We start from the raw sequence: 71404 nt of genomic DNA on the forward strand, positions 1-71404 counted from the left end.
AGCTCTCCTTTTTGGTCCCTAATCGGTCGCACCCCTCCTCTTCCTACCCGTTTACTGTTCACATGCCAAAAGAAGACTTTTGGATTCCCTTTTATGTTAACCGCCAGTATATACTCATATTCTCTCCATGCCCCTTTTTTCCCTTTTCACTTCCCCTCTGAACTCTCTACATTCAGCCCGGTTCTCACTTGTATTATCAATCTGACATCTGTCCTACGCCTCTTTTTTCTGTTTCACCTTACTCTCTATCTCTTTCGTCATCCAGTGAGCTCTGGCTTTATTTGCCCGACCTTTCCCCCTCGTGCGAATGTACCTAGACTGTACCTGAACCATCACTTCTTTAAAGGCCGCTCATTGTTCAATTACAGTTTTCCATGTCAATCTTTGATTCCAATTTACCTTGGCCAGATGCGTTCTCAACCCATTGAAATTGGCCCTCCTCAATTAACTAATTTTACTCTAGATTGCTCCTTGTTCTTTTCCATAAACCTTATCGATTCTAAACCTTATGATACTATGATCGTTTTTCCCTAAATGTTCCCCCATTGACATTTGCTCCACTTGGCCCACCTCATTCCCCAGAACCAGATTTAGGTCCATTCTTGCGTTTATTTACAGTGAAATTTTAGATCCGCCACTGGAGGATTGGGGATGGAATAGAAAGGAATCACGTTTGGGAAAAATTTCGATCATATTCCTTTAGCTTTTATTTCTCTATTCCCCTCTGCCTTTTTCTCTTGGTTTTGTCTCCCCCGGTTCCAGGTGATCATTGGATTTGATGCATTTGTCCTAAACTGTTGTCTTTTCCAGATCTCGTGGCGGTCAGACCCGCTCTGTCTGTCTGTTACTGCTTCTGACCATTAATGGGAACAGGCCGCGAGTTAAACGTTTATCTGCAAACCAGAGGAAGACAAATAAAAAGAAAGATCTGTTTTTTTCCGCCCCAGGGGCAAAGATGCAATGAATGTTAACCAGAAAAATTCCCTTGACTCGGAGTGTGGATTTGCTTGTAAAGGTTGGATTTTAAGACTTGCAAAAAACGGAAACGAATCCAGTGAGCTTCTGATGGCCCGTACGGGGATCAAACCCGCGATTCGGACTAACCAAGTGAGCTAACGACCCTTTCTAATACTCCGTTATTGATTTGAATTATGTTTTGTACCTGCACGCTCGTTGGCAGTGGTTTATGTACATGGACCCTTAAATTTGTCTACTCCTCCACAATTCCTAGCTTCTCGCCATTTAGAAAATACTCTGATCTATCTTTCTTAGGACCAAAGTGGATGACCTCGCACTTTCCCACATTGAACTCTATTTGCCGCAGTTTGCCCCACTCTCTTAATCTGTCAAAGTCACTTCTCAACTTCCTGCTTCCATCCACATTACTTATTGTGTCACAGGAAAGCTGCGTGTTCAAATCACGCGGGGCTAACAGTTGATTTTAGAGCTGATCGGATTCTGGATGTTCCAGAATGAATGTTTTATTTGCTCATTCTAAATATACAGAACCTTGCTCTAAGGTCTGTCTCCCGAGTTCCCCAGTTTCAGGAAGGTGTCTCTTTCTGCCCTCGACTTTCACATAGAGTGTACAGCGCCGACACAGGCCATTCGGCCCAACTTGTCAATGCTGGCGTTTATGCACCACACGAGCCTCCTCTCACCCTTCCACATCTAACCCGATCAGCATATCTTTCTATTCCTTTCTCCTTCGTGTGCTTAACTAGTTTCCCTTTAAATGTATCTATGCTATTTGCCTCAACTACTCTTTGTGCTAGCGTGCTCCACATTCCAACCACACCCTTGCTAAAGAAGTTTATCCTGAATTCCCCATTGGATTTATTAGTGACTATCTTATACTTATGACCACTAGTTTTGGACACACCCACAAGGCAAGTGGAAAGATTTTATCTACGTCTGCCCCATCAAACCCTTTCATTATTTTCATAACTTCTATCAGGTCACACCTCGGCCTTCTCTTTTCGAGAGAAAAGAGCCTTAGCCTGTTCAGCCTTTCCTGATAAGTATATCCTCTCAGTTCTGGTATCATCATTGTGAATCTTATTGCACCTTCCCCAATGTCCCTATATCCTTCTTATAATATGGAGATCAGAACTGTGCCCAGTACTCCAAATGTTGTCTAAACTAGGATCTCTACTAGTTTAATATAACATCTCTGCTTTTCAATTCTATCCCTTTAGAAATGAACCCCAGTGCTTAGTTTGCTTTCTCATAGCCTTATTAACCTGTGTCGTGACTTTTAATGATTTGTCTATCTGTACCCATAGATCCCTTTGCTCCTCTCCTCCATTTGGACTCTTATTATCCAGCAGTATGTGGCCTACTTATTCTTCCTAACAAAATGCACCCCCTCACACTTATCTATATTGAAATTAATCTGCCATTTACACGCCCATTCTGTAAGTTTACTAATGTCTTCCTGTATTTTTCGCATTTTGCGTTTGTATTAACGACAGCTTCCAATTAGATGTCGTCCGCAAATTTTGAAATTGTCCTTCCGATTTCCGTGTCCAAATCATTAATGTAAATTTTGAACAACAGTGGTCCCAGCACCGATAAATTGTGAACATTGGTCCCAGCACCGAAAAATTGTGAACAGTGGTCCTAGCACCGATAAATTGTGAACAATTGTGGCCCAAGGCTTTTGAACTTGAACTGCAGTTGAAACGTTTGCATAAAATGAAAAGAAGTCACCAAATCGCCCCGCGTGAATCTCAAACGCATTGGGAAGAAGTTCAGTGCAAACAATCAGGAATTTAAAGGCACCTCAGTGACCTGCACTTGCTTTGAATGAGTTTTGTTCGCCATTACATTCGATCGTGAAACTGCTGTCGGCTTTCATCTCACTGAAGCAGAGAATGGCCGCTTTGTATCTGTCAGCGTGTAAGTGACGAGGTTGTGCGAAGCACGGGTCTTATCCAATTTTTGAAATATCACCAAGCGCCGGGGAAATGAAACTTAGAGTCGGACTGTCCTGTAAGTGATGAGTTGAAGGGAATATCGATCCAAGCAGATCTGAACAGCGGGATGTGCAGTCACACAGGAGTTCCAAATCCACCGTTCAGCCACTCGGCAATCACAAATTTTGAGTGAACTTTACTCTGGCCCGGAGTCACCCGCTGAAATCCAATCTTTCTCGGGTACATTTTTTTCTGAACATCTTAACCACTGGTTTAAAAGAGAAAACTGCCGTCCGTTTCACTGTAAGTGCAAGAGACAACATTGTAGACACCGTGTCGTGTCACAGACCGGCTCGTTGGACCTGCTCATTTCATCTCATCTCATTTTCAGCAAACCTGAATATTACTGAAATAGAGGATGGTGAATCACAGCTCGTAAAATCAATGCTGTCTATCACTGGGTGACTGAGTCTTCCAACATACAGACATTTGGGGGCAAGGGGCGTTTGAAGTTCAGAAATAAGACAGCTTTGATTTTCACTCGTGCAAACTGCACACCCTTTATTTTGGAAAAGTAAACTGATGGTAAGACAGCTGTTACATTGGTCACTGCAAGCTGAAGCTTTCGCTCGGTGAATTAATGGTTCAGTGCGCAAGACGTCGTGTTTCTGCAGCACAATTGGTTCCTGTTAATTAATAATGGTTGGTGGTTGAATTCCACTCACAGGGGGTGACTGTGACCTTAACATTCATTGTCTCGCATTCCCGGGTTTCTAAAGTGCTGCTACCAGCTGAGCACGGCTGATATTCCAACATTTACCCTGCGGTCGGAGAGCAGGCACACGAACGATAAATTACAAAACCGAGATTGGCTTCAAGGAAATCAGAAATCTTCTTGATAGACCAGGTCCGGAGGGCTGTCTCGCTGTGACGTGGATATTTCTGCAGTGAGCGAGATGTAAACTGTTTCCCATTTTTCCGTGATGAATGTCACTCCCCTTACTTTGGAAAAGTAAAATGGTATTCACATTCCGACAGGTTTCAGTTGATTTGTGAGGGATCATTAAAGGATCCTGCAGCGCTGCCGCCGTTAACAACAGCAGTTCTAAGCCGCATTTCAGACGCAGCAACAATCCCATCAGTTGTTCGCTGTTCCCAGCTCCCGGAGTGCGTGAGACCGTGACAACAGCGTCATTCAGGCCGCCTGTCCGGCCCTGCTCTCTCCAATCACCGGCTGCCAACGGAAAGCAGCGAATGCAGTCTCAGACCGAGCATTACTGCCCTTCCCTGGGAAACTGGATACCACGGCCCGACCAAGCCTTCACATACACCGAGCACAGGCAGAGGAAGCTCCGGGAAGTTTATATCCTGATCACTTGGCCTTCACAGCAGGATTGACCGAGAACCAAAGTGAGTGAAACTGTCATTAGGCCTCATTGAGAAAATCAGGGTCAGTAAATTACAGCTGCTGGAGTCAGGATGAGCCAGCGGTCTGAGGCGCTGTATTCAGATCGTAATTTCCCCTCGTGGTGTGGTTTCAAATTCTCACATTCAGTCCTTCACATGTCGGATTTTTTTTTGTTCCTTATGCTGGAGGTGATTTTTCCGCGCAGTTGATTTGCTGCTTCCAGAAAATCAACCCGACATCCGTCCACGGCAGGTTTGTTTTTATTGGTTGTAAGAATGTGTAGTGTTTGGGGTCAGCAGAACACGGCCCGTGGAATCAATCCATTGTGGCATTGACCAGTTGTTCCAATACCTTAGTCACTCGCCTCATCTGGCGAAATGGGAATCCAGATGTGGTTAATTGCAATTGCGATTATTAAATAAGAATGAGTAATGGACACAGTCTTTGGGCCTGTGATCTCAATACTCATGTTCGCATGACGTATGCATGTGGACTTTAAACTTTTTGTGTGTTTTTGATAAAATGGTGAAAAGCAGAGTGTAGGAGTGTATTCATCGTTGTGAGTGCTTTACTTCCTTGGTTACTGAATGGTGGGAGATGTTTGCTATGAAATATACACATGTGAAGTACTGTATATTGTTTGTGTGTAAGATGTTTTCAACTAATATTCGTTCATGCGCCGAAAACGATGTCACCATAGCCACGAATGCGGCTCGTCAGCAATTTCTCCTGGACAACACTGCATGGAGGCATAGAGCATGGCCGAGTGGATTGAGCCCGGACATTGATATTCCAGGACTGTCCGGGTGGGTTTCGATTTTCGTCGCTCACAAACTTTCCATTGACACGGAGTGATTGGCGGCTGCTGTTTCATACTATCACAGTCAAGCAAACGCACACACACTTTGTATGTACACATTTGTGGTTGGACAATAGTGGGGGGCAATATTTCATGTACTTTAATTGAGGCGGCACTAGTTGAGGTTGTATGATAAAGTGGAGCAGTCGTCGCCCTTCTGTGTTACTGAGTTGGGGAATTTAACTGCACCAGATTCCTTGAATCATAAACACGGAACATTTTTAACCAAGTCCGAAAATCACGACTGTAAAATGGGAACGGATGACAATTGAACTCAGGCAAAACACAAAAACTTATTAAAGTTTATACTGTCACTTGGTCACCAAGGTGGAAAACCGACAACGTTGATAATTGCTCAGGGATGTCCTCTTCAGAAAAAGCAGGAAAAATCCAATCCAGTCAATTACCGCCCCATCAGTCTACTCTCAATCATCAGCAAAGTGTTGCAAGGAGTCGTCGGCAGTGCTATCAAGCGGCACTTACTCACCAAGAACCTGCTCACCGATGCTCAGTTTGGGTTCCGCCAGGACCACTAGGCTCCAAACATGGACAAAAGAGCTGAATTCCAGAGGTGAGGTGAGAGTGACTGCCCTTGACATCAAGACAGCCTTGACCGAGTGTAGCATCATGGAGCCTTAGGAAAGTTGAAGTCAATGGGAATCAGGGGGAAAACTGTCCAGTGACTGGAGTCTTACCCAGCACAAAGGAAGATGGTATGATTGTTGGAGGCCAATCATCTCAGTCCCAGGACATTGCTGCAAGAGATCCTCAGGGCACTGTCCTAGTCTCAACCATCTTCAGCTGCTTCATCAATGACCTTCTCTCCATCCTAAGGTCAGGAGTGAGGACGTTTACTGAAGATTACACAGTTTTCAGTTCCATTCGCAACCCCTCAGATAATGAAGCAGTCCGTGCCTGCATGCAGCAAGACCTGGGCAACATTCAGACTTGGGCTCATAAGTGGCAAGTAACATTCAACAGCCAGGCAATGATCATATCCAAAAAGATCGAGTCGAACCACCTCCCCTTAATATTTAACGGCAACACCATCGCCGAATCCCCATCATCAACATCCTGGGGGGCACGATTGACCATAGACTTAACTAGCTTTGCACGGTAACATAGTGGTTATGTTACTAAATTAATAATACAAGCAGCCTGCACTAATTTATCCAAAAATATGCGTTCAAATCTCGCTACGGCAAGTGGGAAATTTAAATTCAATTCAATAAAATCGGGAATTTAAAAAACTGTAATCAGTAAAGACGACCATGAAACTTCTGGATTGTCGCAAAAACCCATCTGGTTCAGTAATGCCCTTTTGGGAAGGAAACCTGCCGTCCTTACCCGGTTTGGCCGATATGTGACTCCAGACCCACAGCAATGTGCTTGATTCTCAATTGCCCTCTGAAATGGCCCAGGAAGCCACTCAGTTGCACAATCTCACCAAAAAAAAAATCATAATAAGAATAAAACCGGATGGAACACTCGGCACCGGAGACGACAAAGGCAAACCAAGCCCTTGTTCATCCTCCAAAGGCCTCCTCACTGACATCTGGGGACATGCGCAAAAATTGGGAGAGCTGTCCCACAGACGAGTCAAGCAACAGCCTGACATAGCCATACTCACAGAATCGGAACTTTCAGCCAAGGTCCCAAACTCTTCCATCATACATCTCTGGGTATGCTCTGTCCCATCGGCAGGGCAGATCGACCGGAGGTGGCGGTACAGTGATCAACAGTTAGGAGGGAGCCCTCAACATCGACGCCGAACCGCATGAAATCTCATGACATCAGGTAAAACATGGGCAGGGAAACCTCCTGCTGATTACCACCTAACGTCCTCCCTTAGCTGATGAATCAGTCCTCTTCCATGTTGGGAAGCACTGAGGGTGGAAAGGGCACAGAATGTACTATGGTGGGGGACTTCAATGTCTATCACCAAGAGAGGCTCGGTAGCACCACTACTGAACGAGCTGGCTGAGTCCTGAAGGCCATAGCTGTCAGACTCGGCATGCGGCAGGTGGTGAGTGAACCAAGAGGTGGGAAAAACCTGCTTGACCTCGTCTCTCACCAATCTTCTTGTCGCAGATGTATCTGTCGATGACAGCATTGGTAGGAGTGACCACCGCACAGCCCTCGTGGACACGAATTCCCGTCTTCACAATGACGACACCATCCAACGTGTTTTGTGGCACTACCACCGTGCTAAATGGGAAAGGTTCAGAACAGATCTGGCAGCTCAAAACTAGGCATCCATGAGGTGCGGTGGGCCATCAGCAGCAGCAGAATTGTATTCCAGCACAATCTGTAACCTCATGGCCCGGCATATTCCCCACTCTAACATTACCAACAAGCCAGGGGATCAACCCTGGTTCAATGAGGAGTGTAGAAGAGCATGCCAGGAACAGCACGAGGCGTACCTAAAAATGAGGTGCCATCCTGGTGAAGCTACAACACAGGACTACATGCATGCTAAACAGCAGAAGCAACATGCTATCGACAGAGCTAAGCGATTCCACAACCAACGGATCAGATCAAAGCTCTGCAGTCCTGCCACATCCAGTCGTGAATGGTGGTGGACAATTAAACAACTAACGGGAGGAGGAGGCTCTGCAAACATCGCCATCCTCAATGATGGCGGAGTCCAGCACGTGAGTGCAAAAGACAAGCCTGAAACTTTTGCAACCATCTTCAGCCAGAAGTGCTGAGTGGATGATTCATCTCGGCCTCCTCCCAATGTCCCCACCATCACGGAAGCAGGTCTTCAGCCAATTCGATTCACTCCACGTGATCTGAACAAACGGCTGAATGCACTGGATACAGCAAAGGCTATGGGCGCCGACAACATCTCGGCTGTCGTGCTGAAGATTTGTGCTCCAGAACTAGTAGCGCCTCTAGCCAAGCTGTTCCAGTGCAGCGACAACACTGGCATCTATCCAACAATGTGGAAAATTGCCCAGGTGTGTCCTGTCCACAATAAGCAGGACAAATCCAATCAGGCCAAATACGCTCCATCAGTCGACTCTCAATCACCAGCAAAGCGATGGAAGGTATAAAACACTGGTTAGGCCACAGCTGGAGTACTGTGTGCAGTTCTGGTCGCCACACTACAGGAAGGATGTGATCGCTTTGGAGAGGGTGCAGAGGAGATTCACCAGGATGTTACCAGGGCTGGAGCGCTTCAGCTATGAAGAGAGACTGGGAAGATTGGGTTTGTTTTCCTTGGAGCAGAGGAGGCTGAGGGGGGACATGATTGAGGTGTACAAAATTATGAGGGGCACAGATAGGATGGATACTAAGGAGCTTTTTCCCTTCGTTGAGGGTTCTATAACAAGGGGACATAGATTCAAGGTAAACGGCGGGAGGTTTAGAGGGGATTTGAGAAAGAACTTTTTCACCCAGAGGGTGGTTGGAGTCTGGAACTCACTGTCTGAAAGGGTTGTGGAGGCAGGAACCCTCACAACATTCAAGAAGCATTTGGATGAGCACTTGAAATGCCATAGCATACAAGGCTACGGACCAAATGCTGGAATATGGGATTAGAGTAGACAGGGCTGATGGCCGGCGCGGACACGATGGGCCGAAGGGCCTCTATCCGTGCTGTATGACTCTATGACTCTATGACTCTATGACGACAGTGCTATCAAGAGGCACTTACTTACCAATAACCTGCTCACCGATGCTCAGTTTGGGTTCCGCCAGGACAACTCGGCTCCAGACCTCATTTCAGCCTTGGTTCAAACATGGACAAAAGAGCTGAATTCCAGAGGTGAGGTGAGAGTGACTGCCTTTAATATCAAGGCAGCATTTCACCGAGTGTGGCACCAAGGAGCCCGACTAAATTGAAGTCAATGGGAATTAGGGGAAATCTATCCACTGGCTAGAGTCATACCTAGCAAAAAGGAAGATGGTAGTGGTTGTTGGAGGCCAATCATCTCAGCCGCAGGGCATTGCTGCAGGAGTTCCTCAAGGCAGTGTCCTCGGTTCAACCAACTTCAGCTGCTTCATCAATGACCTTCCTTCCATCATAAGGTCAGAAATGGGGATGTTCGCTGATGATTGCACAGTGTTCAGTTCCATTCGCAACCCTCAAATAATGAGGCAGCCCGAGCCCGCATGCAGCCAGACCTGGACAATAACCAGGCTTGGGCTGATAAGTAGCAAGCAGCATTCCCACCAGGCAAGTTCGAGACAATGACCATCTCCAACAAGAGAGAGTCTAATCACCTCCCCTTGACATTCAACGGCATTACCATGGCTGAATCCCCCACCATCAAAATCCTGGGGGTCACCATTGAACAGAAACTTCATTGCACCAGCCGCATAAATATTGTGGCAACAAGAACAGGTCAGAGGCTGTGAATTCTGCGGCGAGTGACTCACCAAAGCCTTTCCACCATCTCCAAGGCACAAGTCAGGAGTGTGATGGAATACTGTCCACTTGCCTGGATGAGTATAGCTCCAACAACACTCAAGAAGCTCGACACCATCCAGGACAAAGCAGCCCGCTTGAATGGCACTCCATTTACTACCTTAAACATTCACTCCCTCCACGACCAGCGCACCGTGGCTGCAGTGTGTACCATCTATAAGATGCAATGTAGCAGTGCTATTCGATAAGGCTTCTTCGACAGCACCACCCAAACCCGCGACCTCTACCACGTAGAAGGACAAGAGCAGCAGGCACATGGGAACAACACAACCTGAACATTCCCCTCCAAGTCACACACCATCCTCACTTGGAAATATATCGCCGTTCCTTCATCATCACTTGGTCGCAATCCTGGAACTCCCTATCAAACAGCACTGTTGGAGAACCTTCAGCACACGGACTTCAGCGGTTCAGGAAGGTGGCTCACCACCACCTTCTCAAGGGCAATTAAGGATGGGCAATAAATGCTGGCATTGTCAGCGACACCTACATCCCATGAAATCATAGATTTCGGAGAAAGGTTGCAGCACGGAAGGAGACCCTTCGGCTCAATGCAACAGCAATCCAGCTGGTCCCACTTTCCCATCCGATCGCCGTCGCCCGGCAATTCTTTTCCTTTGAAGTAATTATCCAGTTCCCTTTTGAAGCCCGAGGTTGAACCTGCCTCCACCACCCCCTCGGGCAGTGCATTCCAGGTTCGAACCATTCGCTGTTTGAAAACGTTTTTCCTCATGTCACCTTTGGCTCTTTTGCCAATCACCTGAAATCGATATCCTCTGGTTCTTGACACTTCAGCCAATGGGAAAAGTTTCTCCCCATCTATTCTGTCCAGACCCATCATGATCTTGAATACCTCTATAAATTCTCATCGCAACCGTCTCTGTTCCAAGGAGAACAATCCCAGCTTCTCCAGTCGATCCACGTAACTAAAGTAGGTCATCCCTTTAATAATTTTAGTAAATCTCTTCTGCACCCTCTCTAAGGCCTTCACATCTTTACGAAAGTGCGGTGCCCAGAACTGGACACAATACTCCCGTTGTGGCCGAACCAGTGTTTTATTAAGTTTCATAATGTCTTCCATACTTTTGTACTCTATGCCTCGATTTATAAAGCCCAGGATCCCGGATGCTTTTTAATGGCTTTCTCAACCTGCTCTGCCACCTTCAACCAGCTGTGCACATAAACCCCCATATCTATCTGTTCCTGTACCTCTTTTAGAGTTGTGCCCTTTAGTTTATATTGTCTCTACTCGTTCTTCCGACCGAAATGGATCAGTACGCATTTTTCTGCGTTAAATTTAATCTGCCACTTGTCCGCTATGCCACCAGCCTGTCCATAACCTCTTGCAGAGTATTACTCTCCTCCACACTGTTTACTACCCTTCCAAATTTTGTGTCATCTGCAAATTTTGAAGTTGTGCCCTGTACACCCAAGTCCAAATCATTGATATATATCAAGAAAAGCAGTGGTCCCAGCATTGACCCCTGGGGAACACCACTGTACAACTCCCTCCATTCCACAAAACATCCGCTCTCCACTACTGTCTGTTTCCTGTCCCTGAGCTAATTCTATATCCATGTTTCTACTGCCCCCTTTAATCCATGGGCCACAAGCTTACTGATAAGTCTAAAGTGCGGCACTTTATCAAACGCCTTTTGAAAGTCCATATACACTGCATCAACTGCATTGCTTTCATCTACCCTCGATGTTAACTCATCAAAATATTCCATCAGGTCAGTTAAACACGATTGGCCTTTTACAAAGACGTGCTGGCTTTTCCTAATCAATCCACACTCGTCCAAGTGACTGTTCATTCTGTCCCAGATTATCGTTTCGAAACGTTTCCCCACCACTGAGTTTACCTCACTGGCCTCTTGTTGCTGGGTTCACCCTTGCACTCTTTTTTGAAGAAGGGTGTAACATTTGCAATTCTCCAGTCCTCTGCACCACCCCCGTATCTTTGGATGTTTGGAAGATTATGGCCAGTACCTCCACAATTTCCCCTCTTACTTTCCTCAGCAACCGAGGATGCATCCCATCCGGATCGGGTGACTTATCGACTTCAACTGCAGCTGGCCTTTCAAGTACCCGTTCTTTATCAATGTTTAACCCATTCAGTATCTCAACTATATCTTCCTATGCTGAGACTCTGGCAGCATCTTCACCCTTGGTAAAGACATATGCAAAGTATTCTCTTTGCCCCACTTATTTCCCCTTTCAGTTCCCCTCTGAACTTTCTATATTCTGCCTGGTGAATGAATCAAAAAACAAGTCAGGATTCCCGTCAGCCTGAAACAGAAAGTTATTCGTTCATTAATGGCGATTTGAACAACTATTCGTCTTTTTTCATAATTTAATGAGCATTGTGAAATTAATACAGTGAACTATTTTGGAGAAGTTAATTCCCTGTTCGGGAAAAGGACGCGTCTCCCACACTGAGAGCATTTGCAGACGGCAGCGATCTTCTGAGGGTTTCCGACAACAACGTGTGCGGCAGAGTTTCTGTAGTGTAGTGGTTATCACGGTCGCCGAACACGCGAAAGGTCCTCGGTTCGAAACCGGGCAGAAACATTTTTGGGCCACCCCTTCTGCCTCCATGAGTCGATCTCCTTTCTGGTCCCGAATTAGAGTCGGGTTCTCACGAACCGTTTAATGTTTACATGCCTGTGGAAGACTTTTGGATTGCCTTTTATGTTGGCCGCCAGTCTCTTCTCATACCCACTCGATGCCCCTCTTATTTCCCCTTTCAGTTCCCCTCTCAACTTTCTATATTCTGCCTGGTGAATGAATTAAAAACAAGTTAAGATTTCCGTCAGCCTGCAACAGAAAGTTATTAGTTGAACTATGGCGCTTTGAACAATTATTCGTCTTTTTTCAGAGTTTAATCAGTATTGCGAAATTAATACAGCAAACTATTTTGGAGAAGTTAATTCCCTGAACGGGAAAGGGACCCATCTCCCACACTGAGAGCATTTGCAGACGGCAGCTATCTTCTGAGAGTTTCCTACAGCAATCCGTGTTACAGAGTTTTGTAGTGTAGTGGTTATCACGTTTGCTTAACATGCGTCAAGCCTTCGGTTCGAAACCGGGTTAAAACATTTTTGGGCTGCCTCCATGAGTCGATCTCCTTTTTGGTGCCGAATCAGAGTCGGGTTCTCACGACCCGTTTAATTTTTACATGTCTGTGGAAGTATTTTGGATTCCCTTTTATGTTGGCCGCCAGTCTATTCTCATAACCTCTCTTTGCCCCTCATATTTCCCCTTCAAGTTCCCCTCTCAACTTTCAATATTCTGCCTGGTGAATGAATAAATAAAAAAGTTAGGATTTCGGTCAGCCTGAAACAGAAAGTTAGCAGTTGATCAATGGCGATTTGAACAACTATTCGTCTTTTTTCAGAGTTCAATGAGTATTGCGAAATTAATACAGTAAACTATTTTGTGGAAGTTAATCCCCTGAACGGGAAAGGGACCCGTCTCCCACACTGAGAGCATTTGCAGACGGCAGCGATCTTCTGAGGGTTTCCTGGTACACCGTGTGCCGCAGAGTTTCTGTCGTGTAGTGGTTATCACGTTCGCAAAATACGCGAGCTGTCCCTGGTTCGAAACCGAGCAGGAGCATTTTTAGGCTGGCTCCATGAGTCGATCGCCCTTTTGGCCCCGAATCAGAGTCGGGTTCTTCCAACCCGTTTAATGTTCACATGCCTGTAGAAGACTTTGGGATTGCCTTTTATGAGGGTATCTCATACCCTCGATTTGCCCCTCTGATTTCCCCTTTCAATTCCCCTCTCAGCTTTCTATATTCTGCCTGGTGAATCAATCAAAAAACAAGTTAGGATTCCCGTCAGCCTGAAACAGAAAGTTATTCGTTCATTAATGGCGATTTGAAAAACTATTCGTCTTTTTTCATAGTTTAATGAGCATTGCGAAATTAATACAGTGAACTATTTTGTAGAAGTTAATTCCCTGAACAGGAAAGGGACCCGTCTCCCACACTGGGAGCGTTTGCAGACGGCAGCGATCTTCTGAGGGTTTCCTGGAACGATAAATGCAAAAGGATTTCTATAGTGTAGCGGTTATCACGTTTGCTTAACATGCAAAAGGTCCCCGGTTTGAAACCGGGCAGAAACATTTTTGGGCCACCCCCTTTGCCTCCCTGAGTCGATCTCCTTTCTGGTCCCGAATTCGAGTCGGGTTCTCACGAACCGTTTAATGTTTACATGCCTGTGGAAGTCTTTGGGATTGCCTTTTATGTTGGCCGCCAGTCTATTCTCATACCCTCTCTTTGGCCCTCTGATTTCCCCTTTCAATTCATAGAAGTTTAGAATCATAGAAGTTTATGACATGGAAACAAGCCCTTCGGCCCAACATGTCCATGTCGCCCAGTTTATACTACTGAGCTATTCCCAGTTACCTGCACTTGACCCATATCCCTCTATACCCATCTTACCCATGTCACTGTCCAAATGCTTTTTAAAAGACAAAATTGTACCCGCCTCTACTACTGCCTCTGGCAGCTCGTTCCAGACACTCACCACACTTTGAGTGAAAAAATTGCCCCTCTGGACATTTGTATCTCTCCCCTCTCACCTTAAATCTATGCCCCCTCGTTACAGACTCCCCTAAATTCCCCTCTGAACTTTCCATATTCGGCATGGTGAATGAATGAATAAAAAAAATGTTAGCATTTCTGTCAGCCTGCAACTGAAAATTATGAATGATTAATGGCGATTTGAACAACTATTCGTCTTTTTTCAGAGTTTAATGAGTATTGCGAAATTAATACAGGAAACGATTTTGTTGAAGTTGGTTCCCCAAACGGGAAAGTGACCCGTCTCCCATACTGAGAGCATTTGCAGACGGCAGAGATCTTCTGAGGCTTTCCTTGAAGCACATGTGCGGTAGAGTTTCTGTAGTGCAGTGGTTATCACGTTTGCTTACCACGCGAGAGGTCCTCGGTTCAAAACCGGGCAGGAGCATTTTTGGGCTGGCTTCATGAGTCGATCTCCTTTTTGGTCCCGAATCAGAGTCAGGTTCTTCCTACCCGTTTAATGTTTACATGCCTGTGGAAGACTTTGGGATTGCCTTTTATGTTGGCCGCCAGTCGATTCTCATCCTCTCTCTTTGGCCCTCTCATTTCCGCTTTCAGTTCTCCTCTGTCCTTTCTATATTCTGCCTGGTGAATGAATAAACAAAAGTTAGGATTTCCGTCCGCCTGCAACAGAAAGTTATGAGTTGATTAATGGCGATTTGAACAACTATTCGTCTTTTTTACAGAGTTTAATGAGTATGGCGAAATTAATACAGCAAACTTTTTGGTCGAAGTTAATTCCCTGAACGGGAAAGGAACCGGTCTCCCACACTGAGAGCATTTGCAGACGGCAGCGATCTTCTGAGGGTTTCCGAGAAGTACTTGTACAGCAGAGTTTCTGTAGTGTAGTGGTTATCACGTTCGCCTCACACGCGAAAGGTCCCCGGTTCGAAACCGGGCAGAAACATTTTTGGGCCAACCCCTCCGCCTCCATGAGTCGATCTCCTTTCTGGTCCCGAATCAGAGTCGGGTTCTTACCACCCGTTAAATGTTTACATGCCTGTGGAAGACTTTGGGATTGCCTTTTATGTTGGCCGCCAGTCTATTCTCATACCCTCGCTTTGCCCCTCTGATTTCCCCTTTCAATTCTCCTCTGAACTTTCTATATTCTGCCTGGTGAATGAATGATTGAACAAAAAGTTAGGATTTCCGTCCGCCTGCAACAGAAAGTTATTAGTTGATTAATGGCGATTTGAACAACTATTCGTCTTTTTTCAGAGTTTAATGAGTATTGCGAAATTAATAAAGTAAACTATTTTGTAGAAGTTAATCCCCTGACCGGGAAAGGGACCCGTCTCCCACACTGAGAGCATTTGCAGACGGCAGCGATCTTCTGAGGGTTTCCGATAGCAACGTGGGCTTCAGAGTTTCTGTCGTGCAGTGTTTATCACGTGCATCTAACACGCGAAAGTTCTCTGGTTCGAAAACGGGCAGAAACATTTTTGGGCTGCCTCCATGAGTCGATCTCGTTTATGGTCCCGAATCAGAGTCGGGTTCTTACTACCCGTTTAATGTTTACATGCCTGTGGAAGAGATTTGGATTCCCTTTTATGTTGGCCGCCAGTCGATTCTCATCCTCTCTCTTTGGCCCTCTCATTTCCGCTTTCAGTTCTCCTCTGTCCTTTCTATATTCTGCCTGGTGAATGAATAAACAAAAGTTAGGATTTCCGTCAGCCTGAAACAGAAAGTTATTAGTTGATTAATGGCGATTTGAACAACTATTCGTCTTTTTTTACAGAGTTTAATGAGTATTGCGAAATAATACAGCAAACTTTTTGGTCGAAGTTAATTCCCTGAACGGGAAAGGAGCCGGTCTCCCACACTGAGAGCATTTGCAGACGGCAGCGATCTTCTGAGGGTTTCCTAGAAGTACCTGTACAGCAGAATTTCTGTAGTGTAGTGGTTATCACGTTCGCCTCACACGCGAAAGGTCCCCGGTTCGAAACCGGGCAGAAACATTTTTGGGCCAACCCCTCCGCCTCCATGAGTCGATCTCCTTTCTGGTCCCGAATCAGAGTCGGGTTCTTCCGACCCGGTTAATGTTTGCATGCCTGTGGAAGACTTTTGGTTTCCCTTTTATGTTGGCCGTTCGTCTAATCTCATACTCTCTATTTGCCCCTCTTATTTCCCCTTTCAGTTCCCCTCTAAACTTTCTATATTCTGCCTGGTGAATGAATTTAAAAAAAGTTAGGATTTCCGTCAGCCTGAAACAGAAAGTTATTAGTTGATTAATGGCGATTTGAACAACTATTCGTCTTTTTCAGAGTTTAATGCGTTTTGCGAAATTAATACAGCAAACGATTTTGTCGAAGTTAAATCCCGAATAGGGAAAGGGTCCCATCTCGCAAACTGAGAGCATTTTGCAGACAGCAGCTATCTTCTGAGGGTTTCCTGTAACAACGTGTGCAGCAGAGTTACTGCAGTGTCGTGGTTATCACATTCGCTTCAAGTTATAACGTTCGCGAAAGGTCCCTCGTTTAAAACCGGGCAGAAACAGTTTTGGGCTGCCTCCATTAGTCGGTTTCTTTTCTGGTCCAAATTCGAGTCGGGTTCTCACGACCCGTTTAATGTTTACATGCCTGTGGAAGACTTTGGGATTGCCTTTTATGTTGGCCGCCAGTCTATTCTAATACCCTCTCTTTGGCCCTCTGATTTCCCCTTTCAATTCATAGAAGTTTAGAATCATAGAAGTTTCCAACATGGAAACAAGCCCTTCGGCCCAACATGCCATGTCGCCCTGTTTTTACGACTAAACTAGTCCCAGTTGCCTGCACTTGGCCCATATCCCAAGGTACCCATCTTACCCATGTAACTGTCCAAATGCTTTTTAAAAGAAAAAATTGTACCCGCCTCTACTACTGCCTCTGGCAGCTAGTTCCAGACACTCACCACACTTTGAGTGAAAAAATTGCCCCTCTGGACATTTGTATCTCTCCCCTCTCACCTTAAATCTATGCCCCCTAGTTACAGACTCCCCTAAATTCCCCTCTGAACTTTCCATATTCTGCCTGGTGAATGAATGAATAAAAAAAATGTTAGGATTTCTGTCAGCCTGCAACTGAAAATTATTAGTTGATTAATGGCGATTTGAACAACTATTCGTCTTTTTTCAGAGTTTAATGAGTATTGCGAAATTAATACAGTAAACAATTTTGTTGAAGTTATTTCCCGAAACGGGAAAGGGACCGGTCTCCCACACTGAGAGCATTTGCAGACGGCAGCGATCTTCTGAGGCTTTCCTCGAAGCACATGTGCGGTAGATTTTCTATAGTGTAGTGGTTATCACGTTTGCTTCCCACGCGAGAAGTCCTCGGTTCAAAACTGGGCAGGAGCATTTTTGGGCTGGCTCCATGAGTCGATCTCCTTTTTGGTCCCGAATCAGAGTCAGGTTCTTCCTACCCGGTTAATGTTTGCATGCCTGTGGAAGACTTTGGGATTGCCTTTTATGTTGGCCGCCAGTCTATTCTCATAACCTCTCTTTGCCCCTCATATTTCCCCTTCAAGTTCCCCTCTCAACTTTCAATATTCTGCCTGGTGAATGAATAAATAAAAAAGTTAGGATTTCGGTCAGCCTGAAACAGAAAGTTAGCAGTTGATCAATGGCGATTTGAACAACTATTCGTCTTTTTTCAGAGTTCAATGAGTATTGCGAAATTAATACAGTAAACTATTTTGTGGAAGTTAATCCCCTGAACGGGAAAGGGACCCGTCTCCCACACTGAGAGCATTTGCAGACGGCAGCGATCTTCTGAGGGTTTCCTGGTACACCGTGTGCCGCAGAGTTTCTGTCGTGTAGTGGTTATCACGTTCGCAAAATACGCGAGCTGTCCCTGGTTCGAAACCGAGCAGGAGCATTTTTGGGCTGGCTCCATGAGTCGATCTCCTTTTTGGCCCCGAATCAGAGTCGGGTTCTTCCAACCCGTTTAATGTTCACATGCCTGGAGAAGGCTTTGGGATTGCCTTTTATGAGGGTATCTCATACCCTCGATTTGCCCCTCTGATTTCCCCTTTCAATTCCCCTCTCAGCTTTCTATATTCTGCCTGGTGAATCAATCAAAAAACAAGTTAGGATTCCCGTCAGCCTGAAACAGAAAGTTATTCGTTCATTAATGGCGATTTGAAAAACTATTCGTCTTTTTTCATAGTTTAATGAGCATTGCGAAATTAATACAGTGAACTATTTTGTAGAAGTTAATCCCCTGAACAGGAAAGGGACCCGTCTCCCACACTGGGAGCGTTTTCAGACGGCAGCGATCTTCTGAGGGTTTCCTGGAACGATAAATGCAAAAGGATTTCTTTGGTGTAGCGGTTATCACGTTTGCTCAACATGCAAAAGGTCCCCGGTTTGAAACCGGGCAGAAACATTTTTGGGCCACCCCCTTTGCCTCCCTGAGTCGATCTCCTTTCTGGTCCCGAATTCGAGTCGGGTTCTCAAGACCCGTTTAATGTTTGCATGCCTGTGGAAGACTTTGGGATTGCCTTTTATGTTGGCCGCCAGTCTATTCTCATACCCTCTCTTTGGCCCTCTGATTTCCCCTTTCAATTCATAGAAGTTTAGAATCATAGAAGTTTATGACATGGAAACAAGCCCTTCGGCCCAACATGTCCATATCGCCCAGTTTATACTACTGAGCTATTCCCAGTTCCCTGCACTTGACCCATATCCCTCTATACCCATCTTACCCATGTCACTGTCCAAATGCTTTTTAAAAGACAAAATTGTACCCGCCTCTACTACTGCCTCTGGCAGCTCGTTCCAGACACTCACCATACTTTGAGTGAAAAAATTGCCCCTCTGGACATTTGTATCCCTCCCCTCTCACCTTAAATCTATGCCCCCTCGTTACAGACTCCCCTAAATTCCCCTCTGAACTTTCCATATTCGGCATGGTGAATGAATGAATAAAAAAAAAGTTAGCATTTCTGTCAGCCTGCAACTGAAAATTATGAATGATTAATGGCGATTTGAACAACTATTCGTCTTTTTTCAGAGTTTAATGAGTATTGCGAAATTAATACAGTAAACGATATTGTTGAAGTTGGTTCCCCAAACGGGAAAGTGACCCGTCTCCCATACTGAGAGCATTTGCAGACGGCAGCGATCTTCTGAGGCTTTCCTCGAAGCACATGCGCGGTAGAGTTTCCGTAGTGCAGTGGTTATCACGTTTGCTTACCACGCGAGAGGTCCTCGGTTCAAAACCGGGCAGGAGCATTTTTGGGCTGGCTCCATGAGTCGATCTCCTTTTTGGTCCCGAATCAGAGTCAGGTTCTTCCTACCCGTTTAATGTTTACATGCCTGTGGAAGAGATTTGGATTCCCTTTTATGTTGGCCGCCAGTCGATTCTCATCCTCTCTCTTTGGCCCTCTCATTTCCGCTTTCAGTTCTCCTCTGTCCTTTCTATATTCTGCCTGGTGAATGAATAAACAAAAGTTAGGATTTCCGTCCGCCTGCAACAGAAAGTTATGAGTTGATTAATGGCGATTTGAACAACTATTCGTCTTTTTACAGAGTTTAATGAGTATTGCGAAATTAATACAGCAAACTTTTTGGTCGAAGTTAATTCCCTGAACGGGAAAGGAACCGGTCTCCCACACTGAGAGCATTTGCAGACGGCAGCGATCTTCTGAGGGTTTCCTAGAAGTACTTGTACAGCAGAGGTTCTGTAGTGTAGTGGTTATCACGTTCGCCTCACACGCGAAAGGTCCCCGGTTCGAAACCGGGCAGAAACATTTTTGGGCCAACCCCTCCGCCTCCATGAGTCGATCTCCTTTCTGGTCCCGAATCAGAGTCGGGTTCTTACCACCCGTTAAATGTTTGCATGCCTGTGGAAGACTTTGGGATTGCCTTTTATGTTGGCCGCCAGTCTATTCTCATACCCTCGCTTTGCCCCTCTGATTTCCCCTTTCAATTCTCCTCTGAACTTTCTATATTCTGCCTGGTGAATGAATGATTGAACAAAAAGTTAGGATTTCCGTCCGCCTGCAACAGAAAGTTATTAGTTGATTAATGGCGATTTGAACAACTATTCGTCTTTTTTCAGAGTTTAATGAGTATTGCGAAATTAATAAAGTAAACTATTTTGTAGAAGTTAATCCCCTGACCGGGAAAGGGACCCGTCTCCCACACTGAGAGCATTTGCAGACGGCAGCTATCTTCTGAGGGTTTCCGATAGCAACGTGGGCTTCAGAGTTTCTGTCGTGTAGTTTTTATCACGTGCATCTAACACGCGAAAGTTCTCTGGTTCGAAAACGGGCAGAAACATTTTTGGGCTGCCTCCATGAGTCGATCTCGTTTATGGTCCCGAATCAGAGTCGGGTTCTTACTACCCGTTTAATGTTTACATGCCTGTGGAAGAGATTTGGATTCCCTTTTATGTTGGCCGCCAGTCGATTCTCATCCTCTCTCTTTGGCCCTCTCATTTCCGCTTTCAGTTCTCCTCTGTCCTTTCTATATTCTGCCTGGTGAATGAATAAACTAAAGTTAGGATTTCCGTCAGCCTGAAACAGAAAGTTATCAGTTGATTAATGGCGATTTGAACAACTATTCGTCTTTTTTTACAGAGTTTAATGAGTATTGCGAAATTAATACAGCAAACTTTTTGGTCGAAGTTAATTCCCTGAACGGGAAAGGAGCCGGTCTCCCACACTGAGAGCATTTGCAGACGGCAGCGATCTTCTGAGGGTTTCCTAGAAGTACCTGTACTGCAGAGTTTCTGTAGTGTAGTGGTTATCACGTTCGCCTCACACGCGAAAGGTCCCCGGTTCGAAACCGGGCAGAAACATTTTTGGGCCAACCCCTCCGCCTCCATGAGTCGATCTCCTTTCTGGTCCCGAATCAGAGTCGGGTTCTTCCGACCCGGTTAATGTTTGCATGCCTGTGGAAGACTTTTGGTTTCCCTTTTATGTTGGCCGTTCGTCTAATCTCATACTCTCTATTTGCCCCTCTTATTTCCCCTTTCAGTTCCCCTCTAAACTTTCTATATTCTGCCTGGTGAATGAATTAAAAAAAAGTTTGGATTTCCGTCAGCCTGAAACAGAAAGTTATTAGTTGATTAATGGCGATTTGAACAACTATTCGTCTTTTTCAGAGTTTAATGCGTTTTGCGAAATTAATACAGTAAACGATTTTGTCGAAGTTAAATCCCGAATAGGGAAAGGGTCCCATCTCGCAAACTGAGAGCATTTTGCAGACAGCAGCTATCTTCTGAGGGTTTCCTGTAACAACGTGTGCAGCAGAGTTACTGCAGTGTCGTGGTTATCACATTCGCTTCAAGTTATAACGTTCGCGAAAGGTCCCTCGTTTAAAACCGGGCAGAAACAGTTTTGGGCTGCCTCCATGAGTCGGTTTCTTTTCTGGTCCAAATTAGAGTCGGGTTCTCACGACCCGTTTAATGTTTACATGCCTGTGGAAGACGTTGGGATTGCCTTTTATGTTGGCCGCCAGTCTATTCTAATACCCTCTCTTTGGCCCTCTGATTTCCCCTTTCAATTCATAGAAGTTTAGAATCATAGAAGTTTCCAACATGGAAACAAGCCCTTCGGCCCAACATGCCATGTCGCCCTGTTTTTACGACTAAACTAGTCCCAGTTGCCTGCACTTGGCCCATATCCCAATGTACCCATCTTACCCATGTAACTGTCCAAATGCTTTTTAAAAGAAAAAATTGTACCCGCCTCCATTACTGCCTCTGGCAGCTAGTTCCAGACACTCACCACACTTTGAGTGAAAAAATTGCCCCTCTGGACATTTGTATCTCTCCCCTCTCACCTTAAATCTATGCCCCCTCGTTACAGACTCCCCGAAATTCCCCTCTGAACTTTCCATATTCTGCCTGGTGAATGAATGAATAAAAAAAATGTTAGGATTTCTGTCAGCCTGCAACTGAAAATTATTAGTTGATTAATGGCGATTTGAACAACTATTCGTCTTTTTTCAGAGTTTAATGAGTATTGCGAAATTAATACAGTAAACAATTTTGTTGAAGTTATTTCCCGAAACGGGAAAGGGACCGGTCTCCCACACTGAGAGCATTTGCAGACGGCAGCGATCTTCTGAGGCTTTCCTCGAAGCACATGTGCAGTAGAGTTTCTGTAGTATAGTGGTTATCACGTTCGCTTAATACGCGAGCTGTCCCTGGTTCGAAACCGGGCAGGAGCATTTTTGGGCTGGCTCCATGAGTCGATCTCCTTTTTGGTCCCGAATCAGAGTCAGGTTCTTCCTACCCGTTTAATGTTTGCATGCCTGTTCAAGACTTTGGGATTGCCTTTTATGTTGGCCGCCAGTCTATTCTCATACCCTCGCTTTGCCCCTCTGATTTCACCTTTCAATTCTCCTCTGAACTTTCTATATTCTGCCTGGTGAATGAATGATTGAACAAAAAGTTAGGATTTCCGTCCGCCTGCAACAGAAAGTTATTGGTTGATTCATGGCGATTTGAACAACTATTCGTCTTTTTTCAGAGTTTAATGAGCATTGCGAAATTAATACAGTAAACGATTTTGTAGAAGTTAATCCCCTGACCGGGAAAGGGACCCGTCTCCCACACTGAGAGCATTTGCAGACGGCAGCGATCTTCTGAGTGTTTCCGATCGCAACGTGGGCTTCAGAGTTTCTGTCGTGTAGTTTTTATCACGTGCATCTAACACGCGAAAGTTCTCTGGTTCGAAAACGGGCAGAAACATTTTTGGGCTGCCTCCATGAGTCGATCTCGTTTATGGTCCCGAATCAGAGTCGGGTTCTTACTACCGGTTTAATGTTTACATGCCTGTGGAAGAGATTTGGATTCCCTTTTATGTTGGCCGCCAGTCGATTCTCATCCTCTCTCTTTGGCCCTCTCATTTCCGCTTTCAGTTCTCCTCTGTCCTTTCGATATTCTGCCTGGTGAATGAATAAACAAAAGTTAGGATTTCCGTCAGCCTGAAACAGAAAGTTATCAGTTGATTAATGGCGATTTAAACAACTATTCGTCTTTTTTTACAGAGTTTAATGAGTATTGCGAAATTAATACAGCAAACTTTTCGGTCGAAGTTAATTCCCTGAACGGGAAAGGAACCGGTCTCGCACACTGAGAGCATTTGCAGACGGCAGCGATCTTCTGAGGGTTTCCTAGAAGTAACTGTACAGCAGAGTTTCTGTAGTGTAGTGGTTATCACGTTCGCCTCACACGCGAAAGATCCCCGCTTCAAAACCGGGCAGAAACATTTTTGGGCCAACCCCTCCGCCTCCATGAGTCGATCTCTTTTCTGGTCCCGAATTAGAGTCGGGTTCGTCCGACCCGGTTAATGTTTACATGCCTGTGGAAGACTTTGGGTTTCCCTTTTATGTTGGCCGCGAGTCTAATCTCATCCTCTCTATTTGCCCCTCTTATTTCCCCTTTCAGTTCCCCTCTGAACTTTCTATATTCTGCCTGGTGAATGAATAAAAAAAAAGTTAGGATTTCCGTCAGCCTGAAACAGAAAGTTATTAGTTGATTAATGGCGATTTGAACAACTATTCGTCTTTTTCAGAGTTTAATGCGTTTTGCGAAATTAATACAGTAAACGATTTTGTCGAAGTTAATTCCTGAAACGGGAAAGAGACCCATCTCCCAAACTGAGAGCATTTTGCAGACAGCAGCTATCTTCTGAGGGTTTCCTGCAACAACGTGTGCAGCAGATTTTCTGCAGTGTCGTGGTTATCACATTCGCTTCAAGTTATAACGTTCGCGAAAGGTCCCTCGTTTAAAACCGGGCAGAAACAGTTTTGGGCTGCCTCCATGAGTCGGTTTCTTTTCTGGTCCAAATTAGAGTCGGGTTCTTCCGACCCGTTTAATGTTTACATGCCTGTGGAAGTCTTTGGGATTGCCTTTTATGTTGGCCGCCAGTCTATTCTAATACCCTCTCTTTGGCCCTCTGATTTCCCCTTTCAATTCATAGAAGTTTAGAATCATAGAAGTTTCCAACATGGAAACAAGCCCTTCGGCCCAACATGTCCATGTCGCCCAGTTTTTACGACTAAACTAGTCCCAGTTGCCTGCACTTGGCCCATATCCCACTGTACCCATCTTACCCATGTAACTGTCCAAATGCTTTTTAAAAGAAAAAATTGTACCCGCCTCTACTACTGCCTCTGGCAGCTAGTTCCAGACACTCACCACACTTTGAGTGAAAAAATTGCCCCTCTGGACCATTTGTATCTCTCCCCTCTCACCTTAAATCTATGCCCCCTCGTCAGAGACTCCCCTAAATTCCCCTCTGAACTTTCTATATTATGCCTGGTGAATGAATGAATGAATAAAAAAAAAGTTAGCATTTCCGTCAGCCGACAACAGAAAGTTATTACTTGATTAATGGCGATTTGAACAACTATTCGTCTTTTTCAGAGTTTAATGAGTATTGCGAAATTAATACAGCAAAAGGATTTTGCAGAAGTTAATTCCCTGAACGGGAAAGGGACCCGTCTCCCACACTGAGAGCATTTGCAGACGGCAGCGATCTTCTGAGGCTTTCCTCGAAGCACATCTGCACCAGAGTTTCTATAGTTTAGTGGCTATCACGTTTGCCTAACACGCGAAAAGTCCCCGGTTCGAAACCGCGCAGGAGCATTTTTGGGCTGGCTCCATGAGTCGATCTCCTTTTTGGCCCCGAATCAGAGTCGGGTTCTTCCTCCCCGTTTAATGTTTACATGCCTGTGGAAGACTTTTGGTTTGCCTTTTATGTTGGCCGCCAGTCTATTCTCATACCCTCTCTTTGCCCCTCTGATTTCCCCTTTCAATTCCCCTCTGAACTTTCCATATTCTGCCTGGTGAATGAATGATTGAACAAAAAGTTAGGATTTCCGTCCGCCTGCAACAGAAAGTTGTTAGTTGATTAATGGCGATTTGAACAACTATTCGTCTTTTTTCAGAGTTTAATGAGTATTGCGAAATTAATACAGTAAACTATTTTGTAGAAGTTAATCCCCTGAACGGGAAAGGGACCCGTCTCCCACACTGAGAGCATTTGCAGACGGCAGCGATCTTCTGAGGGTTTCCTGTAACAGTGTGAGCAGTAGAGTTTCTGTAGTGTAGTGGTTATCACATTTTTTTAATACGCAAAAGGTCCGCGCTTCGAAATCAGGCAATTACGTTTTGGAAACGTTACCCTCTGAAAATCAATAAGTCTGAAAAAAAGCAAGAATTCAGTCTGTGGTTGAATGTGAATGAAATAACACACTTCACAGAACCGATATATTTTCCATTCTCTGTTTAGTTCAACACAAACTCAAACACTACACATATACAGACAGTGTTTCACACTCACTCACGTTTCCTGCACTGACGGTGCAGAAAGTCCCTCTCAAAGCTGCGCATTGCGAATAATTTCAGTTGATTTGTGAGAGATCATTGAAGGCTCCTGCAGTGCAGCTTCGGTTAATAACCACAATTATAGACAACATTGCGGCCGCGGCAACAAACATCAGTTTTTCGATGTTCGATATTCCCCAGCTCCCGGATTGATTGAGGTCACGACAGAAACAACATTTAGCCCCTCTTTCGGCCCCGCTCTCTCCAATCACACGTTGCTGGCGGGAAGCTGCAATTCCCGCTACAGACAGCGCATTGCTGCCCATCCCTGGGAAACAAGGCACCATCGAAGCTTTGACGACACATCACAGGCATCGTCTGTCCCGGAGCTGTTGCTCCGCAACAAAGGCAGAACTTACCAGCTGTTTCAAAATTTATAGCTTGAACACTGGACTCTGATATCACTACCCGCTTTAAAAGTTTGATGCTTTAACGACTGAGCTACCCAGGCTCGCTCGTCGTTAAGTTCCAGTCTTACATATTCATAAGAGGACTCTGAATTATCCCTCGAAGACGTCGAACAGGGGGGAGGGTCACTGTTCTAAAATTTTCAGTCACGTGCTGAGGGGTATCCTTGATTTTATTGAACATGATCGAAGAAACATGGACAGCGAACTCGTGAGTTTAAAATTCTTCTTGTTTGTGCCAAATGACTTGTCATTCGTTCGCACCAATTAAAATAACACTTTACCCAGTGGCCCAAAAGCTGAACTTGTCCCACACGGGAGTTGGAAAAGGCCTCTCGACCTTTCAGTCTATTAACATCTGTAAGCTGAATAATTTCACCCGTTACACAGTGAGACCAGGCAGCAGATTTCCCTTCCAAATTTTCCCCACACGGAACTTCCAACCGATGAATATCCGCTTAACGAAAAGAATAATCGTATATTTGGTTCCTTCCATTTAAAGATCTCATCCCGGCCCCTTTGCCATATCAGCTGACGCTAAGATCCCCCTCTCCCTCGAAAACAACGAAACTCGCATCTGCTCAAGCAAGACGGAAGGCCAGAGGAACGCAAGTGCCCACATGGGAACACTAAGAAGTAGATGCATCATGGAACTTACCAGTTGTACTTTGAACTCCGGTCAAAATGCCCGAAGTGAATTGTTGGATTGTTGAAGGTGAGACTGAAACTCACAACCTGAGCACTTCCAGAGCCCATACTGCTTTCATCAGTACCGAAATAACAGTGTTTCTGACAAACAGCTTGATTTTCGGCCTCTCAATGATCGCTTCGGAATCTTAATCAAAGAGAAGCCGCCAATCAAGAGGCGCTTCGTCAAATATCCGCAATGATCTTTAAAAGTCGTGGAATCTGAACATAACCCCAAAAGATAAGAATTTTTATTTATAATATTATTAACTGAAGGACATTTTTGCATGGTACTTCATGGAGGATTGAGGCAAAGTGGGACCTGAGACTCAGAAACTCTCTCTGGGCTGTCCGTGACTGAAGAGATGGAAGTTATTTCATTTGAAAACTGAGGCACGGAACTTTCTCGTGGAGACGTGTGACACAAGATTGCGGTTGGTTAGTGGTAGTTGCCGGGGAGATATAGAGGAGAGGGAGAAAAGTCAAAGTCACAGCTGTGACTGCTCAAGTGCTCAGCTTATCTGTAATATTTAAAAAGTAGTGTACAGTACAGGGCAGTGTCCGAGGCCCAACCATCTTCAGTTGCTTCATCAATGGCCTTCCCTCCATCATAAGGCTATAAATGGGGATCTTCGCTGATGATTGCACGGTTCTCAGTTCCATTCGCAACCCCTCAGATAAAGAAGCAGTCCGTGCCCGCATGCAGCAAGACCTGGACAACATCCAGGCTTGGGCTGATAAGTGGCAAGTAACATTCGCGCCAGACAAGTGCCAAGCAATGACTGTCTCCAACAAAAGAGAGTCTAACCATGTCCCCTTGACATTCAACGGCATTACCATCGCCGAATCCCCAACCATCAACATCCTTGGGGTCACATTGACCAGAAACTTAACTGGACCAGCCACATAAATACTGTGGCTACAAGACCAGGTTAGACGCTTGATATTCTGCGGCGAGTGACTCACCTCCTGACTCCCCAGAGTCTCTCCACCATCTACAAGGCACGAGTAACGAGTGCGATGGAATACTCTCCACTTGCCTGGATGAGTGCAGCTCCAACAACACTCAAGAAGCTCGACACCATCCAGAAAAAGCAGCCCGCTTGATTGGCACCCCATCCACCACCCGAAACATTCACTCCCTCCACCACCGGCGCACTGTGGCTGCAGTGTGTACCATCCATAGGATGCACTGCAGCAACTCGCCAAGGCTTCTTCGACAGCACCTCCCAAACCCACGATTTCTACCAGCTAGCAGGACAAGAGCAGCAGGCACATGGGAAAAATGCCACCTGCACATTCCCCTCCAAGTCACACACCATCCCGACTTGGAAATATATCGCCGTTCCTTCATTGTCGCTGGGTCAAAATCCGAGAACTCACTACCGAACAGCACTCTGGGAGAACCTTCACCACACGGACTGCAGCGGTTCAAGAAGGCGGCTCACCACCACCTTCTCAAGGGCAATTAGGGATAGGCAATAAATGTTGGCCTCGCCAGCGACGGTCACATCCCACGAACGAATTAAAGAAAAACCTCAAACAAACAAACAGACCTTTTGGATGGGTTCACTAATTGGGAATCGGATTTAACTACTGTGTTTGGGCACACAGTCCCACACTGCTAAACTCCCAGCCCCTTCCATGAGCACTCGCTTTCTTTCACACACCGACTGGATTTCTGCCTGTTGCTGTTCCATCTGAAATCCATCAACGGACTCTCTGCCAAAACATCGAGTGAATCCTAATGCTTGGTATCCTGGCAATTCCCCACGCTCACCATTAGTCTTTGGTCCTTCCAGCATGCTGCATGCAGTGACAAAATCTGTTCTTCCACCGAGGTTTTCTGCTGACTGGATATTTTCAACATTCTCGATTTGGGTGCATGGGCAGGTCATATCGTCCGGTCAGACTTTCTTGTCCTCAGAGTCCAGGGCTTTACATTCAAAAAAAGAAAAAAGAAGCGCTTTTGCTCTGACTCAGCTCAGACGAAAGGTCATCGACCTGAAACATTAACTCTCTTTCTGTATCTAAAAATTCTGTCTGACCTGCTGACGATTTCCAGCATCGACTGTTATTATTTCAGATTGGCAACATAGCCAGTATTTTCATTTTGAATAAAAGGGCTTTCCATTTTCTGCCCATGTGACGCGGTGGCCCAAAGGTTAAGGCAATGGATTGTTTATCTATTGTGCTCTGCACGCGTAGGTTTGAATCCGATTTTTGTGTTAAAGTCTTGTTTCTCTCATTCACTCCATCCAGAAGGTGTGGCTGTCAGTCCCATGCTTCTCGAAACGGCAGACGGAGCTTTTTGCGTTGTTTGCTGCAATCAGCAACATTTCCTTCCACGAAGGTGTTGAGATTGTGAAATCGCGACGTATCAAACGGACAGCGGTGTCCTGGTAAAAAGAGTTTATCTTATGGTCAACGTAAGAGAAACTAATCGACCATAATTGTGATTTATATCCCGGATCATTCCGGGTCTGTGTCTGTTTAAATGGGATGTGCTGTAAGTCCCGGATCATTCCGTGTCTGTCTCTGTTTAAATGGGATGTGCTGTAAGTCCCGGATCATTCCGTGTCTGTGTCTGTTTAAAAGGGATGTGCCGTAAGACCCAGTTTATTCTGTGTCCGTATCTGTTTGAAAGGGATGTGCTGTCAGTCCCGGATCATTCCGTGTGCATTTCACCCGATTTTCTTGATACCTTTTTCCTTCTGAACTGAAATGACGATCCTCTCTCGAGAAGAAGGTTCACCGCCTGCTTCGGGCAACTGGTAGGAAAAATAACAAAAACTGATGAGACCAAGTTCATTCTGCTGGGCTTCCATTCCAATCTCCGCACTCTATCCCCCATTCAGTCCCACCCCCGCCTGGACATTATAATCTGCGATATTGGTAAGGGAATGGAGAAGACGAATATCATGGTTATAATTTTCTTGGTTCCTCAACACTGAATAACATCAATTGTAATGATTCAGAAGGTAATCATAGAATCATAGAAGCTTACAGCACAGAAGGAGGCCATTCGGCCGTGATACCTGTGCTTGATCTTTCGAAGACCTGTCCAATTAGACCCACACCCAGATTTTTCCCTGCAAATTAGTTCTCTTCAAGTACATGTCCAATTGCCTTTTGAATGATTCTCTAGAATCTGCTTCCACCGCCCTTTCAGGAAGTGCGTTCCTGATCTGAACATCCCTCTGTGTTAAAAAAATTCTCCTCAATTCCCCTCTCGTTCTTTTCCCAATTATTTTAAATCTATGACCTCTAGTTACCGACCCACTTGCCAGAGGAAACAGTTTCTCCCTACTTGCTCTTTCAAAACCCCTCATTATTTTGAATATCTCTATTAGGTCTCCCGTTAACCATCACTGCTGTAAGGAGAACAATCCCAGCTTCTCCAAACTCTCCATATAACTGAAGTCCCTCATCACTGGTATCATCCAGGTCAACCTGCTCTGAATCCCCTTCAATGTCTTTTCATCCTAAAGTGTGGTGCCCAGAACCCGACATATAGTCCAGCTGAGGCCTAACCACTGATTTGTAAGGATTAGTATGACTTCCTTTTTTTGTATTCACTGCCCCTATTTACAAAGCAAAGTATCCCTTATGCTTTCTAAACCGCCTTATCAACTTGCCGTGTTTTGTGAATATGCACCCCAGGTTCCTCTACTCTTGCACCCCCCGCCCCCCCCCATAAGTTGTTCCATTTAGATTATACTGCCTCTCCATGTTCTTCTTCCAAAAGTGCATCACTTCACACTGATCGGCGTTAAATCTGTCACGTGACTGACCATTTCACCAGTCTGTCCATGTCCTCCTGAAGTCTGCTACTATCTTCCTCACTATTTACGACTTTGTCAAGTTTTGTAATGTCCGCAAACTTCGAAATTGTACTCCCTATTCCCACATCCAAGGCATTTATATATAACAAGAAAAGCAAGAGTCCTAGTACCGACCCCTGGGGGATCCCACTGCATGTTTCCCTCCAGTCAGAAAAACATCCGTTCACCACTGCTCTCTGCCGCCTATCCCTTCGCCAATTACGTGCCCGCATTACCACTGGTCCTTTAACCCCACGTGCTTCTAGTTTTCGAATAAATCTGTTTTGTATTAATTTCTAAAATGTGACCTGAAAATAGCTGCAATCCCGTTATTTTATTCTTGGCAATGAGAATACAGATATTAAGGCCGAGTGATAGATCAGGTTCATTCCCATTACCCGCAGGTGACGGGTCCTGAGGAGGGGAAATCCCATCTGGGTTTATATTTTCCGAAAACGGAGACGGAAAATCGTAAAGATCATCCCGTCGAAATACAACATTTGACTGAAGATCCGTCAGCCACATCCCTTCCAGACCTGGCCGTTCAAGGAAGCCTGATAAGTCCATCAGGGGAAAACACAGAGAGAGCAGAAATGCAGTTAGAGTTGGAGAGTAGCACGCAAAGAAAATAATCGTATAAATCTCCACATTCGGTGATTAAGCTGAATTTAAGGTGCAGTTTAAATTAAATCCCATATCGTGAAATCTTACAGGTAAACATTTGGCTGGATTATCTCTTTATCTCTGAGCGAAGTACTGCCTGGTAATTACAGCTCTTATCTATTTGAGCATTTCGCACTGTGAGTGTGAGTTGGTTTCGAACTCCCAGTGAATATCAAAGTCCATGCCTTGCCTCATTCGCTCGTTAACCCACAGGTACCGCGCGGCTGTAAAAACAGGCTGCACAGGAGCTTTGCAGACTGCATATTCAAGACACATATCCAACGCTACACGTGCAACCTGCAGCTGTGTGTACATTAGCGGTTCAGTGGTGGAACCCTCGTCTGCCGGTGGGAAACCAGAGCGTTGTTTCGAGTCCAATGCAGCATCCTTTACCTTTTCATTCTGCACACATGAGATCGCCTGAATTGGGATAAATTCACGTGTCGGCTTCAATCTGTAAAACTTCTTGAAAGATTATCTTCATTTCGTCTACGTGTGTTACGTGGACAAACCCTCTGCATTCTGTCCTCTGGTGCTCAAACATGCTCTGCTGGAGATAAGTCAAGCCTGCCTTCTGCACCGCTGAAAAGATGTGAGAAACCAATTAGTGATTTTTTATTAAACATGGGGACACAACGGGGCTCATCCGGTTTGAACCAGTGAAACTCCCTGAGCGAGAATCAGACCCAAAGGTAACGGAGACGTTCAGCCAGGGTAAAATTCCGCTTCCATATACCCGATCCGCCAACCTTTCAGAACGCTTTGTCCATCCAATCTCGCTTTCTTGTACTATGTACGATGTGGAGCAATATCAGGTTCTACACCAATTATTTCAAATCAAGAATATTAGTCTCTCTTTAACAAATTCGTGTGGAATGTACGACTTATAATATCAAGTAACACTTTGCCGAATGAACTGCGGTAAAACGACATTATCATCTGTCCCTGCATCGTCACAATATGGACTCGACCAGAAGGAAACTTTACTCAAATTGCTGCTTTCATTCACTATGAGAGCGAAGAGACGTAAGTGCACATTTGCAACTTGCAGCCGTGCCAGCATTGGTGGGTCAGTGGTAGAATTCTCGCCTCCCACGCGAGGGACTCGGGTTCGATTCCCGGCCAATGCAGGGTCATTTTGCATTCTGCACCAATGAGCAACTTGGGAACTGGATTCGGCCATTTTGCCCCTCGAGACTGTTCCGCAATTCAATGAGATTATGGCTGATCTGTGACCAACATCCAGACAACCACCAACATGCACCTCAATTCCTTTGGTTCACAAAAACCAATCAATCTCAGGTTTAAAATTAACAATTAAGCTTGCATCAACTGCTGATTGCGAAAGAGATTTCCAAACTTCTACCTCCCTTTGCTTGTGGAAGTGTTTCCCAACTTCACTCCTGAAATTACTGACTCCAATGTTTATGCGACGTCCCCTCGTCCCAGGCACCCAACGAGCAGAAATAGTTTCTCGCCATCTACCCCAACAATTCCCCTTAATATATTGAAAACTTCGATAAAATCAGCCCTTAACCTACCAAATTCCAGGGTAAACAATCCTAGTTTGTGTAATCTCTCGTCAGAATTTAACCCTTGGAGTCCAGGTATCATTTTAGTAAATCTACACTGCACTCCCTCCACAGCCAATATATCGTCCCTCAGGTGCGGTGCATTGAACTGAACACAGGTGTGGTCTAACCAGAGCTTTCATTAGCTGTAGCATAATGTCTATTCTCTAGTATTCTATTCCTCTAAATATAAAGGCCAGCATTACATTAACCTTTTTGATTATTTTCTGCGCCATGACATTCTAATGACTATGCAGCTGGACCCCTAAGTCCCTTTGGACCTCCACAGTTTCGAGCATTTCATCATTTAGAAAGTATTCTGAAATATCCTCTTTAGGTCCAAAGTGGATGAACTCACACTGGACGAAATTGAAATCCATTTGTCACAGTTTTGCCCATTCATTTATTCTATTAATGTCTCTCTGTAATATTGTACTTCCATCTGCACTGCTTACAATGCTGCCCATCTTGGTGTTATCGGCTAACTTGGATATGTGGCTTTCTATCCTGTCATCTAATATCAATGAAGCCGCCTGAAGGTAAATTCACATCGAGCTTCAATCTCCTCATCAGCTTGAGACATTTATTTACTTCACACGTGCTTCGCCTTGGAAAGTTCAGCACTCTCTCCTCTGGGTCTTAAAAATTCTCTCGATATAATTCAATTCGACCAACAGCAACACTGAAAAGGGATCAGAATCGAATTGGTGACTTTTCACAAAAAGCCTTGTGGTTGTCAGTGTCGTCGTGGATTCGAACCCGGGACCGTTCGTATCATTAATCAATAAAATCCCCAAAGTGATAATCATACCCCAAGAACAACAAACCACTGTCGCTGACGTCGTGCAGCCAGTTTTAATGTCCGCTGCCCCCCACAGCCGATCAGCAATCTTTCAGACCGCTTCTGTCCATCCCATCTCGTTTTCTATTCTGGTGTCCAGCAATATCAACTTGTACACTAACTATTTCCAGTCACCAATATTAGTCTCCCTTTACCAAATGGTTTTGACTGTCCGACCTGTATTATCAAGTAAGACGTTTCAGAACTAGTTGCTCTGAAACTACCTTGCTTGGGAGGATACTGAGAGGTGTAGATGAACATAGGGACCTTGAAGTGCATGTCCACAGATCCCTGAATGTGGAAGGACAGGTTGGTAAGGTGGTTAAAAGGCATACAGGATAGTTTCCTTAATTAGCAGAGGCATAGACTATAATAGCAGTGAGATTATGCTTGAACTGTACATAACATTAGTTAGGCCACAACTTGACTACTGCGTGCAGTTGTGGTCATCACATTACAGGAAAGATGTGATTGCACTGGAGACTCGTGACTCCCCAAAACCTTTCTAACATCTACAAGGCATAAGTCAGGAGTGTGATGGAATGCTCTCCACTTGCCTGGATGAGTGCAGCTCCAACAACACTCAAGAGGCTCGACACAACCCAGGAAAAAGCAGCCCACTTGATTGGCACCTCATCCACCACCTTAAACATTCACTCCCTCCACCACCAGCGCACCGTGGCTGCAGTGTGTACCATCCACAAGATGCACCTCACAGACCCGCGACCTCTACGAACTGGAAGGACAAGGGCAGAAGGCACATATGAACTCCGCAACCTGCACCGCCCCTCCAAGTCACACACCATCGTTACTTGGAAATATATCGCCGTTCCTTCATCGTCGCTGGTTCAAAATGCTGGAACCCCGTGCATTGCAGCACCGTGGGAGAACCTTCACCACACGGACCGCAGCGGTTCAAGAAGACGGATCACCTCCATCTTCTCAAGGGCAATTCGGATTGGGCAATAAGTGGTGGCCTTTCCACCGACGTAGACATCCCATGAATGAATAAAAAAAATGTTCGGATTTCCTTCAGTCTGAAACAGAATGTTAATGACGATTAGAACGAGTATTCATCTTATTTTTACAGAGTTTAATGACACACTAAATGAAATTAATAGAATAAACTATTTTGTAAAAGTTAATTCCCTGAACGGGAATCTGACCCGGCTCTCGCACTGAGAGCATTTGTAGACGGCAGCTGTCGTCTGAGTTAAGCATATATGCATTTACACAGTTGATTTTTCGTCGTGTATTATTATCACGTTCGCCTAACACACCAAATAAACCCGGTTTGAAACCAGGCGGAAACATTTTGAAAACGTTATCCACTAACATTTAATTAATATAAATAAAGCAAGAATTCACTCTGTAGTTAAATATGAATATTTAACGACATAGAACCTATGTACAGTTCTGCACAAACTCAAGCATTACAGAGATACCGACAGTGTCTCTCCCACTCACTCCCGTTTCCTGCCCTCACGGTGCAGAAAGCCCCGCTCAAAGCTGCACCTTGCGACTGTTTTCAGTTGATTTGTGAGAGATCATTACAGAATCCTGCAGCGCTTCCTCGGTTAATACCGACAGTTCTAAACAGCACTGCGTCTGTCAGTTTTTCGATTTAGCAGTTGCCGGGGAGATCGAGAGCAGAGGGAGAAAAGTCAAAGTCACAGCTGTGACAGCTCAAGTGCTCTGCTTATCTGTAATATTTAAAACGTAATGAACAGTACAGGGCAAACCGATTTGGTATCGGTTATCAAAAATACTGAAGGATACAGGTTCAATGGGGCATTTCTGAAAAGGGAACGGATTTAAACGCCAGACCGTAATCATTCCACATGAATCTGAAGTGTCTTGGGGAAAATGGCAGTGCGAACTGTGATGTTCGTGTCATCACTTCAAAGACCCTCCAATTACCGACAGTATCTTTGAACGAGTTGTGCAGCAAAACCGTGAGTGAAGCCGCTTTGCATTCATCAAACGTGTAGGTGACGATATTGGGGTTAATAAGGGTCGATTTCAATTATTTGAAATCTCACCATACCTCTTGACCCGAAAATCGACGATAAAATCGGGTTTTTCCTGTAGGTCGTGAATTGAAGGGAAAGCCGCATCAAACAGATCAGAGAAATGAAGAGCAGAAAATGTGGATGAAATTTGCACGAGTGAAAATCCCTGTTTTTCGGAAGACTCTGTCCCCAATGGTGGAGAGGATTGATATTTCGAGCTGTTATTCACCAGCCTTAAATTTAGTAATTTCCTGTTTGCTGACAATGAGATGAGACGGAATGAACAGGTCTAACGAGCCGGTCTGTAACACAGGACAATGATTCAGTGCAGCTCGTTACCCAGTCACTGGGCTCCGTTATAGCCGCTCCTGTCAGTCACACACAAAGATAAATTGTAAATCGGAAACAGAAAGAGTTAATGTATAACACTTAATATCAACCACCAGTTTTTCCCTCTTTCCGGCTATAAAAACAATCTGTTTCACAGTTTATCAAACCCAAAACAGCCTCTGGGATTTGCTGATCGAGAATTTCAGTGGAAATTGGGACCGTCACTTAGTTTCGGAACAAATATACCCGCTGAGGTTTCGGGGTTGTTACTGGTTTATTTATATCAGTGAGTGACTGGTTTTAAACTAGGTGAGGATCTAAGCCTGAGGTGAGAGCCTGGGATAGACAAGAGATTCTACAATATATCAAGTTAAATTACATTGATTCCACCAACACTGTGCATCACATCCCTTAAATATTGTTACCTTTTGCTATGTAAAACTGGTTTGGGTGGAAATGGGAAATAACTGAAAAAACCTTCATTGTATCAATTTTTTTATTATTATACAAACAATGTACAGCCTATCCCATAAAAAAGACTCAATGTAAAACCAGTCGCCAGTCCCAGAGCCGCTGCATCCCATTCTGACTGACTTAGTATCAGACGCGCTCCCGTCCACAGTAAACGGATGGGGCCGGATCGATAAGAGAAAAATGAGGACCGACCTCCGCATAACCTGTCTTCATAATTTAACCATTTTAGCCCCGGTATCATTCTGGTGAATTTGCGCTGCAGCCTCTCCAAGGCCAATATTTCCTTCCTGAGATGTGGTGCCCAGAACTGAATGCAATACTTTAAATGGGGTCTCAGCAGAGATTTCTATCTGTAACATTCTCCCTCTTTGAATACCAGCTTCCTCGAAATAAAGGCCAACATCCCATGAGACATTGAAATTAATGTTTCTACCATTCCACTGGCTTTTAGCGATTTCTGTACTTGGACCCCTAAATCTCTCTGCTCCTCCACAGTTCCTAGCTTCTCACCATTTAGAAAATACTCTGATCGATCTTGCTTCAGTCCAAAGTCGATGAACTCACACTTCTCCATATTGAAAGTTTGAACAGACTGGGGCTCTTCTGTGTAGAAAAGAGAAGGCTGAGGGGTGACCTGATATAGGAATTCAAGATTATGCAAGGGTTTGATAGGTTAGACGTAGATAAGGTGTTTGCATTTGTGGAAGTGGGGACTCCAAATCATTGGAGCCATTAATATCAGGTAGTCACTATTTAATTCAACATGGCATTCAAGAGGAACACATTTACCCAGAGAGTCGCTAGAATGTGTATTCGCTCCCACAAGGAGTAGTTTAGGCGAATAGCATGGATTCGTTTACAGCGAAGCTGGAAAAACAAATGGAGGAGAAAGGAATATAAGGGTTTGCTCATAGGGTTAGATTAAATGGGGATGGCGGAGGCTTGTTTGCAGCATAAACACCGGCATTGTCCAGTTGGGCCGAATTGCCTGTTTCCGTGATGTACATTCTTTGCAATTCTATGTTACTCCATCTGCCACCGTTTTTCCAACTCACTTATTTTATCAATTTCCCTTGGCAACTTTATGCTTCCATCTACACGACTCACTGTGACACCTATATTGGTGTCAGCGACACACGTGGATATTCGGCTCTCTATTCCTTCGTCTACGTCATTTCTATGCCGGGTCTCTGTCTCCCACCTTCTAACCAACTCCCTGCCCATTTCATTAGGTTGCCTTAAATTCTACGCACTGTCATTGTCGTTAACAGTCTCTTATATGGTACCTTATCGAATACCTCTGGAAGTCAATATCATATAACAACCATGGACACTCCATTAACTACCACGTCAGTTACATCTTCATAAAGTTCAACTAGTTTTGTTAGACTTGACTTACCCTTTACAAACCCATGCTGGCTCTCTCTGATCAATTCATGTTTATCCAAGTGCTCAATCTTTCTTTCCCGAATAACGGATACTGGCAACTTCCCCACAACGGATGTCAGACTAATGGGTCTATAATTTCCAACATCATCTCTGATACCCATCCCAAATAATGGAGTGACATTGAAATTGTTTCCATCAAAGGAACAATTCCTGAATCAAGAGAGTTTGAACGATCATGACTAAAGCATGTACAATTTCCTCACCTAGTCCTCTCAGTCCCCTGGGATGGTAACCATCAGGTCCTAGAGATTTGTCTATCCTTAATCTAATTATTTTCTCCATTGCCATTATTTTACTTATACTGAAACCCCTTGATTTATTTACAGTTTTCCTCATATCTCTGATATGTTAGCCTCATTTATTTCTGTGAAGAACGAAGCAAAGTAAATATTTAGCAACTCTGCCATTTCATGATTTTCAATTACAATATCACCTCCATCTGTCTTTAAGCGGCCCACATTACTCTAAGCCACCATTCTTTCACTTAATATACTGGTAAAAATCTTGACTGTTGTCCTCATTTTCCCTAACAGGTTTTTCTCCTTTTCCCTGTTTGGACCTCTTACGGTTTTTAATTTTCAGCACCAAAATAAACAATACTTTGATGTAAAGTGCGTCTCAATAGTTCTTCACTTTCAGAGCGAGAATTGTCTAAACCGGTAATTTATTTAATGGAACAAACATAAGTACACGTAATCATCCCCGTATCAACGCACTGATGGAGACACAAAGATAAACAAAACGAGATATGCAGGCAGCATCGGGATGCACAGGTGAACGGACAAACCAAACAGACAAAGATGAAACGGTCTGAACCCCAAACAGACAGTGACGTATCGCTGATAGATATTAGTGAGAGGAGGTGGGGCTTAGCTATCATGAATGGGCGCTGTAGCTTAGTTGGTTAAAGCATCTGTCTTGTAAACAGGAAATCCTGGGTTCAACTCCCAGCAGTGCCTTGTATAACTAGTTATTTTTACCTAATTTGTGGAATTAAGCGACAAAATGGCACTTTGGAATTGGTATTTGTTCAGGTTTGAGGAGGAAACTGATATCAGATTGACTTTTCTAAAACACCCTTTCATTGTACAGTCAGACCTCTCATAGAATGTGTCAGCAACGGGTTAGCTTAAAGACACGTTCTCGTTTTTGGGCTCGTTGAGGTCAGGGTATAATTCACGATTTGAGGTTCAAACCCGGAAGTCGTCCTAATTTGGACTGAGGCTTGTGGTCTTGACCTGCGGTGAAAATCTTTGCAAAGAGGAAAATGAAGTCCCCAGATCACTCCACCTGAATCTCCAGACCCCGATGAAATATATCCCAGGCTGTTAACAGAAGCAAGGAAGGAAATAACGGAGACTCTGACCATAATTTTCCAATCCTCCCTGGTTACATGTGATATGCCGAAGGATTGGAGGACTGCTAAAGTTGTACTGTTGTATTTAAAGGGAGAAAAGGATAGATCAAGTAATTACAGGCCAGTCAGCCTAAGCTCGGTCAGGCTGAAGGTATTCTATTAAATTTACTCTGCACTTCCTCCACGGCCAATACAGGGAGGAGGGGAATCTTGACTGACAAGCCTCAGCTCTATCAGGAGAGGGAGACTGACCCACGCTTTCTCTTGCTTCTGGGGTGTACCACTTTTGAAAAAAGAAGGTGAATTTCTCTATATCCTGAAACGCTCTGACTCACTGCACATGATTTAAAGTGTATTGTGGGACGCTGTGAGTGTCTCTGTACCTGTAAACTCTCTGACTCACTGCACGGATGTTTAATGTGTACTGTAGGATAGTATGTAAGTATCTCTGTGTCTTTAAACTCTCTGTCTCTCTGCACAGGTATTGAAAGTGTATTTTAGGATGGTGTGTGTGTCTTTATGCCTTTAAACTCTCTGTTTCACTGCACTACATTGACAGTGTATTGTAGGATGGTGTGAATGGGATGAGGGTCTGTGGGCCGAAGTGTAGCCGATTGGGAGCAGCGCCCGTTTGCGGGGTGAGTATTGCACGCTTGATTTTCTCTCTCCCTTCTATCTTTCTTTCTCTCTTTCTTTCTTTCACCTCCCTCTCTCCCATTCTTTCTTTCACTCTCTTTTCATTCCTCTTATTTCGTGCTTTTTCTTTCTGCCCCAGCACCTTTGTCTTTATCCTGTTTTTGTTCTCTCATGTGTCTCTGCTGGATGATCCAAAATTCAGACCTGCCGCTTCTTCCAGCTTTTCCTTCCTTCTACGATCATGGTCTATTTCATTGAGACTTTCCTGCGGCCTTGCCGAATCTAACATTCACTTTCACATTCTTCCGGCTTTAAGTTTGCTCTCCATCGACCGCTGTTTCTCGGGGGCACATGTCCCGTTCGCATCAATGTTCATTTGTGCCTTGAAATCAGTCGATACATTTCGATCTGATCCAGAGACAAGCTCTAAGAAAGCAGGGCTGGCATTCGGTCGGACAGCGCATACTTTTCCGTGAAATTTCCATGGGGTATCTTGTGACACGGGGGATGTTAACTGAATAACTGGGTTTTGTTTTCATGGTCGTTGGCGCTTTTCCCCGAACAGTTGATGTGCGGGAGAGACGGGCGGCGCTACATTGCTGCAAAAGACGGCTGAAAGGTGCATTTTTGGCAATCTGGGCGGTGCAGGAAAGTCGGAATTGTTCCGCTTGATCTTAATAGGTCTGTGGAAATGTCCGATTGAAAAGGAATGAGGAGAAATGAAAAGAGCGGCAATGGTGAAAAAGTGTCGATTACAGGAGATTGGCCGTGAGCGAAAGGTCCTTTGAATGTCCGGCGCGGAGGGGATTTTGTTCGGAAACGGCAGACTTTAAAGCGCGTGAGGAAAGTGAAGTGCGAGCTGCGTCCTTGGGTCAAATTGGGTGTTTTCAGAAAAACAGCCATTGTGAAATCACAAAAATGAAAACAGAAAATGCTGAAAACGCTGAGCAGGTCAGGCACCGCCTGTGGAGAAAGAACCAGAGGGAACGTTTCAGCTCTATGACCTGAATCATCAGAACTGAAGGGTTTGCCATGTGCGTGAGTAACTTCGCTGTCTCAGATGCTGGCTTCCATCTCTGAATTATGTAAGCTTGAATCTTACTGCTGCCATAATTTGTAGAGTTTTTCATTTTGGCCGCCTCACCAAAAACCCTTCTTTGATAAGAAGTGCTTTTCCGCATTGCTGGTTTACACCTGTTTGCACAATTCAGCAAAGTCTGGATTGCCACCCAACTGTTTCTTAGACGGAGGTGTTGGGACTGTAAGGTGTGATCTCGGTGAAGTATCAATCAATGTGCACAATGGCGCCCTGGTGAACCGAGTACCTCTTATAGTCAGTATAATATAAAAGATATGCACCATAATTATGAATTTCTTCTTTGCATCACACTAGGATTTATTATCAGGGAATGTACATGAGCAGGTCGATTTACGTCACGCTCCGTTCGCTTCGCATCGCCTCCCACAAATAGAATAGAATCATGGAAAGGTCACAGCACGAAAAGATGCAATTCGGCACATCGAGTCCGTGCCGGCTGTCTGCAAGTTCAATCCAGACAGACCCACTCCCCCACCCGATCCCTGTAGCCCTGTATTTTCTTTCGTTTCAAATACTTATCCAGTTCCTTATTGAAGACCATGATGGAATCTGCCTCCATCACCCTCTCGGGCGGTGTATTCCAGACCCTAAACACTCGCTGTGTGGAAACGTTTTTCCTCATGTCACCTTTGGTTCTTTTGCCAAACACCTTAAATCGATGTTCTCTGGTCCTTGAACCTTCCGACAACAGGAACAGTTTCTCTCTATCTACTCTGTCTGGATCCTTCATGATTTTGAATACCTCCATCAAATCTCCTCGTAACCGTCTCTGTTCCAAGCAGAACAACCCCAGCTTCTCCAACCTATTCATGAAACTTATGCCCCTCATCCCTGGAATCTTTACAGTAAATCTCTTCTGTGGGGATTCGGTATTAACATCGCCGAATCCACCACCATCAACATAACTGTCGTTACCATTAACCGGAAACTTAACTGGACCAGCCGCATCAATACTGTGGCTGCAAGTGCAGGTCAGAGGCTGGATATTCTGCGCCAAGTGACTCACCTTCTAATTCCCTAAAGCCGTTCAACCATCTACAAGGCGCCATTTGAGTGAGTTGGAATACTCGTGTGATGGTCATGGACCTGAAACGTTAACTCTGTCTCGATGAATAAAGACCTGCTGAGGAGAGACACATTTACAGTTTTTATTTCAGTATTTTCATTTTGAATAAAGGGGCTTTCGCGTATTTTTGCATGTGACGAGGTGGCCGAGAGGTTAAGGCGATGGACTGCTAATCTATTGTGCTCTGCACGCGTGGGTTCGAATCCCATCCTCGTCGTTATTGTGTTCAAGTTTTGTTTCACTCATTCAGTCCACCCAGAAGGTTTAGTGAAAGTCCCATCCTTCTCGAAACGGCAGACGGAGGATTTTGCATTGTTTGCTGAAATCAGCAACAGTTCCTTCCAGGATGGTGTTGAGATTGTAAGGTCGCGAAATATCAGATTGTACATTGGTGTCATTGTAAAAAGAGTAAATCTTATGGTCAACGTATGTACCATAATTATGATTCGGCCCGGATCATTTCGTGTCTGTGTCTGTTTAAAAGGGATGTGCTGTAAGTCCCGGATCATTCTGTGTGCGTTTCAACCGATTTTCTTGATCCCTTTTTCTTTCTGAACTGAAATGACGATCCTCTCTCGAGAAGAATTTTCACCGCCTGCTTCGGGCAACTGGTAGGAAAAATAACTAATACTGATGAGACCAAGTTCATTCTGCTGGGCTTCCATTCCAATCTCCGCACTCTATCCCCCATTCAGACCCACCCCCGCCTGGACATTATAATCTGCGATATTCATAAGCGAATGGAGAAGCCGAATATCACGTTATAATTTTCTTGGTTGCTCAACAATGAATAGCTTCAATTGCAATGATTCAGAAGGTAATCATAGAATCATAGAATCTTACAGCACAGAAGGACGCCATTCGGCCGTCGTGCCAGTGTCGGCTTTTTCGAAGACCTGTCCAAATTAGACCCACACCCCAGATTTTCCCATAACCTTGCAAATTCGTCCTCTTCAATTATGTCCAATTGCCTTTTGAATGATCCTATGGAATCGGCTTCCACCACCATTTCAGGAAGTGCGTTCCTGATCTTAACAACCCTCTGTGTGAAAAAAATTCTCCTCAATACCGCTCTCGTTCTTTTCCCAATTATTTTAAATCTGTGATCTCCGGTTACCGACCCACTTGCCAGAGGAAACAGTTTCTCCCTACTTGCTCTTTCAAAACCCCTCACTATTTTGAATATCTCTGTTAGATCTCCCGTTAACCATCTCTGCTGGAAGGAGAATAATCCCAGCTTCACCAATCTCTCCAAATAACTGAAGTCCCTCATCACTGGTATCATCCAGGCCAACCTGCTCTGAATCCTCTTCACTGTCTTTTCATCCAAAATTATGGTGCCCAGATCTGTACAATACACTTCAGCTGAGGCCTAAACAATGATTTGTAAGGATTAGTATGATTTCCTTTTTTTGTATTCAATGCCCCTATTTACAAAGCCAAATATCCCATACGCTTTCTTAACCGCCTTATCAACTTAACCTGTTTTATGTATATGAACTCCCAGGTCCCTCTGCACTTGGAACCCCCCCATAAATTGTACAATATAGATTATACTGCCTCTCCATGTTCTTCATCCAAAAGTACATCACTTCACACTGATCGGCGTTAAATCTGTCACGTGACCGCCCATTTCACAAGTCTGTCTGTGTCCTCCTGAAGTCTGCTATTATCTTGCTCATTACTTACTACGTTGCCAACTTTCATATCATCCGCAAACTTCGAAATTGTACCCCCTATTCCCACATCCAAGTCATTTATATAGAACAAGAAAAGCAATAGTCCCAATACCGACCCCTGGGGGATTTCATTGCATATTTCTCCCCAGTCAGAAAAACATCCGTTCACCACGAATCTCTGCCTCCTATCCCTCAGCCAATTACTTGCCCACGTTACCACTGGCCCTTTAATCCCACGTGCTTCTAGTTTTCGAATAAGTCTGTTATGTGTTAATTTCTAAAATATGTCCTGAAAATAACTGTAATTTTATTGTTTAGCAATGAGAATACAGATATTAAGACCGAGTGATAGATCGGGTTGATTACCAATACCCCAAGGTGACGGGACCCGAGCATGGGAAATCCCATCTGGGTTTATATTTTCCGGAAACGGAGACGGAAAATAGCAAAACTCATCCCGTCGAAATCCAACAATTGAACGAAGATCCGACAGCCTTTTCTCATCCCGGGTTTCCAGACCTGGCCGTTGAAGGAAGCCTGATAAGTCCATTAGGGAGCAACACCGAAAGTGAAGAAACGCAGACAGAGATAGAGAGATACATGCAAAGAAAAATAGTATAAACCTCCAATTCTGTGATTGAGCAGAATTTAAGCTGCAGCTTCAAGGAAATTCGTCGAATGTCGTGAAATCTTAGACGTGTACATAGGGGTGGATTATAACTTTATTTCTGAAAAAAGTAAACGCTGCCTGGTAACTACAGCTCTTATTTATTTGACCATTTTACAGTGGCGGTGTGAAGTGATTTCGAATCTCAGTGAATTTCAAGACCACGCTTGACCCACTCGTTTGGTCACCCACAGATAGCACGCGGTTGTAGACTGCGCAGGCTCATCACAGGAACTCTGCCAGACTGCATGTTCCAGACTTGTATCCAACGCTACACGTGTAGCCTGCAGCCGTGTGTGGATTGGTGGTTCAGTGTAGACGGGAAACCAGGGGTTTGGTTCCAGGCCAATGCAGCTTCCTTTACCTTTTGTATCTGTACCCATGAAATCGCCTGAATTGGGATAAATTCATGTGCCGGCTTCAATCTGTACAACTTGAAAGATTATCTTCATTTCGTCTCCGTGTCTTTCGTGGACATACCCTCTGCATTCTGTCCTCTGGTGTTCAAACATGCTCGGCTGGAGATAAGTCAAACCTGCCTTCTGCACTTGCTTCAAAGATGTGAGAAGCCAATTGGTGGTTTTTGACGAAAAATGGGGACGCAAGGGGGCTGATACCGGGATTTGTACCAGTGAAACTCCCTGAGCGAGAATCAGATCCAAAGTCCAACTGGTAACAGAGCCGTGCAGTCACTGTAAAATTTCGCTGCTACGCAGCCGATCCGCCATCCTTTCAGAACACCATGGCCATCCAAACTCGCTTTCTTGTACGATATACGATGTAGAGCAATATCAGGTTCTAAAGTAATTATTTCAGATCAACAATATTCGTCTCTCTTTATCAAATTAGTTTTGAATGTACGACTTGTATTATCAAGTAACACTTTACAGAATGAATTACTCTGAAACGACATTGTCGTCTGTCTCGGCATCGTCATAGTTTACACTCCACCAGAAGTACACTTTACTCAAATTGCTGCTTTCATTCACTATGAGAAAGAAGAGCCACGAATGTGGAAACATTAGCTACGAATTTATCAGCTGGGTTGCACCCTTCCTTTTCCTACTTCCTCAGTCTTTTTTTTCTTTACCCTTCTCTGCTATTGTTGCAGGTTAGATCAGCCATCGCCGTTCAAGGAAGCCTGAGAAGTCCATTGTGGACAATACAGAGAGACAAGAGACGGAGACATGGAGAGATGGAGAGATGCATGCAAAGAAAATAAAGAGTATAAATGTCAGGTTTTGCAAACTAGCAGAATTTATGTTACAGATTGGGAAGGATTCCTTCTTGGGTCTTGAAATCTTGCAAGAGAAGGTTGGACACAAGTTAAAATCATAGGCCTCGCTGGAGAATCTCTCATTCTGGGAAAGAGATAAATGCGGTCAATTAACTCCAATTAATCTATTTCAACACTGAAGTGATCTTTAAACAGTAGCTCTGCGAGCAGAATTCAAACCTGGGCAGGAAAACCTCAATTGAATTTTGAGTCCAACGCTTTAAACACTCGGCCACCGCAGCTGTAAATGGCATGTTCATTCAGATCGGATCCCAAATGGACACATGCTGCTGTTACAAACGCGCGCATTGATGGTGCTTGGGGTCGAATTCTTACTTGTTACGCTGGAGACCTTGGTTCGATTCCCAATCAATGCAGGATCATTCTGTAACAATGAGGAGCTGAAGATCAAAAGTATACTATTTCGCCCCTCGAGCCTTATGCGCAATTCAGTGAGATCCTGGTTGATATGTAACCTAACTGCATATTATCGCCTTAGCCCCATGTCCCTTAATGCCTTTGGTTAACAAAAATCTATCATTTAACAATTGAGCTCGCATCAACTGCCGTTTGTGGAAGAGAATTCCAAACTTCTCCCTCCCTTTGCTTGCAGAGGTGTTTCCCAACTTCACTCCTGAAAGTCCTGACCCGAATATTTAGGCTGCGTCCCCGAGTCCTGGACACGCTAACGGGCGGAAATATTTTTTTTCTATTTACCCCATCAGTTCCCCTTAATATTTTGAAATGTTCGATCAAATCAGCACTTCATCTACTGAATTCGAGGCAAACCCGAGTTTATGTAATCTCTCCGCGTAATTTAAACTGTGGAGTCCAGGCAACATTCTAGTAAATAGACGCTGCACTCCCTTCATAGCCAATATATCCTTCCTAAGGTGCGTTGCCCAGAACCGAGGGCAATACTCCAGGTGTGGTCTAACCAGAGCTTTGTATAACTGTATCATAATGCCTATCCCCTTGTATTCTAGTCCTCTGGATATAAAGACCAACATTCCACTAACCTTTTTGATTATTTTTTGTACCTGTCCATGACATTTTAATGATGTATCTTCATGGACCCCTAAGTCTTTTTGGACCTCCACTGTTTCGAGCTTTTCACCATTTCGAAAGTACGCTGATTTATCCTTTTAGGTCCAAAGTGGATGACCTCACACTTGACATCGATTTGCCACAATTTTGCACATTCATTTATTATATTAATGCCTGTCTGTAATTTTATGCTTTCATCTGCACTGCTTACAATGCTGCCCATCTTGGTGTCATCGGCAAACTTGGATATGTGGCTTTCTATCTCGTCATCTAATATCCGCCTGAATTGGGAAAAATCCAAATTCAGTTTCAATCTCCTCATCTTCTTGAGACATTTTATTTGCTTCATGTGTATTGGGTCGACGAAACTTCGGCATTCAGTCCACTGGAGCTCAAACATCCTCTGGATATAATTCAGTTCCACCAACAGCAAAACTGAAAAGATGTGAGAAGACAATTGGTGACTTTTCACTAAAAGGAGAAACACATGAGGGCTCGTCCGGGACTTGAAGCCGGGACCTCTCACATATCATTCAATGAAACTCCCTAAGCGAGAATCATACCCCTAGACCAACGAGCCGCTGTTATTTTAGTTGTGCAGCCAGTGTAAAAGTTGGTTGCTTCTCACAGCCGATCGACCATCCTTTCAGACCTCTTCGATCCATCCAATCTCGTTTTCTGTTCGGGTGGACAGCAATATCAAGTTGTACACTAACTATTTCCATTCACCAATATTAGTCTCCCTTTACCAAATTGCTTTCGAGTGCACGACTTGAGTTATCAAGTAAGACGTTTCAGAATTAGTTGCTCTTAAACTACATTGCTTGTGAGGATATTGAGAGTCGTGTGGATTTATGGCACGCTCTGTTCCCTTTGCATTGCAACCAACACATAGAATTGAATCATAGAAAGCTGATAGCACGGAAAGAGGCCATTCGCGCCTTCGAGTCCGTGCGAGATCTCTGCAAGAGCAATCCAGCTAGAACCACTCCCCCGCCTTTCCCCGAAGCCCTGCATTTTTTTTTCCTTTCAAGTACTTATCCAGCTTCCCTTTGAAGGCCATGATTGAATCTGCCTCCATTATACCCTCGGGCAGTGCATTCGAGATCCGAACCTCTCGCTGTGTAAAAAAGTTTTTCCTCATGTCACCTTTGGTTATTTTGCCAATCACTTTAAATCTCTGTCCTCTGGTTCTTGACCCTTCCGCCAATGGGAACAGTTTCTCTCCATCTTCCATGCCGAGATCCTTCATGATTTTGAATACCTCTATCAAATCTCTACAAAACCGTCTCTGTTCCAAGGAGAACAACCTCAGATTCTCCGGTCGATCCACGTGAGTAAAGTCCCTTATCCCTGGAATTATTATAGTATTTTTTTCTGCACCCCCTCGAAGGCCTTCACATCTTTCCTGAAGTGCGGTGTCCCGAACCCCACACAAAATTTCAGTTGTGTTCGAACCAGTGTGTTATAAAGTTTCATCCTGACTTCTATACTTTTGTACTTTTGTACTCAAGACATCTATTTCTAAAGCCCAGGATCCCGTATGCTTTTTAACCGCTTTCTCAACCTGCCCTGCCACATTCAACGATTTGTACACATAAACCCCTCTTTGTTCCTCTACCGCTTTTACATTTGTGCCCTGGAGTTTATTTTGCCTCTCCTCGTTTTTCCGACCGAAATGTATCACTTCGCATTTTTTTGCGTTAAATTTCATCTGCCCCGTCTCCGCCCTTGCCACCAGCCTGTCTATATCCTTTGAAGTTCATCACTATCCTTATCATTGTTTCCTACCCTTCCAAGGTTTGTTTCATCTGCAAATTTTGAAATTGAGCCCTGTGCACTCGAGTCCAAGTCATTAATATATATCAGGAAAAGCAGTGGTTCCAGCACTGATCCCTGGGGAACGCCACTGTACACCTCTCGCCAGTTCGAAAAACAACAGTTCACCAGTAATCTGTTTCCTGCTGTTCGTCAATTCTGCATTCATGTTGTTACTGCCCCCTTCATTCCATGGGCCGCAATTTTGATGATCAGCCTCCCATGCGGCACTTCATCAAACACCTTTAGAAAGTCCTTATACACCACATCAACTAAATTGCCCTCATCTATCCTCTCTCTTACCTCATCAAAAAACTCTAACAGGTCAGTTAAGCACGATTTACCTTTAATAAATCCGTGCTGCCTTTCCCTAATCAATCCACCCTCGTCCAACTGACTGTTAATTCTGTCCCGGGATATCGTTTCTAAACGTTTCCCCACCACTGAGGTTAAACTGACTGGCCTATAGTTGCTGGGTTTAATCGTACACCCTTTTTTGGACAAGGGTGTAACCTTTGCAATTTTCCAGTCCTCTGGCACCACCCACATATCTAAGGATGTTGGTAGATTATGGTCAGTCCCTCCGCAATTTCCACCCTTACTTCACTCAGCAACCGAGCATGCATTCCATCCGGACGTGGTGGTTTATCTACTTTAAGTACAGCCAGCCGTTCAAGTGCCTCTTCTTTATCAATTTTTAGACCATCCAGTATCTCAACGATAACTTCCTTTGCTGATACTCTGTCTTCTTGGTAAAGACCGATACAAAGTACTCATTTGGTACCAAGGCCATCCCCTCTGCCTCCATGAGTCGATCTCCTTTATCGTGCCTAATCGGCCTCACTCCTCCTCTGACTACCCGTTTACTGTTTGCATGCCTGTCGAAGTCTTTTGGATTCCATTTTATGTTGGCCGTCAGTCAATAGTCATATTTCTCTTTGCCTCTCATTTCCTTTTTCACTTCCACTCTGAACTCCCTAAATTCGGCCTGGTGAATTAACGCATAAAAAAGTTAGCATTTCTTTCAGCCGGAAACAGAAAGTTACTGGTTGATCAATGGCGATTTGAACAACTATTCGTCTTTTTTACAGAGTTGAATGAGTTTTGCGAAATTAATACAGTGAACTAATACAGTAAAGTTGAGTTCCTGATCGGGAACCGCCTCAGACAGCGCATTATTGCCCATCCCTGGGAAACAAGATACTATCGAAACTTTGACAACACATCTCAGGTCCCCCGACAAAGACACAGCTTGCCAGCTGTTCCGATATCTGGAGCCTGGACAGGGAGTTAAATGCTGGACCTTCAGCTCACTGCCCACTTTAAAAGTCTGATACTCTACCGACTGAGCTACCCAGGCTCGATACCACATAAGCTCCCATCGTACATATTCATGGGAGACCTCTGAATTATCCCTGCAGCCGTCGAACGAGGGTGAGGTCCGTTTGATAAAATTCTCAGCAACGTGTTGAGGAGAATCCTTGTTTCTGTTGAACAAGATATAAGAAACATGGACAGTGAACTCGTGAGTTTACAATTCTTCTTCTTTGTGCCAAATGTCTTGTCATTCGTTAGCAGCAATTAAAATAGCACTTTACCCAGCGGCTCAAAAGCTGAACTTGTCCCACACGGGAGTTGGAAAAGGCATCTCGACCTTTCAGCGTTATAACATCTGTAAGCTGAATAATTTCTCCTGTACACAGTCAAACCAGGCAGCATATTTCTCTTCCAAATTTTCCCAACACGACACTTTCAACCGATGAATATCGGCTTAATGAAAAGAAGAATTGTTTTTTTGGTTCTTTAGATTTAAAGATCTCGTACCGGCCCCTTTGCCATATGAGCTGCCGCTAAAAGCCCATCTCTCCCCTTATGAACAAGTAAACTGGCACTTGCTATTGAAAGACGGTAGGCCAGAGGAACCCAAATGCCCACATGGGAAAACTAAGAAGTCGATTGTTGACCTCCATACGTTTGTCCCACAAGAGCGTATTGTAAAAACGACTGGTTGTTAACAAGATGCGTTATGGAAGATACCATTTGTATCTTGAACTCCGTTCAAAATGTTCGGAGTAAAAGGTTTGATTGTTTTCGAAGACGCTCGAACTCACAACCTGGTCATTTCTGGAGCCCATACTGCTATAAATAAGTAACGCACGCTTAACAATTGGGCAACACGAGAGCAGCGAACAACCGACAGCATCAGCGCTCCTGCCAAACAGCTTTATTTTCGGTCTCTCAATTATCACTTCGAGATCTTTCTCAAACAGAAGCCTCCAATCAAGATGCGCTTCGTTAAATAACAATTCCGAAATCAAGAGAGTTATGATCGATCATGACTAAAGTATGTACAATTTCCTCACCTGTTCCTTTTAATCACTGGGATGGAAACCATCAGGTCCTGGAGATTTGTCGATCTTTCGCCTCCTCATTTTCTCCATTGCCATCATTTTACTTGTACTGAATCCCCTTGATTTATTAACAGTTTTCCTCGTGTCTCTGCTATGTTAGCCTCATCCATTTCTGTGACGACCGATGCAAAGTAAAAATTTAGCAACTCTGCCATTTCCTGATTTTCAATTACAATATCACCTCCATCTGTCTTTAAGCGGCCCACATTACTCTCAGCCTCCCTTCTTTCTCTTAATATACTCGTAAAAACCTTGAGAGTTGTCCTCATTTTCCCTCACAAGTTTTTCTCCTTTTCCCTTTTTGCTCCTCTTACGATTTTTTTAGTTTCAGCACCACAATAAACAACACTTCGCTGTAAAGATCGGCTCAATAGTTCTCCAATGTCAGAGCGAGAATTGTCTGACGCCCTGATTTATTTAATGTCACAAATACAATCACACATAATCATCCGTGCATCAACGCACTGAAGGATACACAAAGATAAACTCAGCGAGAAATGCAGTCAGTGTCGGGATGCACAGGTGAACCGACAAGCGAAATGGACAGAGATAAAACGGCCTGAACCCCCAACAGTGAAGTGTCGCTGATAGATATTAGTGAGGAGGTGGGGACCAGAAATCATCAATTGGCGCTGTGGCTTAGTTGGTTAAAGCATCTGTCTAGTAAACAGGAGGTCTTGGGTTCAACTCCCAGCAGTGCCTTGTGCAGCTCATTATTTTTCCTAATTTATGGAATAAAGCGACAAAATAACAATGTTGTGTTCGTATTTGTTCAGGTTTCAGGAGGAAACGGATAACTGTTCAAAAACGCCCTTTCATTCCACAGACAGACCTCTCAGAGAATGTGTCTGTAACACGTTAATTTAAGGACACGTTCTTGTTTCTGGGCTCGTTGTGATCGGGGTATAATTCACGATTTGAGGTTCAAAGCCGGAAGACATCCTAATTTGGACCAAGACTTGTGATATTGACCAGCGGGATAAACGTTTGCAAAGAGGAAAAAGAAGTCCTCTAATCGCTCGATCTGAATCTCCAGGCCCAGAGGAAATATATCCCAGGATGTTAACAGAAGCAAGGAAGGAAATAGCGGAGGCTCTGACCATCATTTTCCAATCCACCCTGGCAAAAGGTGTCGTGCAGGAGGATTTGAGGATTGCTAACGTTGTACCATTGTTGAAAAAGGGAGAAAGGGATAGATCGAGTAAATACAGGCCAGTCAGCCTAAACTCGAGCTGAAGTATGAATCGTCATTGAGAAAGGCACGGATTAATCAAGGACAGTCAGCGTGGATTTGTTAAGGGATGGTCGTTTGAATTGAATTATTTGAGGAGGTATCAAGGAGGAATGATGAGGGTATCGCGATTGATGTAGTCAACATGGATTTTAACGAGGCTTTTGACAAAGTCCTACAGGGCAGATTTGTCAAAAATGTAAAAGCCCATTGGATGCAAGGGACATTGGCAAGTTGAATCCAAAATTGGCTGAGTAGCAGGAAGCAAGCGGTTGTGGTCGACGGGTGCTTTTGTGACTGGAAGGCTGTTTCGAGTGGGGTTCCATGCGGCTTCATACTAGGTCCCTGCTTTTCATGGTACAGATCATTGATTTAGATTTAAATGTAGGTGGCATGATGAAGAAATTTGCAGATGATACAAAAATTGTTCCTGTGGTTGAGAGTGAGGAGGAAAGCTGTCGAATGCAGGAAGATATCCATAGAGCGGACAGGTGGAAAGAAAAGTGGCAAATGCAGTTCAATCTGAAGAAGTGTGAGGTAATGCATTTAGTGGGGGTGGGGCAAAAAGGCAAGGGAGTATATAATAAATATTGCAATTAATTTGCCATTTACACGCCCATTCTGCAAATCTACTAACGTCTTCCTTTATTATTCGCATTTTTCTTTGTATTAACTACAGCTCGCAATTAGGTGTCCTCCCTAAATTTTGAAATTGTACTTCCGATTCCCGTGTCCAAATCATGAATGTAAATTTTGAACAAAAGTGGTCCCAGCACCGATAAATTGTGAACAACAGTGGTCGCACCACTGATAAAGTGTTAACAACAGTGGTCCCATCACTGATATATTGTGAACAACAGTTGTGCCAGCATCGATAAATTGTGAACAACCGTGGTCCCAGCACCGATAAATTGTGAACAGCAGTGGTCCCAGCACCGATAAATTGTGAACAACTGTCGTCCCAGGAATTTTGATCTTGAACTGCAGTTGAAACTTTTGCACAAAAGAAAATAACGTCCCCAAATCGTCCCACGTGAATCTCAAATGCTTTGGGAAGAAGTTCAATAGAAACAATCAGGACTTTAAAGGCACCTCAACGACCTGAACTTTCGTTGAATGAATTGTGTTAGCCATTGCATTCGACCGTGAAATCACTCTTGACTTTCATCTCATTGAAGCAGAGTGTGGCCGCTTTGCATCTGTTAGCATGTCGGTGGCGTGTTTACATTTGATATTGATCGCTTCCAATTTGTAAAATTCATCAATCGTCAGGAAAAAGAAACCGAGAATCGAGTTGTCCCTCTAAGTAATGAGCTGAAGGGATTGGTGATCCAAGCAGATCTGGAAAATGCGTGGTGCAATCGGTCAGGAGTTCCAAATCCACCCTCCAGCCACTCGGCAATCATATTGAATGAACTTTACTCTGGCCCATTGTCGCCGCTCTGAAATCGAGTATTTCTCCGGCATGTTTTTCTTCATAGTTGCTGGTTTAAGAGTGAAGACCGGCTGGTTGGATTTTCACTCCGACAAGCTTTAATCATTCATTTTTCACTGACTGTAGACAGTTGTTATATTGGTCGCTGCAATCTCAAAGTTTAGCCCAGTGAATTATTGGTTTAGCAGGTGATCTCTTCACCTGTTCTCGGCGGTGTTATCCGTTAGCGTGAAAGTTTGATTGTTCGAGCCCTTATTTTATTTTTCCTCAGGATTCATCGTCTCAAAGTTCCAGGGTTTCAACGCATGTTTTGGAATCAAGAAAATGTACCGGAATCATTGCCAGCTGAGCAGGGCTGATATTCTACCATTTACCCTGCGGTCGGAAATCAGGCACATGAATCATATAAAGGAATGGAACATTGGCTTCACGGTAATTACAATTCTCCTTGACAGACAAGCCCCCGAAAGGCCCGAAGGGAGGCCGCATTCGCAGCAGGAGAGCTGGTTCGCTGGGACATGGAGATTTCTGTAGTGAGTGAGACCAGACTGTTCCGATGTTCAGAGAATAAATTTCGCATCCTTTATTTTGGAAAAGCAAAACGGTGGGGATTTTTGTCATAGCCCGATGCCTTTCGTGTTGTATCAGATGTTCCTCGTTGCGTTACTTTCATCTTGATCGGAGAACCAGTTCGGGCGCTCCTGTGATAAACAGCGACAGTTGCCAGTTAATGTTAAATTTAACAACGACTCCACTGCGTTTTTAATCCCACTCTTAAGATGCAGTCTATAAAATGAAAAAAAATCATCACATTCAAAGCATAAAAATCTTATTAAAGTTTTGACTGTCTCTCGGTCACCACGTCAACATCGCCTTCAGTCTAAAATAGAAAGTTATGGATTGATTCATGATGATTAAAACAGGGACTCAACTACGAACTGGATTTAATTAGCTTCATGTAATTAATTTAATAAGTTCATAACTCTTTTTAAAGTTAATTCCCTAACTGGGAATCGAACCTCGCGGCGGTGAGAGTACCGAATTCTCACCACCAGGCCATTGGGGAGCTCCCAAGATTGCGCACGAGACAAAGTGGAACTGATGACATTATTATTTATTTCGCTCTTTCAAGATTCATTCAGCTCCGTGTTTATTCCCAGGCCTCTTATCTCTCCTTCTTTTCAGCTTCTGACCGCGGATATTCCTGTGGCTAAATATCAATAATATAGAACATCTCACAGCCCCGGTATATTTGCTGTTTCTCTGTGCAGTTCTGTGCAAAATCAAACTGCACGCAAATACCGACAGTGCCTCTCTCTCACTCCCCACAGAAGCAGCAGGAGATGCCACTTTAAACTGCCAGTTGCTTCAAACGATTCATGATGGACCTGCGTGACCTTTCAGCTTTCCAAGGAGCTGCATTCAGTGCGTGAATTTTGGAAATGGAAACATGTCCATCAGCAGCTTGTGGTCGTATTTTACCTCACTTTCCATTTCATGTCCATGCCTACTTGCACTTGGTGATGTCATTCCCTGAACATCACCTCTGTCGCGATATTATTTCGAACAGAAAATGCCATTTTGTGCCAGCAGTTTGTCTGGCAGGAAAATGACCTGAATTACAAAGGGCCAAGTAGGAAAGGCTGCGTTGCTCTGCTTGTTCGCAGCAAAGAATTTTCAGCGTTTCCTTGGGGTTTAGTGTTTAGGATTCGGCGCTTTCATCACCACGGCAAAGGTTCGATTGTCGGTCTCAACATCCACATATTATACACTCTACCATAAGTGTACTGTACTCAAATTGCTGATTTTTTCATTGTGAGGGGAAGAAACATAAATGTGTGGACATTAATTACGAATTGATCAGCTGGGTTGCACCTTTTCTTTTCCTACCGTCTCAGTCTTTCCATCTTTACCCTTCTCTGCTGGTGTTGCAGGTTCCATCATTCTTCGCTGTTCACGATGCCTGAGAAGTCCATCAGGAGAAAACAGGCAAAGTCAAGAGACAGAGACAGGGAGAGATTAAAACATAGAAATAAGTTGTATAAATGTCAAGTTCTGCGAACGAGCAGAACTTAGAATGGACCTTGGGAGAGATTCCTTCACGTGTCTTGCAATTTTGCAAGAGATCATTGGGCTCCGAGTTTAAAGCGTCGTTGGCGATGGAGCACATCTCTGAGGGAGCGAACAAGGTCCGTTCGTTCAAGTTCATGTTAATTTGAACACTGAACAAACTTTAAAAAGTAGCGCTGTGAACAGGATTCGAACCTGTGCAGGGAAACCCCATTGGATTTCAAATCCAACGCCTTAACCACTCGGCCATCGCAGCTGGAAACCTCAATGATTGACAGCTATAAATCAGAATGCGTAGGGTTATCACACGAGATCTGTGACACTTTGTTCTCTCAGACAGGTTTCCAACTGGAAACTTACAGCTTGTTGATGTGCTGACTTTGCTGTCTCGGTGATAGAATTCTCATTTATCACGTGAGAAACCGGGGTTCGATTTCCGGTTCGTTTAGGATTATTTTCATTCTCCATTCATACGATCGCGTGAATTGTGCGACATTCGCCCTCAGCTTCAATCTGCGCACCATTTCGAGACATTTTCCATTCTCCACGTGTGTTGCGTCGAAGCTGGGTAGGAAAATCACATTGCAAGTCTGACGCCTTAATCATTGGGACATCGCAGCTGCAAGCGACAAATCCGACACGGCTGCAGAAGAGAATGAAGAAGGTTATGACAGGAGAACTCTGAGACTGTATGTTCTTTTAGACAGGTTTCGAACTGAGCGCATGCCGCCGGCTGCTGTGCGGACTTTGTTATTTCAGTGATCAAATTCTTGCTTTCTGCGCGGGAGGCCCGAGTTCGATCACTGCCCAATGGAGGAGCATTTTTCATTCTCCATTCATGAGGTCACGTGAATTCGGATACGTTTACATTAAGCTTCAATTTGAACACCATCTTGTGACATTTTCCTTTCTCCATGTGTGTTGTCGTCGACAGAACCTCTGCATTCTGTCCTCCATGCACTGGAATTAAGACAATCCTGCCGACTACACCGCTGACAAGACGTGAGAAGCCAATTAGTGATTTTGAACTAAAAATGGGAACACCGCAGGGCTCGTCCGGGATCTCTCGCATAATAATCAGCAAATCCCCAAAGCGAGAATCATACCCCAAGACCAACGAGCCACTGATGACAGAGGGGTGCAACCAATGCAGAATTCTGTGCCACCCACAGCCGATCGGCCACCATTCTCTGCAACGTATCACTTTTTCTATTCCGATGTACGGCAATGTGAAGACGTACATTAACTATTTCATATCAACAATATTAGCATCTCTTTACCACATTCGTTTCGAATGTGCGAGTTGTATTATCAAGTGAGACTTTGCAGAATTAATTGCTCTAAAGCTACATTGTTGTCTGTCTCGGCATCCGCAGATTATCCACTCTCCCATAAGTATAACAGTGACAACACTTCAAAAATACTTCATTGGCTGTAAAGCGCTTTGCGAAGTCTTGAGGTCGTGAAAAGCGCTTTATAAATACAAGACTTTGTTTTTATACTGGGCTAAAAGTACTGATGTTTTCACGATGAGGACGAAGAGACATCAATATGTGGACACTGGCCACGAATTCATCATCTGGGTTGGTCCTTTACATTTCCGACCGTCTCAGTCTTTCGATCTTTACCGTTCTCTGCTGGTGTCGCAGGTTCGATGAGCTTTGGCCGTTCAACGAAGCCTGAGAAGTCCATCAGGGGAAAACAGAGAGGGACAGAAACAGGGAGAGATAGAGAGATCTAAGTATAGAGAAAAAGCCTGAATATCAAGTTAGCAGAATTTGAAATGAAGCGTGAGAGAGATGGAATCATACATTCATAGAATCGTTACTGCACAGAAGGAGGCCATTCGGCCCATTGAGCCTTCCCCGGCTCTCTTTAAGAGCAATCCAGTTCGTCCCATTCCCCCGTTCTTTCCCTGTAGACCCGCTAATATTTTTCCTTCAAGTACTTATCCAATTCCTTTTAGAGAGTCACGATTAAATCTGTTTCCACCACCCTTTCAGGCGATGCATTCCGGATTATAACTACTCGCTGATTTAAAACGTTTTTCCTTATATCGCCTTTGGTTCTTTTGTCAACCACCGTAAATCTGTGCCCTCTAGTTCTCGACCATTCTGCCAACGGGAGCAGTTTCTCTTTATTTAATTTATCTGAACCCGTCATGATTTTGAACACTTCTATCAAATCTCATCTCAACCTTCCTGCCCTGAGGAGAATAAGCCCAGCTTCTCCAGTCTTTACACGTAACTGAAGTCCTTCATCCCTGAAACCGTTCCAGTAAATCTTTTCTGCGCCACCTCTCAGGCCTTCACATCCTTCCTAAAGTGCGGTGCCCAGAATTGGACACAATACTCCAGTTGTGGATTATTGTGAAGTTTCCTTCAAGCACCTTGAAGTTTTGCAAGAGACCACTGGGCTCCCAATTAAAAGGCTCTGCCGCGGTGGAGGATCTCTCTGAGAGAAGGAAATGCGGCCCGTTATCTCCAGTTCATATTTATTTGAGCATTGAACAAAACTGTAAAAAATGGCGCCGTGAGCAGGATTCCAATGATTCACCGAAAGACCCTGTCGAGTTTTAGATGTAACGGCTTAACCACTCGGCCATCACAAGCAGCGAGTGCTAGTAATGCACGGCTGTAAATCAGAATGTGCAAGGTACTCAGAGGAGATTTGTGAAATTATATGTTGTTTCAAACAGATTTCCAACTGGACACAGAGAGCCCGATGCCATGCAAACGTTGCTGTTTCATTGGTAGAATTTACACTTACCACGCGAGGGAACAGGGTTCGTATTCCCGACCAGTTAAGGCGCATTTTTATTCTGCACCTCTGAGATCGCCTGAATTGGGATAAATTCACCGTCAGTTTCAATCTGCACACCGCCGTGAGGCATTTTACTCTCTCCGTGTGTGTTGCATCGACAAGCCGGCTGCATTCTGGCCTCTGGACCTCAAACATGCTCGAGGATTAAATCAATCCTGCTTTCTGCAACGCTGAAAAGATGTGAGAAAGAAATGAGTGAATCTTCACTGGAAATAGTGAAACAGGAGGGTTCTGGGATTTGAACTGGGGACCTCTCGCATATCAAACAGTGAAACGCCCAAAATAAATACCATAATCCGAGAACAAGGAGCCGTCAGTAACACAACCAGACAACCAGTTAAAATATCCCTGCGACCCACAACCGATCGCCCATTCATTCAGACCGCTTCTGTCCATCGAATCATAGAATGGTTACAGCACAGAAGGAGGCTGTTCGGCTCATCGAGCCCGTGGCGGCTTTATATAAGAGCAATCCAATTAGTCCCATTCCCCGGCCCTTTCCCGGTGCTCTGTATTTTTCCCCTTCAAATTCCTTTTTTAAGTCACGATTGAATCTGCTTCCAGCACCCTTTCAAGCAGCGCATTCCAGATCAGAACGACTCGCTGCGTCATTAAGTGTTTCCTCATATCGCCTTTGGTTCTTTTGCAATCACTTCAAATCTGTGTCCTCTGGTTCCCGACCATTCCGCCAATTAAAACAGCTTCTCTTTATTTACTTTATCTAAACCCTTCATGACTTTGAACACTTCTATCAAATCTCCTCTGAACCTTCTCTGCTCAAAGGGGAACAACCCCAGCACGAGGCAAATGCGGTCAATCAGCTTGAATTAATTTGTTTGATCATTAAACAGACCTTTAAAGACTGGCCCTGTTTTGTGGCAGTGTGAGCTAATGGTTTAAATCGCTGGTTTCAATGTCTGGGGCTTTTCTCGATTCGAATTTTACCATTGACAGAATTTCTGCAAATATCCATTTTAACCTGTTCACAGAAAACCCGATTACAGTGCGATGGAGCAGAGGATGTGAAAGAAGCTGAACGTGGAAGTGCAGATATTATTTTCATCACGGGGACAGGTCACGTTTCCACAGGTAAGGACCTCTCAACTTAAGATTCTTTCCAGCAGAGTGGGACAGGTGATCAGAGTGACCGGGCTCTAGCGGCGCAATCGGTCCTGATATGAGATACAGGCTCGGGAAATGCCGAGGTTTTTTAATTCGAGTCTCACCGAGATCAAACAATCCTTTTACTTGTGAACATTTCGAACGGAGTTGAAGGCACAATTGGTGTATTCCAAAATTCATTTAATTATCTGAATTGCCATGTGGTTCCTCCGGTCCATTGTTGCAATAGCAGATGAGATGTTTAGTATTACTTGTTTCCAGGAGGGAGGCTGCAGTTTTGTAGAAACAAACTATGATTTTGATCCATCTTCAAATCGTGGGATTTAACTGGAGCTTTAAACCAGCGCCAGAGGCCGCTCAGCCAGGATACTTTCCATCCTACACTTCAGGAGCTAGTTTTACAGGAATAGAATTACTGCAAGCAATAATTCTACCCCTGAAGCACCAATGCTGCCACGGCAGCAGGATGCATGTGTCCAGTTAGAAACGTGTCTGAAGGAACATGCAGTCTGAGAGAGCCGGAAGTCCAGCAGATTGACTTTCGGTCTGAGCAGGTGTTGAGTCTCCTTCTTGAGAGAGTTTCGCCAATCCAGCTCAGAGTGGTTTAAGAATCATAAATTCGGATGAGACTGGAGCCACTTGTGTAAGATGAAGTGTCGGGGGCAGTTTCACATCCTTGACGGACATTAATGATCCTGTTGCGGTTTTGCTGCAAAATTTCACTTCCCAGCTCCCGAACTAAAATCCAACGCCGTTGCAACTCGAATCCACAGCCTTTGAATGGCTTATCAATCAAAACAAGTAGAAGTCCAACACACTAGCCATTGCACCACAGGGTCAGTTACGAAAAATCCCGAATTTAAAGAAAGACGTGTTTCTCCGTCCAGGGGCAAAGTGACAATGGATGTTATTCAAAAAACTGTCCCCGCGAATCTGTCTTTACTTATTTTTTTGTAAAGCTTCGATTTTTAAAGTTATCAAAAGCCGAAATAAATAAAGTAAATTATAACAATCGAATCCGTGATTAAGGCGTTACAACATAGTCTGAGCAACTGAGTTAACCGGCCGTACTGACGGTCCATTAGACATTTTAAATAATTTATGTACCTGTACACTAGTTGGTAGCGCTTTCTGTACTTGGACCCCGAAATCTCTCTGCTCCTCCACAGTTCCCAGTTTCCCACCATATAGAAAACATTCTAATTTATCTTTTTTAGATTTAAAGTGGATGATCTCGCTCTCCCCCACATTGAACTATATTTGCCGCAGTTTTGCCCACTCACTGAAACTATCAATTCCCACTTTTCAACTTCCTGCTTCAATCTTCATGACTTATTGCGTCACCAGAAGGCTGCGTGTTCAAATCACGGGGTAACCGTTACTTTTCGAGCTGATCAGATTCTGCATCGTTCCGGGATGAATCTTTTATCTGCTTTTTCTCAATAAACAGAACCTTGCTCTAAAATCTGCTTCCCTGGCTCTCAAATTTCAGGAAGGCGTCTCATTCCGCCCTCGACTATTGATTTTGACCTGCGGTTGAAACTTTTGCAAAGAGGGAAAATAAGTCCCCAAATCGCTCCACGTGAATCTCAAACGCTTTGGGAAGAAGTTCAGTGCAAACAATCAGGAATTTAAAGGCAGCTCAATGACCTGCACTTTCATTGAATGAGTTTTGTTCGCCATTTCATTCGACCGTGAAATCGCTCCCGGCTTTCATCTCACTGAAGTGAAGAGTGTGACCGCGTTACATCTGTCAGAGTGGAAGTGACGAGTTTGGGGTCGGTATGGGTCGTTTATAACTTTTGAAATCTCACCAAGCAGCAGAGAAAAAGAAACTTGGAATCAAATTGTCCCTGTCAGTGATGAATTGAAGTGAATATCGCTCCAAGCAGATCTGGACAACTCGCAGTGCAGCCGCACAGGAGTTCCAAATCCATGTTCTCGCCACTCGGCAATCGCATGAACTGAACTTTACTCTGACCCAGTGTCACCGCGCTGAAATCGCGGATGTCTCGGCCACACTTTTTCTGAACATCATGGTTACTGGTTTAAGAGTGAAAACTGCCGTCCGCTTCACTGTAAGTGCAAGAGACATCTTTGCAAACACCGAGTCGTGTCACAGACCTGCTCGTCGGACCTGCTAATTTCATCTCATCTCATTTTCAGCAAACCTGAATATTACTGGAATAGAGAATGGCGAATCACAGCTCGAGAAATCAATCCTCTCGACCACGAGGGGACGGAGTCTTCCAACATCCAGGTGTTTAATGACAAGGTGAGTTTAATGTTCAGGAATAATAGAGCACAGATTTTCGGTCGTGCAAACTTCACACACTTTATTTTGGAAAAGTAAACTGATAGCAGAGAGAATTTATTTTGATCGCTGCAACCTGAATTTTTAGTTCGTTGAATCAGTAGTTCAAAAAGAAACGTGTGCTGTCTCTGTGGCGCAATCGGTTAGCGCGTTCGGCTGTTAAACGTAAAGGTTGGTGGTTCGATCCCACCCAGGGACGGTAGGGTAGCTTTTATCTTCATGGTCTCGCATTTCCTGGTTCTGATGTTTGTTTTGGCTGCAAAACAAATGCCCGCTTTCGATGGCCAGCTGAGTGCGGCCGATCTTCCATCATTTCACCTGTGATTGGCTTCGCCGAAATCTGAATTCTTCTTGACAGACAAGGTCTGACATCGATATTTCTGTAGTGACCGACACCAGACTGTTTCCACAATGAATGTCACTCCCTTTTATTTTGGAAACGCAAAATTGTATTCACATTCCGAACGGTTTCAGTTGATTTGTGAGAGATCATGAAAGGATCCCTAACCCTTGGATAATAACAACAGTTCTAAGCCGCATTTCAGTCGCGGCAACAAATCCTCACATCCGAGTATCTGCACCCTTAAATCGGAGTATCTGCACCTTTGCAGCAGAGTATCTGCACCCTCACACTGGAGTATCTGCACCGTTGCACCGGAGTATCTGCGCCCTCACAACCATTAACTCATCAACTGTCCCCAATCATCTTTATCAGCGTCAGGAGCCCTAAACAAAACCCAACAGTGAAGAAATTGGCTTTATGATTCTTCACTAATGTACGGACACATTTTTATTAACGGAACTTTGAAGGAGATTTGGGGAAAGTGGCCGCTGATACTCAGAAACTACTGCTTGTTTTTTTTGCTCAGGGGGCTCGTTGGTCTAGAGGTATGATTCTCGCTTCGGGTTTGTTGTTTGAAATATGTGAGAGATCCTGGGTTCAAATCCCGGACAAGCCCTCATTTCCCCCCCCCGACTTTTGATCTTGAGCTGCTGTTCAAACTGGCAGGGTGTTTGTCGGTATGTCAATAATCTCACGTCCTCTGAACGCATTCTAATTGCAATTGCAATTGACCTTGAAACCGCTCTCGGATTTCATCTCACTGAAGCAGAATGTGGCCCCTTTTTGTTTCAGCGTGGAGGTGACGAGGTTGTGGTTGATAACCGCGGGCACACCTGTCCGGACATTGGTATTCAGAATGTACAAAATGCTGTCTCAAATATTCTGTTGTCATCCAGGGAGCTCTAGTTTTGCATGCCCAACCTTTCCCCGAATAAGAATGTGTCCAGTCTGTACCCGAACGATCTCCTCACTCAAAGCCTCCCAATGCTCATTTACTGTTTTACCTGCCAATCTTTGATTCCAATCCACCTGGACCCGATCACTTTTCAACTCGCTGAAATTCGCTCTTCCCAGTTCAGTATTTTCATGCTTGATATTTCCTTGCATTTTCCATAACTATACTAAACCTGCTGCAAATGCTCCCCCACTGAATCATGCTCCACTTACCCCACTTCTTTCCCCTAAATAAATCCAGCACTGCTTCCTTCCTCGTTGGGCTGAAAACATACAGATTAAGAAAGTTCTCTTGGACACATTTCAGGAATTGCTCGCCCTCTTTGACTTTTGCACTGCTCTTTCCCAGTCTATATTCGGATAAATGAAGTTCCCTTTTATCAATGCTCTAAAATTATTGCACCTTTCTGCAATTTGCTGCCAATTTGCTCCTCCATCTCCTTCCCACTAGTTGGCCCCCTATAGTCTGCATCCAGCAGCGTAATAGCTCCTCAATTGTTCCTTAATTCTAAACAAATAGATTCTGCCTTTGAACCCTTAAGCATGGCGACCCTTTCTACCGCTGTAACAGTATTTTTGATCAATAGTGCCTGGCCCACACCCCCCAACTTTTATCCCTTGCCTTTCCTGAATACGTTGTAGCCAGGAATATGTAAGTGGCCACTCCTCCGCTTGTTTGAGCCAGGTCTCCATTATTGACACTATAACATAATCCCATGTTACCACTTGTGCTTTGCGTAGAAATGAGTAACAGAATAGAATACAAGACTTTGGTGGGAGTTGTTTATAGACTTCCGGATAGCAGTGAAAAAGTAACAGGATACACAAAAGCGGAGAGGGTGGTGGGGGTCTGGAACGCACTGTCTGAAAGGGTGGTCGAGGCAGAAAACCTCAACTCATTTAAAAAGTACTTGGATGTGCAACTGAAGTGCCGAAACCTACAGGGCTATGGACCAAGTGTTGGAAAGTGGGATTAAGTTGGATAGCTCTTTTTCGGCCGGCACAGACACGATAGGCCGAATGGCTTCCTTCTGTTCGGTAACTTTCTATGATTCCATGATTCCGTGTGTGGGAAGGGATTCACTCAGTCATCACACGTGCTGAGACACCAGGGAGTTCAAAAGTGACTGCAGGAGTTGGATTCTGCTGTTAATCTCATCCAGGACTGAACCATGTTCATTCCGACATTTGGGGTTTGTTTCTGCTGATGTTAATAACCCCTATAACTGGGCTGAAGTTTAATATTCTGGATATCTGTTGAATAAATCAGCTTTGTTTTAAACATCTTGTTGTAGATTTTGGTCTTTCCCACCTGAGTGTTTAGCATCACCTGACTGGAGCTCAGAAAGGACAATCTGGGGGCAGGATCGTCCGATGGGAACAGAACTTCAGCCTGGACACAGTCCTTCAGGGCCACACTGAGAGGGGCAAACGGCACTTTGGTCTTTCTTGTCTCTGTTCACTGATAGCAAAGTGGCCGTGAGGCATCCAGTCTACAAATGACTGTGGTAATTATTCTATGAAGATTTAACCTGTTTGTGTGACAGTCCTGAGTCGACCATTTAAGGCAGGCGTTAACTCATTTAAAATAAACCCGCTTAAAATAAATGGGGTTATGAATTGTGATTTCCGTGAAGCCAATGTTCCATTCCTTTATATGATTCATGTGCCTGCTCTCCGACCGCAGGGGATATGGTGGAATATCAGCCCTGCTCAGCCGGCGATGATCACGGTACATTTTCTTGCAGACAAAACACACATTGAAACCCTGGAACTTTGAGGTGATGAATCCTTAGGGAAAATAAAATTAGGGCTCAAACCATCAAACCTTCGCGTTAACCGATAGCACCACGAGACAGGTGAAGAATTTACCGACTGAAACAATAATTCACTCAGCCAATCTTTGAGGTTGCAGTGACCAATATAACATTTGTCTACTGTCAGTCCAAAATGAATGATTGAAGCTTGCAGGAGTGAAAATCCAACGAGCCGGTCTTCACTCTTAAATCAGCAACTATGAAGTTAAGAGAAACGTGCCGGATAAATACTCGATTTCAGCGCGGTGACACTGGGCCAGAGTAAAGCTCAGTTAATATGAGCGCCGAGTGGCGAGAGGGTGGATTTGGAACTCCTGAGCGACTGCACTGCGCATTTTCCAGATCTGCCTGGAGCACCAATCCCTTCAATTCATCACTCACAGGGACAATTCGATTATCGGTTTCTTTTCCCCGATGCTTGGTGAAATTTTAAAATTTGTAAGCGACCAATATCAAAGCGAACCTCGTCACCGACATGCTCACAGATACAGAGCGGACACACTCTGCTTCAGTGAGATGAAAGCCCAGAGCGGTTTCAAGGTCGAATGCAATTGTAAGTAACGCTCGTTCAATGAAAGTGCAGGTCATTGAGGTGCCTTTAAAGTCCTGATTGTTTGAACTGAACTTCTTCCGAAGGTGCTTGAGATTCAAGTGGAGTGATCTGGGGACTTCTTTCCCCTCTTTGCAAAAGTTTGAACCGCAGGTCAAGATCAAAAGTCCCGGGTTAAATTCGGGCTTCGACTCTCGAATCGAGAATCATACCCCGACCTCAACCAGCCCAGAGACAAGAACGTGTCCTTCCATTGACGTGCGACGGTCACATTCCATGAGAGGTCGATCTGAAAATTGAAAGGGCATTTTTGAAGAAACATTTTGATCATAAATTACATAAAGGCGCCGCTGAGAGTTGAACCCAGAATCTCCTGTTTATTCGACAAGCGCTTGAACCAACTAAGCCACGGAGCAAATTCCTGGCTGTGGTGTTCACCTCCTCTCATTAATATCTATCAGCCACACGTCACGTTCTGTTGGGGGTTCAGACTGTTCCATCTTTGTCGATTTCGCTTGCCCGTTTCCCTGTGAATCCCGAAACTGACTGCGTTTCAGGCTGTGTTTATCTTTGTGTGTCCATCAGTGCGTTGATGCACGGATGGATATGTTTGCTTGTGTTTGTTTGTTACATTAAATAATTTAGAGGATCAGACAATTCTCGCTCTGACACTGAAGAACGAATGAAGCAAATTTCACAGCGAAGTGTTGTTTATCGTGGTGCTGAAATTTTAAAAAAAATCTTAAGAGGTGCAAAAAGGGAAAACGAGAAAAACTTGTGAAGGAAAATACGGACAACTCTCACGGCATTTACAGTGTAAAAAGAGAAAGAAGGGTGACTTAGAGTCATGTGGGCCCTTGAAATACGGATGGGGGCGATATTGTAATTGAAATTCAGGAAATGGCAGACTTGCAAAATACTCACAGAAAAGGATGAGGATAATATCCCAGAGACACGAGGAAAACTGAAATTAAATCAAGGAGATTCAGTGCAAGTAAAATAATGGTAATGGAGAAAGTAATTGGACTAAAAATAAACAAATCTCCAGGGCCTGATGGTTCCCATCCCAAGGAATTAAAAGGAGTAGGTGAGGAAATTGTACATGCTTCAGTCATGATCGTTCAAAACTCTCTTGAATCAGGAATTGTTCCATGGATTGAAAAAATAGCAATGTCAGTCCATTATTTAGGAAGGGGAGGAGAGATAAAATAGAAAATTACAGACCTATTATTCTGGCGTCTGTTGTGGGGAAGTTACCAGTCTGTGTTACGAGGGAAAGAATGACTGAGCACTTGGATACACAGGATTTGATCAGAGAGAGCCAGCATGGATTTGTAAAGACGAAGTCAAGTCCAACGAAACTAGTTGAACTTTTTGAAGATATAATAACGTGATAGATAATGGAGAGTCTATGGGTGTTTATGTATATTGACTTCCAGAGGCATTCGATAAGGTGCCACATAAGAGACTGTTAACACAAATGGGAGCACATGGAAATTAAAACAACCCATTGACATGGGTAGGGAGTTGGTTGGGAGGTAGGAGACAGAGAGTAGAGATAATGGATTTGCGCTCAAATTGACAGGATATGATTAGTGGTGTCCCCCAGGGATCTGAACCGGGGCATCAGCTTTTTACTATATGGATAAATGACGTAGATGAATGAATGAGAGCCGTATATCCAAGTTTGTCGACGGCACCAAGTTAGGAGGCACAGTGAGTGGTGCAGGTCGGAGCACAAAGTTATAAGGGAAATTGATAGATTAAGTGAGTTGGTGAAACTGTGGCAGATGGAGCTTACATAGAATTACATAGAATGTACATCTCAGAAACAGACAATTCGGCCCAACTAGACTCTGCCGGTGTTTATGCTGCAGACGAACCTCCTCCAACCCCTCTTCATCTAACCTTATGAGCAAACCCTTTTATTCCTTTATTCCTTTCTCCTCCATGTGTTTATCTAGCTTCCCCGTAAACGCATCCATGCTATTCGTCTTAACTACTTCTTGATGTAGCGAGTTGCACATTCTAACGAGTCTCTGGGTATATCTGGTTCTCTTGAATGCCATATTGGATTATTTAGTGACTATCTTTTATTTATGGCCCCAAGTATTTGAATCATCACCACCAAAAGTTCAAACACCTGTTCTGCATCTGACCTATCAAACCCTTGCATAATCTTGCAGTCCCATATCAGGTCACCCCTCAGCCTTCTCTTTCCGATGGAAAAGAGCCCCAGTCTGTTCAATCTTTCAATATGGGGAAGTATGAACTTTGGACCGAAGCAAGATAGTTTGGAATATTTTCCAACTGGTTCGAAGCTAGGAACTGTGGAGGAGGAAAGATGTTTAAGGGTCCAAGTGCAGAAATCACTAAAAGTCAGTGGACAGGAGCAAAAAATAACCCAAAAGGCGAATGGAATGTTGGCCTTTATCTTAAGGGAGTTGGAATTCAAAGGGGTGTAAGTTATGTTCCAGTTATATAAACTCTGCTGAGACCACGTTTAAGGTACTGCATTCAGTTCTGAGCACCACACCTCAGGGAGGATATATTGGCCTTGGAGGGGGTGCAGCGCAGATTCACCAGAATGATACCGGGGCTAAAATAGTTAAGTTATGCGGGACAGGTTGCACAGACAAGGTTTGTATTTCCTTGTGTATAGAAGATTAAGTGATGATGTCATCGAGTTGTTGAAGGTGATTAAATGAGCCAATGGTGTGTGTGTGAGCTGTGAAACAGCTTGAAATCCCAATCCTCTCCACCACTGGGGACTGAGTCTTCCAACATACAGGGATTTTCACTCGTGCAAGTTTCATCCACATTTTCCGCTCTTCATTTCTCCGACTTGTTTGTAGCGCCTTTCCCTTCAATTCAGGACTTAAAGGAAAAACTCGATTCTGCCGTCAATCTTCGGGTCACATGGTGAGATTTCAAATAATTGAAAACATCCCTTATCACACTCAATATCGTCACGTATACGTTTGACGAATGCAAAGCGGCTTCAATCGCGGTTTGGCTGCACAACTCGTTCAAAGATACTGTCGGTAATTGGAGGGTCTTTCAAGTCATGACACGAACATAACAGTTCGCACTGCCGTTTTCCGCAAGACGCTTCAGATTCATGGGGAATGATTTCAGTTTGGCGGTTTAATCCGTTCCCTCTTCACAAATCCACCTTTGAACCCCGGACTTTTAGTATTTTTGATAACCGATACCAAACTGGTTTGTCCTGTATTGTACATTACTTTCTAAATATTACAGATAAGCAGAGCACTTGAGATGTCACAGCTGTGACTTTGACTTTTCTCCCTCTCCTCGAGATCTCCCCGGCAACTGCCACTAACCACAATCTTCTGTCACACTTCTCCATCAGAAAGTTCCGAGCCTCGGTTTTGAAATGAAATAACGCCCATCTCTTCAATCAACGACAGCCCAGAGAGAGTTTCTCAGTTTCAGCTCCCAATTTCCCCAAATCCTCAAAGTAGCATCAAAATAATTGTCCTTAAGATAATAATAATATAATTAAAAGTTCTTATCGTCTGGGGTTTTGTTTCAGATGCCACGGCTTTTAAATGTCGCTGCGGATGTTTAACGAATCGCCTCTTGGTTGGAGGCTTCTGTGTGGGAAAGATCACGAAGCGATAATTGAGAGACCGAGGATGAAGCTGTTTGATGGGAGCACTGGTGACACAGACCGTGCGCGGCTCCAGTGGCGCAATCGGTCAGCGCGCGTTATTTCTACAATAATTATACCCTCGAGAAATGCCGAGATTGTGAGTTCCAGCGCCATGTCAATAGTTGAACTTTCCAAACATTTTGACCAGAGTTCAAGTTCCAACCGGTTCCATAACGCATCGACTTCTTCATGTCCCCGTGTGGGCACTGAGGCACCTCTGGCCTCCCGTCTTGCAATAGCAGGCGAGAGTTTATTTGTTTATGGGAGGGAGTGGGGGCAATTGGCGACAGCTGAAATGGTAAAGCGGCCGGCACAACATCTTTAAATCTAAAGAACCAAAAACACAATTCTTCTTTCGGTGAAGCAGGTATTCATCGGTTTGAAGTGTCGTGTAGGGAAAATTCGGGAGGCAAATCTGCTGCCCGGTTGTCACGGTGCAACGGGTGAAATTATTCAGCTTTCAATTGTTGATCGGCTGAAAGGTCGAGAGGCATTTTCCAGCTCCCGTGTGGAAAAAGTTTGGCTTTTGAGCCATTGGGTAAGGTGGTTTTTTTTTTAATTGCTGCTAACGAATGACAAGACATTTTGTACAAACAAGAAGAATTGCAAAATCACGAGTTCACTGTCCATGTTTCTGACATCATGTTCAACAGAAACAAGGATTCTCCTCAACACGTTGCTGAAAATTGGAGAAAAGGGATCCTCACCCGAATTGGACAGCGACAGGGATAATTCTGAGTCCTACCATGAATCTGTATGATGGAAACTAATTAAACAACAAGCCTGGATAGCTCAGTCAGCAGAGCATCAGACTTTTAAAACAGGTAGTGATCTGAGGGTCCAGGGTTCAAGTCCCTGTTCAGGCTAAAAGTTTTAAAACAGCTGGCAAGTTCTGCTTTTCCAGCGGAGCGAAAGGAGCAAGAGTTGGCCACACAGGCCCTCGAGCCTGCTTCGCCAATTTGATAAGGTAATCGCTGATCTTTGACCTCAACTCCACTTTCCCGACCTGTCCCCATATCCCTTGAGTTCCTTCGTGTCCAACATTCTATCCATCTCAGTTTTGAATCTATTCAATGGCTCAGCATCCACAGCCCTCTGGGGTAGAGAATTCCAATGGTTCACAACCTTCTCAGTGAAGAAAATATTCCTCATCTCTGTACTAAATGGCTGGCCAATTATCTTGAGATTATGACCCTTAGTTTTAGACTCTCCAACTAGGGGAAACAGCGTCCCAGCATTTAACCTGTCAAGCCCTCTAAGAATTTTACATGTTTCAATGAGATCACCTTATTATTGAAAACTGCAGAGAATATAGCCCATTCTACTCAATCTCTCCTCACAAGACAACCCTCTCATCCCAGGAATCAATCCAGTGAAGTTTTGTTGCACCCACTCTAAGGCAAGTGTATCGTTCCGCAGGTAAGGGATTAAAACTGTACACAGTACTCCAGATGTGGTCTCACCAAACCCTATATAATTACAGCAAGGCTTCCTTATCTTTGTACTCCAACCACCTCGCAATAAAGGGCAACATACCATTTGCTTTCCGAATTGCTTGCTGCACCTGCAGGTTAACTTTCTGTGATCCGTGTGCAAGGACACACAAATCCCTCTGAATACCAACATTTCGCAGCCTCTCACCTTTGAAAAGATATTCTGCTTTTCTATTCTTCCTAACAAAGTGATTAACCTCACATTTCCCCACGTTATAATTCATCTGCCAACTTCTCGCCCACTCACTTAACCTTTCTGTGTCACTTTGCATCCTCTTTGCGTCCTCCTCACAGCCTACTTTCCCACCGAGTTTTGTCTCGTCAGCCAACTTGGATACATTACACTCGGTCCCCTCATCTAAGTCAACAATATAGATTGTAAATAGCTGAGGCCCAAGCACTGATATTCACGGCACCCCACTAGTTAAAACCTGCCAACCCGAAAATGACCTGTTTATTCCAACTTTCTCTTTTATGTACATCAACAAATCCTCAATCCATGTTAATATATTACCCACTATCCCATGAGCCCTAATCTTGTCGAACAAACTTTTGAGTGGCACCTTATCGATTGCCTTTTGAAAATCCAAATATTCTAGATCCACTGGTTCTCCCTTGTCTACCCTGCTATCTACACCCTCAAAACCTCTAATAGAGTTGTTAAACACGATTTCCCTTTCACAAAACCGTGTTGCATGTGCCTAATCATGTTATGATTTTCTAAGTGTCC

At 44.3% G+C, this 71404-nt stretch overlaps 16 non-coding genes across 16 annotated transcripts; 15 read left to right on the forward strand and 1 right to left on the reverse strand.

Annotated features, from left to right (window-relative positions):
* The first annotated feature begins 12118 nt into the window (after window positions 1-12118).
* trnav-aac (transfer RNA valine (anticodon AAC)) lies at window positions 12119-12191 on the forward strand. Its single transcript has one exon. It is a non-coding gene; the product is annotated as a tRNA-Val (tRNA).
* A 1484-nt stretch (window positions 12192-13675) lies between these two features.
* trnav-aac (transfer RNA valine (anticodon AAC)) lies at window positions 13676-13748 on the forward strand. Its single transcript has one exon. It is a non-coding gene; the product is annotated as a tRNA-Val (tRNA).
* Window positions 13749-14523: 775 nt separating this feature from the next.
* trnag-acc (transfer RNA glycine (anticodon ACC)) lies at window positions 14524-14596 on the forward strand. Its single transcript has one exon. It is a non-coding gene; the product is annotated as a tRNA-Gly (tRNA).
* A 446-nt stretch (window positions 14597-15042) lies between these two features.
* Window positions 15043-15115, forward strand: trnav-cac (transfer RNA valine (anticodon CAC)). The gene has a single exon. It is a non-coding gene; the product is annotated as a tRNA-Val (tRNA).
* A 978-nt stretch (window positions 15116-16093) lies between these two features.
* Window positions 16094-16166, forward strand: trnav-cac (transfer RNA valine (anticodon CAC)). Its single transcript has one exon. It is a non-coding gene; the product is annotated as a tRNA-Val (tRNA).
* A 3699-nt stretch (window positions 16167-19865) lies between these two features.
* Window positions 19866-19938, forward strand: trnav-cac (transfer RNA valine (anticodon CAC)). Its single transcript has one exon. It is a non-coding gene; the product is annotated as a tRNA-Val (tRNA).
* A 979-nt stretch (window positions 19939-20917) lies between these two features.
* On the forward strand, window positions 20918-20990 carry trnav-cac (transfer RNA valine (anticodon CAC)). Its single transcript has one exon. It is a non-coding gene; the product is annotated as a tRNA-Val (tRNA).
* Window positions 20991-22293: 1303 nt separating this feature from the next.
* On the forward strand, window positions 22294-22366 carry trnai-aau (transfer RNA isoleucine (anticodon AAU)). The gene has a single exon. It is a non-coding gene; the product is annotated as a tRNA-Ile (tRNA).
* A 970-nt stretch (window positions 22367-23336) lies between these two features.
* trnav-cac (transfer RNA valine (anticodon CAC)) lies at window positions 23337-23409 on the forward strand. The gene has a single exon. It is a non-coding gene; the product is annotated as a tRNA-Val (tRNA).
* An 8763-nt stretch (window positions 23410-32172) lies between these two features.
* Window positions 32173-32243, forward strand: trnag-ccc (transfer RNA glycine (anticodon CCC)). The gene has a single exon. It is a non-coding gene; the product is annotated as a tRNA-Gly (tRNA).
* A 6432-nt stretch (window positions 32244-38675) lies between these two features.
* Window positions 38676-38749, forward strand: trnat-ugu (transfer RNA threonine (anticodon UGU)). The gene has a single exon. It is a non-coding gene; the product is annotated as a tRNA-Thr (tRNA).
* Window positions 38750-42083: 3334 nt separating this feature from the next.
* Window positions 42084-42165, forward strand: trnas-gcu (transfer RNA serine (anticodon GCU)). Its single transcript has one exon. It is a non-coding gene; the product is annotated as a tRNA-Ser (tRNA).
* Window positions 42166-51474: 9309 nt separating this feature from the next.
* trnat-agu (transfer RNA threonine (anticodon AGU)) lies at window positions 51475-51548 on the forward strand. Its single transcript has one exon. It is a non-coding gene; the product is annotated as a tRNA-Thr (tRNA).
* A 4208-nt stretch (window positions 51549-55756) lies between these two features.
* Window positions 55757-55838, reverse strand: trnas-uga (transfer RNA serine (anticodon UGA)). The gene has a single exon. It is a non-coding gene; the product is annotated as a tRNA-Ser (tRNA).
* A 6127-nt stretch (window positions 55839-61965) lies between these two features.
* Window positions 61966-62040, forward strand: trnan-guu (transfer RNA asparagine (anticodon GUU)). Its single transcript has one exon. It is a non-coding gene; the product is annotated as a tRNA-Asn (tRNA).
* A 7922-nt stretch (window positions 62041-69962) lies between these two features.
* Window positions 69963-70047, forward strand: trnak-uuu (transfer RNA lysine (anticodon UUU)). The gene is given in 2 exon segments: window positions 69963-69999; window positions 70012-70047. It is a non-coding gene; the product is annotated as a tRNA-Lys (tRNA).
* Window positions 70048-71404: the final 1357 nt, after the last annotated feature.

This window comes from Heptranchias perlo, chromosome 20, assembly GCF_035084215.1.
Source record: "Heptranchias perlo isolate sHepPer1 chromosome 20, sHepPer1.hap1, whole genome shotgun sequence".
In the NCBI taxonomy this organism is placed as follows: domain Eukaryota; kingdom Metazoa; phylum Chordata; class Chondrichthyes; order Hexanchiformes; family Hexanchidae; genus Heptranchias; species Heptranchias perlo.